The sequence below is a fragment of the Oryctolagus cuniculus genome, chromosome 1 (assembly GCF_964237555.1).
Source record: "Oryctolagus cuniculus chromosome 1, mOryCun1.1, whole genome shotgun sequence".
NCBI lineage: Eukaryota > Metazoa > Chordata > Mammalia > Lagomorpha > Leporidae > Oryctolagus > Oryctolagus cuniculus.
This window is the reverse complement of record NC_091432.1, coordinates 233,322,753-233,391,361: the sequence shown is the minus strand read 5'-3', so window position 1 is coordinate 233,391,361 and position 68,609 is coordinate 233,322,753. Positions and strand designations below refer to the sequence as shown.

Here is a 68,609-nt window from a genome sequence, read left to right as displayed (position 1 = left end):
ATGGGGGCAGGTGTTGTGACACAGCAGATTAGGCCGCTGCCAGGGACACACACATCCCAGCTAACCACTTCTGATCTAGCGCCTGCTGATGCATCCTGGGAGGCAGCAGATGACGGCCCAAGTGCCTGGATCCCTGCCACCCACGTGGGAGACCCACATGGAGTTCGGGGATCCTGGTTCAGCCTGGCCCAGCCCTAGCTGCTATGGGCAACTGGGGAGTAAACCAGCGGACGGAACGTCTTCCCCATTCTCTCTCTCACTCTCCCTGTCACCGCCTTTCAAGAAGATGAAAAGAAATTAAAAAAAAAATTTAAGGAGAAAAATGAGCAACAGTAAATTTACTAGGAACCATTCTGTGCAAGAGAAGTGTGGGTGAAAACAGAAATCTGGGTGCAGTGCTATGGCACAGTGGGTAAAGCCGCCGCCTGCAATGCTGGCATCCCACATGAGTGCTGGCTCAGGTCCCAGCTGCTGCGCTTCCAACCCAGCTCCCTGCTGATGCACCTGGGAGAGCAGCGGAGGGTGGCCCAAGTGCCTGGGGCCCTGCACCCACGTGGGAGACCCGGATGAAACTTCTGGCTTCAGCCTGGTCCAGCCCCAACTACTGCAGCCATCCGGGGACGGAACCAGTGAGTGTAAGGTCTCTCTTTCTGTCTCTCCCTCTCTGTCTGTAATTCTGTCTTTCAAATAAATAAAATAATCTTAAAATTTTTTTTTTTTGAGGAAAAAAAAAAAGAAAGAAAACAGAAGTTGACCTGAAAGCTCACCAGACAGGGCAGCACTGCTGGGGCTGGGCGCGGGCGGCGTTTGCTTCCTTCCTCGGCCTTTCTCTCCTTCTGAATTTTCTTTTTACTAATGAGAGCATTTTTTTCTTTCTTAAAAAAGAGTATTTGTTTGAAAGGCAGAGTAACAGAGGGAGGATGGGCAGAAAGAGGGAGAGACAGAGAGAGAGAAAGAAAGAGAGAGAGAGAGAGACTATCACCTGGTTTACTCCCCAGATAGTCCCAACAGCCAGGGCTGGGCCAGGCCACGGCAGGAGCCTGGAACTCCATCCTGGTCTCTCACACGGGTGCAGAGGCCCAAGTGCTTGAGCCGCCTTCTGCTGCTTCCCAGGTGCTGGACCGAAGTGGAAAGGGCTGGGACTGGAGCTCTGATTCGCTGGTATCACAAGTGGCAGCTAAACCCCCTATGCCATGCCAACCCCATTTTTTTTTTTCATTTTATTTGAAACAGAGACACAAACACAGAGAGAGAGAGAGAGAGAGAGACAGAGACAGAGACAGAGATACAGAGAGAGAAAAACAGAGAGATCTTCCATCCACCCGTTTGCTCCCCAAATGCCTGCCACAGCCAGAAGCCAGGAACTCCATCAGGTCTCCTTCATGGGTGTCAGGGACCCGAGTACGTGAGGCAGCACCTGGTGCCTCCTGGGCGCACATCAGCAGGCAGCCACACTGGAAGCAGAGCTGGGACTTGAACCTCGGCACTCTGACATGGAACGCAGGCATCCCACGCAGTGCCTTAACCACTGCACCAAACTCCTGGCAGCTACGAGATACACATAACAGCACTTTCATTTGTGGAAAACAATAGAAAAAATAACAATTCTATATAATAAAGAACAAAATTTGGGGGCCAGCATTGTGGTATAGCGGGTGTAGCCACTGGCATCCCACATGGGTGGCAGCTCAAGTCCTGGCTGCTCCACTTCCTATCCAGCTCCCTTCAAACAGCCTGGGAAAGGAGGGCGGATGGCCCAAGTCCCTGGGCCCCTGCCGCCCACGTGGGAGACACAGAAAAAGCTCCTGGCTTCTGGCTTCAGCCTGGCCCAGCTCTGGTCATTGTGGCCACCTGGGGAGTAAACCAAAGGGTGGAAGGTATCTCTTGCTCTCTGTCTCTCCCTCTCTCTCTGTAACTCCAAATAATAATAACTTCCAAATAATAAATAAATAAATATTTAATTAAAAAAATTGAAGAAATGGCCGGCTAGGCCACTACGTCAGGATGAAAGCGGTTTCCGAGAGGAATTCCACTCACACTAACAACGAGTCTGTGATCAGCGCAGAAGTGCACTGACGCCCGGTGCCACGGGGCGGAGATGTGGCTTTCTGTGCTCAATCATGGTGCAAGGCTTCTGGCTTGGTAATGTTTCACTTTTTCTTTTTCTTTTCTTTTCTTTTTTTTTTTTTTTATTTGACAGGTAGAGTTATAGACAGTGAGAGAGAGAGACAGAGACAGAGAGAAAGGTCTTCCTTCCGCTGGTTCACCCCCCAAATGGCTGCCACGGCTGGCGCTGCGCTGATCCGAAGCCAGGAGCTTCTTCCTGGTCTCCCATGTGGGCGCAGGGCCCAAGCACTTGGACTGTCCTCCACTGACCTCCCGGGCCACAGCAGAGAGCTGGACTGGAAGAGGAGCAACCAGGACTAGAACCTGGCGCCCATATGGGATGCTGGCGCTGCAGGCAGAGAATTAGCCAAGTGAGCCACGGTGCTGGCCCCGTAACATTTCACTTTTAAAAAACATTAAAAGGGGGCCGGTGCTATGGCACAGCGGGTTAAACCGTGGCCTATAATGCCGGCCCATGTCCCTGGGCCCCTGTGGCCATTTGGGGAGTGAACCAATGGATGGATGATCTCTCTCTGTGTAACTCTACCTTTCAAATCAATCAATCAAGCTTTAAAAAACAAACATAAAGGGGCCGGCGCTGTGGCGCAGTAGGTTAATCCTCTGCCTGCGGCGCTGGCATCCCATATGGGTGCCGGTTCTAGTCCCGGTTGCTCCTCTTCCACTCCAGCTCTCTGCTGTGGCCCGGGAAGGCAGTGGAGGATGGTCCAAGTGCTTGGGCCCTGCGCCCTCATGGGAGACCAGGAGGAAGCACCTGGCTCCTGCCTTCGGATCAGCGTGGTGTGTCGGCCACAGCGGCCATTGGGGGGTGAACCAACAGAAAAGGAAGACCTTTCTTTCTCTCTCTCTCTCTCTCTCTCTCTCTCCACTCTGCCTGTCAAAACAAAACAAAACAAAACAAAAAACTAAAACAAAAACATAAAAGGAGAGTTAATGAAAGCAGTGTATCAGAGTTCCTTGCTTGTACTCTCCTTCTTGTTCTAATAATGCTTCAGACACAAACCTTTCACACCAGGAGGCAAGGCTGTGGGCGGCTCTGGGGCAGGGGAAGGAGGATGGACGGGTTCATAGCTGTCTTAACTCTGACTAAGACAGACGCTTCCCAACCAGAAGTCAATGATGAGACATTCATGGCGTGCCAGATCGTGAATGGCCACCAAAAAGGCAGAAACTAAACCAAGCCCCTACAACAAACTTCTGAGAGAAACTTTCTTAAAAACTAGGGAAGCATTATGCTAAGGATTTACTACCCTAACATTTAAGCAGATAAGTCATCTGCTAAGATTTTCGGGTCTTTTTATGAGGAACTGTTATGCAGCCCTTCAAAAAGGCCAGAATGTATCTTGCAGTCAAGAATCCCTTGGGGCCGGCGCTGTGGCACAGTGGGTAAAGGCACCGCCTGAAATGCTGGCATCCCATATCAGCGCTGGTTTGAATCCTGGCTGCTCCACTTCCCCCAGCTCTCTGCTACAGCCTGGGAAAGCAGTGAAAGATGGTCCAAGTCCTTGGACCCCTGCACCTGCATGGGAGACCCAGAAAAAGCTCCTGGCTCCTGGCTCCTGGCTCCAGATTGGCCCATTTCCACTTGTTGCAGCCTTTTGGGGAGTGAACCAGGGGATGGAAGACCTCTCTCTCTCTCTCTCTCTCTCTCTCTTTCTCTCCCTCTCTCCTTCTGCCTCTCTGTAACTCTGCCTTTCAAATAATAAATAAATAAATATTAAAAAAAAAAAGAAAAGAATCCCTGATTTTGGGGCAGGTCTTGTGGCGTAGCGGGTTAAGCTGCCACCTGCAATGCAGGCATCCTATATGGGTGATGTGGGCATTGGTTTGGCTCCCAGCTGTTCCATTTCCATCCCAGCTACCTGCTAATGTGGGATGGTCCAGGTCCTTGGGCCCTGCACCCACATGGGAGACCTGGAAGAAGCTCTTGGCTCCTGGCTTCAGTCTAGCCCAGCCTTGGCTGTTGGGAGTGAACCAGTGGTTGGAGGATCTCTCTCCTCTCTCTGACTCTCCCTCTCTCACTGTAACTCTGCCTTTCAAATAGAATAAAGCTTTAAAAAAAAAAAAAAAAAAAAAAACACAAGAACAAAAACAAAAAAGAGTCCCTGATATTTGTGACTTGGAAGGGTCTACATTAAGAAGAAGCAGTCCAGGAACCACTTTGTGGCCACAAGTAATTAGCAAGACAGATAGGAATCATAGTTGATAAGCCTGTTTCAGACCTTGGTCTAAGTCCCGGGAGTGGCTGTTCAGCCTGGTGGTTAGGATGCCAGTTCCACACGGCAGTGCCTGGGTCTGAGTCCAGTTCTCACTCTAGCTTCCTGCTACTGTGCACCTGGGGAGGCAGCGGTGACCTTCCCAGTGACTGTGCTCCTGCTCCCCACGGAGGAGACCTGGATGGAGTTCTTGGCTCCTGGCCAGCTCCAGCCCAGCCGCCGCTGCTGCAGGCATTTGAGGAGTGAACCACTGGATGAGAACTCTGTCTCTCAAATAAATAAAATATTTTTTAAAAATAGCTAAGCCTTGCACTAAAGGACTGAATCAAGATGAAAGTAAAGGACCAGCCCCACTGCTGTACTGTGTGTGTTGTACGTACCGCAAGATGATATCCCAACAGCCCACAGCCCAGGCATAAGGCGCTGGTCTGCACATCGACCAGGTTAAGTGTTTAAAAGCAAACAAGCACAGTGTGTCCTGGGCGAAGGAACGGGAGGCACCCTGTGAGACAGGAGCCTGGGCTCTAATCTCACCCCACCAGAAGGACAGGAGATGAGGAGCGCAGCACTGGCCCCACGGCCGTTGTAACATTAGCAGAGACTGCATGCAGATCCCAGGAGAATCCCAGACACGTGACACAGCATCGAACTACCCTGTGAGACGTTCTCGTCGTGCCCCACTGGAATCTACAGCCTTGTGGTGGCTGCCAGGGCCCACGGAACCCTCAGAGGCATCATGCCAGGTCTCTCTGCATCTGCTGAATGGGACGATGCACTCTGTGAGTTAAGCCCCCAAACCTACTAAACTCAGCGTGACTTTGGCTGAAATAACCAGCCCAATCTTACAGCTGATAAAGAGTCAGAACCGGGATCGGCACGGTGGCATAGCGGGTAAAGCTGCCGCCTGCAGTACCAGCATCCCATATGTGTGCCAGTTTGAGTCCCGGCTGCTCCACTTCTAATCCAGCTCTCTGTTATGTCCTGGGAAAGCAGTAGAAGATGGCCCAAATCCTTAGGCCCCTGCACCCGCGAGGGAGACCCAGAAGAAGTTCCTGGCTCCTGGTTTCGGATTGGCACAGCTTTAGCCGATGCGGTCATCTGGGGAGTAAACCAGCGGATGGAAGACCTATTTCTCTCTCTCTCTGTAACTCTGACTTTCAAGTAAATAAATAAATCTTTAAAAAAAAAAAAAAAAAAAAGAGAGAGAGAGAGAGAACCACGGCTGGTGCTGTGGCATAGTGGGTAAAGCCGCCACCTGCAGTGCTGGCATCCCATATGGGTGCCAGTTCAAGTCCTGGCTGCCCCACTTTTGAACCAGCTCTCTGCTGTGGCCTGGGAAAGCAGTGGAAGATGGCCCACGTCCTTGGGCCCTTGCACCAGTGTGGGAGACCTGGAAGAAGCTCCTGGCTCCTTGCTTCGGATTGACAAGCTCCGGCTGCTGCGGCCATCTGAGGCCCTCGCTCTCTCTCTGCCTCTCTTTCTCTCTCTGTGTAACTCTGACTTTCAAATAAATAAATACATCTTGGGGAAAAAAAAGAGTCAGGACCCCATCCTGGGTCTAACTCATAGCCTCAAACTCTTAATACTCTGCAATACCAGATGGAGCCCGCAGTACAGGGCCTACCTCAATGCTTAATATAAATTAGCAAATCATCTAAGTTCTAGTAACAACATCCTTCCAAGGCAAGTATTCTTAGCCCAGCTTGTAGCTGCAGACAGGTAAAACTGCGGCAGAATGGATGTACCTGTGGTGCCGGAGAGGCCACGGCTTTCTCAAAACCTTCCCAAGCTCCTCCAGCCTTGCGTATGAAATTTAGGTGTACAACAGGGGGGGGGGGGGTGCTGACGTCGCTGGCCTCAGCTCTGAGGATGTGACTGCTTCCCACAGGGGCCCCCACTGCCTTCTCTCTGAGGACCAGAAGCCGAGTCTGTAGAGCGAACGGCCCCTCCCTGCCCTGGAGCACGACGGTGGAGCGGAGACAGCAGCAGCCTGGAAGAGGAGGCCAGCTCTGCCATTAGGACTCCAGGATTCCAGACACCCTAATTCCACAACCCCGAGTGCGAGGCCAAAGGAGCTTTGTTTTCGTTTTAACACACCCGACGCACGCACTCCAGGAGCCCTCACAGACAAGTCAAAGCGGACAGATGGGTCAGCCCCTGTTGGAATGCAGCCTGTGTGCTGACGGCACAAAGGCTAGCAGCAGGCTGGCACCGCCGCACAAACTCCTCTTGGACATCCCAAGGTAATTCTGCAAGTAGCAGCCGGCGAAACATCCGCTTCCCCTCAACCCCACAGCCCTAACTTCTCTGTTTTGGCAAAACACTACTTAAAACACTGTTGGGATAATCTTGAGGGTGAAGAGAAAACACCTGGGTGAAGTGTATTTCAATGGCTGGGACCAGAAACTTCCATTTATAACAATGCTAAAAAAAGGCCCCAACTATGCTGTGCAGAAAGATGGAACATGTTTTAAAAGTTGTGAAGAATAAAGTGGCCCACTGACCTAGCTCACCTGAAACGAGACGATGGTTGCGAGAATGTGAGGGCTATCTCACTGCAAGAGAACACTCATCAGACCTCCAGCCAGTGCAGACAGCAGGAGAGACAGCTCTCCAGCTGTGCATGGGACAGCCTTGGGCTACCCAGGTCTGCAAAGGAGAAGCAATCAGCATAAACCTGGAGGTGGCTACACCAGGAACCAACTTGTGGATCCTCACACTTTCGATCCTGCCTTTTTTTTTTTTTTTTTTTGACAGAGTGGACAGTAAGAGAGAGAGAGAGAAAGGTCTTCCTTTGCCGTTGGTTCACCCTCTAATGGTCACTGCGGCCGGCGCATCATGCTGATCCGAAGGCAGGAGCCAGGTGCTTCTCCTGGTCTCCCATGGGGTGCAGGGCCCAAGCACTTGGGCCATCCTCCACTGCACTCCCTGGCCACAGCAACCGGGACAGAACCCGGCGCCCCGACCGGGACTAGAACCCGGGGTGCCGGCACTACAAGGTGGAGGATTAGCCTATTGAGCCACGGCGCCAGCCCGATCCTGCTCTTTGTAATAGCAGTGGCTTGCCCCTTTTCTCACAGAGATTGGCTTCCTCTGAAATAACACCAAGTGGCTTATACAATGGGCCATATACTACGTTTATAAGTTGGTTTTTAAAAAGATTGATTTATTTATTTGTAAGCCAAAGTTACAGAGAGAGAGAGAGGGAGAGAGAGAGGGAGATATCTTCCATCCACTGGTTCACTCCCCAAATGGCCACAATGGCCTGTGCTGGACCAAGCCGAAGCCAAGAGATTCTTTTGGTTCTCTCATGCGGGTGCAGGGGCCCAAGCACTTGTGCCATCCTCCACTGCCTTCCCAGGCTCATTAGCAGGGAGCTGGATTGGAAGTGGAGCAGCCAGGACTCAAACCAGTGCCCATATGGGATGCCAGAGTCATAGGCAGTGGCTTGGCCTGCTGGCTACATGACAAGGCCAGTACCACAAGCTGTTTTTGGATAAATGGGAAGTATAATCAACCCCTTTCTTTGTTCTAACAAAAACTCATCCACAATTCTAAAGAGTGCCACAGCCACACGGGGAAGCTCTTGTGGCACGGTGAACACACAGGTCCTGGGCTGAGTGTTCTCGGGCAGCACCCTTACAGCAGAACTGGCTCCCGCAGAGTGAAGACGGCACACCCCGTCTCGGGGGGCCAAGGAGAGCAGATGCCATTATTCCTACAACCCCCAACCAGGAGAAGGAGCTGCAGGGCCACCAACAAGGTCATTTTCTGAAGGAAACAGAGTTTTGGTTTCCAAGATGGAAAACACAGAGCTGGTCACGGGTCTCCTTATTCACACACTGCTACACCTCCTGAATCGAAGGCTCACCTGTGAAGGGGTGTGCCTTGCTGAGCCCAAGTTCTACTAGGAATTACTCTGAGCACTACAGATGCTTCTCCCAAGAGACCAAGACCTTAAGTGATGGTGAGAACCACAGACCATGCACAGATGAGCGGTGAGTGAGCAACACACTTCACAAACCGCTGGAGGAAGGAGTGCACACAGAGGACAGCTGACTCTGCCACTCCCATTTCTAGACAACTGAGTGAAATCACGGAATCACCTTGACCATTTCCCATTTAACCAGCCAAATCAACCCCACACCCAAGATGGCTCGGGCTGTCATCGCCTCTTCTGCAGGCGTTTACTCTGTACTTAAGTGTCCTCCCACCCATTCCCAACCTAAACTCAGGTTGCAGATTCTTTTTTTTTTTTAAATTTATTTATTTATTTGAAAGTCAGAGTTACAGACAGAGAGAAGGTGAGGCAGAGAGAGGGAGAGGGCTTCCATCTGCTGATTCACTCCCCAACTGGCCACAAAGGCCGGAACTGTGCCAATCCGAAGCCAGGAGCCAGGAGCTTCTTCCAGGTCTCCCACATGGGTGCAGTGCCCCAAGCACTTGGGCCATCTTCTACTGCTTTCCCAGGCCACAGCAGAGAGCTAGATTAGAAGTGGAGCAGGGCTGGCACCACGGTTCACTTGGCTAATCCTCTGCCTGCAGCACCGGCACCCAGATTCTGTCCTGGTTGCTCCTCTTCCAGTCCAGCTCTCTGCTGTGGCCTGGGAAGGCAGTGGAGGATGGCCCAAGTGCTTGGGCCCTGCACCCGCATGGGAGACCAGGAGGAAGCACCTGGCTCCTGCCTTTGGATCGGCGCAGCGCGCCGGCCGCATAGCAGCCATTTGCGGGGTGAACCAACGGAAGGAAGACCTTTCTCTCTGTCTCTCTCTAACTCTGCCTGTCAAAAAAAAAAAAGAAGAAGAAGAAGAAGAAGTGGAGCAGCCGGGACTCGAACTGACACCGATATGGGATGCCAGCACTGCAGGCAGAAGCTTTGCCCGCTAGGCCACAGTGCTGGCTCCGCAGATTAATTGCTAATTCAAAGCTCCGATCTTTTAACAAATTTACTCACTAAACATTTATTGAACATCTTACCTAATGTGCCAAGCACTGTTCCAGTGGCTGAGAACATTTTCTTGGAGCTATAGATAGGTCCTCCTATCTCTAACTCCCACTATCTGCAAAATACCTGCCGGTCACCCTGATGGAGCCCAACCCGCCCTTGCAACCCTACCCCACTAGTCCGCTGACTTCCTCAGGCTAACCACTGCCTTCCAATCCAACAGTCTTCAGTCCCTGTTCAGATAAGAACCTCCCCCAGGGCAAAGTTTTAGAAGAATGAAGCAGCCCTGGAGTTCCAACCTCACCTCCCACCTCTTATCTTGTCTCCTTTTGAACACCTGTGATAAGGCACTATCCTATTGCTTGACTGCACTCTGGTCTGAAAACGGTTTTCTTTTTTTTATATTTATTTATTTATTTGAGAGCAGAGACACAGAGAGGAGAGAGAGAGAGAGAGAGAGAGAGAGAGAGAGAGAGAGAGAGAGAGAGATCCTCCATCCGCTGGTTCACTCCCCAGATGGCCAGGGCTGGGCCAGACCAAAGCCAGGAGCCGGGAGCTTCTTCTAGGTCTCCAACATGGGTGCAGGGGTTCTGCTTGGGCCATTTTCCACTGTTTTCCCAGGCCATAGCAGAGAGGTGGGTTAGAAGTGGAGCAGCCAGGACTTGAATCGGCGCCCGTATGGGATCCTGCACTGCAGGCGGTGTTACCTGCTACACCACAGTGCCGGCCCCACCTCATTCTGTTTTGTGGCTCACATCAAATAAGGATCACAGATAGGATTCAAGCCCTATCTGACTTCAACATCTGAGTGCTTTTATTTTTTTATTTTTTTTTAAGAAGTCTTTTTTTTTTTTTTTTTTTTTTTGACAGGCAGAGTGGACAGTGAGAGAGACAGAGAGAAAGGTCTTCCTTTTCCGTTGGTTCACCCTCCAATGGCCGCCGCGGCCAGCGCGCTGCGGCCGGCGAAGAAGGCATTTTTTAAAAATTTATTTATTGGGGCCGGTGCTGTGGCATAGTGGGTAAAGCCGCCGCCTGCAGTGCTGGCATCCCATATGGGCGGCAGTTCGAGTCCCAGCTGCTCCACTTCCAAACCAGCTCTCTGCTATGGCCTGGGAAAGCAGTAGAAGATGGTCCAAGTCCTTGGGTCCCTGAACCCACGTGGGAGACTGGGAAGAAGCTCCTGGCTCCTGGCTCCAGAGCCTGTGGCCATTTGGGGAGTGAACCAGCGGATGGAAGACCTCTATCTCTCTCCCTCTGTCTCTCCTTCTCTGTGTAACTCTTTCAAATAAATAAATCTTTTAAAAAATTTATTTATTTATGCTTATTTACTTGAAAGGTAGAGTGACAGAGAGAAAGAAAGATAGAAAAGGAGAGAAAGATCTTCCATCTGCTGGTTCACTCCCCAATACTCACCACAGCTGGGGCTGGGACAGGCTAAAGCCAGGAGCTAGGAACTCCATCCAGGTCTCCAGCAAGGGGGGGCGGGAACCCACAGAGTAAGCCATTGCCTGCTGACTCCCAGGTGCATCAGCAGGGAGCTGATCAGAAGCAGAGGCAGTTCTTAATCCCAGGCACTTGGTATGCGATGAGGAGTCCCAAGCAGCCGCCTAATCCACTGTGCCACAATGCCTGCCCCTTCCCTGCCCTTTTCTAGAAAAAAAAAAAAAGATTTTATTTATTTGAGAGGCAGAGTTACAGATAGTGAAAGGGAGAGACAGAGAGAAAGGTCTTCCATCCGTTGGTTCACTCCCCAAATGGCTGCAACGGCCGAGCTGTACCGATCAGAAGCCAGGAGCCAGGAGCCTCTTACAAGACTCCTAGGTGGGTGCAGGGCCCCAAGTGCTTGGGTCATCCTCCACTGCCTTCCCAGGCCACAGCAGAGAGCTGGATCGGAAGAGGAGCAGCCAGGACTAGAACTGGCGCCCATACAGAAGAAGTGACACACAGAGAGGGGGGTCTTCCATCTGCTGGTCACTCTCCAAGTGGCTTGAGCCAGGTGGAAGTCAGGAGCTAGGAGAGTCATCCGGGTCTCCCAGGTGGGTGGCAGGGGCCCAAACACTCAGGCCATGCTCTGCTGCTATGCCCAGGACATTAGCAGGGAGCTGGATCGGATATGGAGCAGATGGGACACGAATCGGTGCCTGTACGGTATGCCAGCATCGCATGCAGTAGCTTTATCCAGTACGCCATAACACCAGCCTCCCACCCTTTTCTCATTAAGCTTTTTAAGCATTTGGGTGCTTAATCACCTATCTGGTTAATGGAGCTTACCGTTTGTTCAGTTTCCTTGAGAATCTAATGAAAGTATAGTCTCCTTTCAAAGAAATGCTCTCGTGCACATCACGAAACTGTGCACAGACTCCCAGGGTCTGAGTCCCCCAGGTCCACCCACGGCTTCCTGCCAGGTTAAGAACTTGGGGTGAATATGGCGGATGGGAGCTCAGCACACACTCCCTCTTCCTCATGCTCCTTGTCGGGTGTCAGAGGCTAGAAAGTGAGACACTGCCCGGCAGGTGCATCAGCAGGAGCTGCGTCAGAACCCGAGTAGCTGGGACTCGAGCCGGCATCCCGACAGGACACGAGCGCACCAGGAGCGGCAGCTCAGCCTGCTGCACCACAGTGCCTTCCCTGGAGTCTGCCTCTGCAGCACCCCCACTAAGGGGGAGCCACACTGCACTCCACAGTAAGTCCTTCTGGCAGGCAGGCGTCTGGGGCTCGGGACGCCCACATTTCCTATTAGCGTGTTCAGGTTCACGTCCAGGAAAGCTTCCTGCTGCTGCACATCCCGGAGCCCTACTACCCACAGGGGAGACCCAAACTTAGTCCCGGCCCAACCCTGGGTGTAGTGGCCATCTGGGGAATGAGCCAGTAGATGGAAGAGCTGTCACTCTAGCTTTCAAATAAAATAAACAAATCTTCTTCTAAAAATCCATAAAACTGCACAGCAAAAAAGCCAATTTTACTATTTACTAATTTAAAATATTTTAGGGGAGGAAAAAAGCTAAATTAGGAAAACATACCAGAAAAATAAAGGACAATAAAGTTTTGAAGCTTTTAATCTATGAGGAAGAAAGAATGTATCCTGACCAGAAATCCACCAGAAGGACTGGGACTCCGCCGCAGGGGACACTCATCAGAAACAAACTCCAGCTCCTACCAGGAGGTCGCGGGGAGCCAGGCACGCACCTCAGCAGAACCCCACCCAAGCACCGAATAGAGAGAAAACACAAATGACTCTGGCGGCCTTTGGGTCATAAAACAAATCTGACCAGGGAAGAGTAAGCCTGCTTTCAAGGCTAGGCTGACGGCCACACAGATCACACACCTCAGGACTCGCCTCCAACAAGCCAACCATGCCTTGTGACCACCGAACCGTGCCTCGGGAACCCCCTCCTTCCAGAAAACCTACAAGGACTCAGAGAGAGCAGGTGCTAGACCAGACACAACAGGTTTAGGGATCAGAGAACTGTCCTGAAAGCAATGAAGTCCTGGAGGAGACCCCCAGGGAGACCAGGAGCCACACCTGCAGCAGGGAGGTCCCAGCCGCTCACCCGCTCCAGTCACCCTAGGAAGAGCTTTTTAAAAAAGGCATTTACAGGGGCGGCGCTGTGGCACAGCGGGTAAAGCCACCACCTGTAATGCCTGCATCCCATACGGGCGCAGGCTCGATTCCGGCTACCTCACTTTCAATCCAGTTTCCTCTAATATACCTGGGAAAGCAGCAGGAGACAGCCCACACTCTTGGGCCCCTGCACCCATGTGGGAGACCAGGAAGAAGCTCCTGGCTCCTGGCTTCAGCCAGACCCAGCGCCTGCCATCTCAGCCATCAGGGGAGTGAACCAGCAGATGGAAGCTCTCTCTCTGCCTTTCAAACAAATAAGGGACTCTTTGAAAAAAATAATGTCAAATTTCAGCACTGATAAACATTTTTTCACATGCATTTTTTTTATTTATTTTTTTTAAACTTTTATTTAATTAGCCGGAACCGTGGCTCACTTGGCTAATCCTCCACCTGCGGTGCCCGGGTTCTAGTCCCAGTTGCTTCTCTTCCAGTACAGTTCTCTGCTGTGGCCCGGGAGGGCAGCAGAGTATGGCCCAAGTGCTTGGGCCCTGCACCTGCATGGGAGACCAGGAGGAAGTTAGTACCTGGCGCCTGGCTTCAGATCGGCGTAACCCCAGGCGTGGCGGCCATTAGGGGAGTGAACCAACAGAAGAAAGACCTTTCTCTCTGTCTCTCACTGTCTATAACTCTCTCTCACTGTCTAACTCTGCCTGGAAAAAAAAAAGGCAAAAAATCTTTTATTTAATAAATATAAATTTCAAAAGTACAACTTTTGGATTATAGCGACTTTTCCCCTCATAACCTCCCTCCCACCTGCAAACATCCCATCTCCCACTCCCTCTCCCATCCCATTCTTCATCAAGATTCATTTTCAATTATCTTTATATACAGAAGATCAACTTGGTATATACTAAGTAAAGATTTCAACAGTTTGCACCCACACAGATACACAAAGTATAAAGTACTGTTTGAGTAGTAGTTTTACCGTTAATTTGCATAGTAAAACACATAAGCACAGAGATCCTACATGGAGAGCAAGTGTACAGTGAGTCCTGTTGTTAATTTAACAATTGACACTCTTATTTATGATGTCAGTAATCACCCGAGGCTCTTGTCATGAGCTGCCAAGGCTATGGAAGCCTCTTGAGTTCACCAACTCCAACCTTATTTAGACAAGGCAATAATCAAAGTGGAAGTTCTCTCCTCCCTTCAGAGGAAGGTACCTCCTTCTTTGATGGCCCCGTTCTTTCTACTGGGATCTCACTCACAGAGATCTTTCCTAGAGGTCTCTTTTTTTTTTTTTTTTTTTTTTTTTTTTTTTTTGCCACAGTGTCTTGGCTTTCCATGCCTAAAAAAAAAAACTCTCATGGGCTCTTCAGCCAGATACGAATGCCTTAAGGGCTGATTCTGAGGCCAGAGTGCTGTTTAGGGCATCTGCCATTCTATGGGTCTGCTGTGTATCCCGCTTCCCATGTTGGATCGTTCTCTCCTTTTTAATTCTATCAGTTAGTATTAGCAGACACTAGTCTTGTTTATGTGATCCCTTTGACACTTAATCCTATCATTATGATCAATTATGAAAGGACACTGATCATTTTGATTTTTTTTTAAGATTTATTTATTTATTTGAAAGTCAGAGTTACACAGAGAGAGGAGAGACAGAGAAAGATTGAGAGAGAAAAGTCTTCCATCTGATGGTTCACTCCCCAATTGGCCACAACGGCCAGGCTGTGCTGATCCGAAGCCAGGAGCTTCTTCTGGGTCTCCCACGCGAGTGCAGGGGCCCCAGGACTTTGGCCATCCTCCACTGCTTTCCCAGGCCATAGCAGAGAGCTGGTTTGGAAGTGGAGCAGCCGGGTCTTGAACCGGTGCCCATATGGGATGCTGGCACTTCAGGCCAGGGTGTTAACCCGCTGCACCACAGCGCCGGCCCCGATCACTCTGACTTGTAAGATGGCATTGGTACATGCCACCTTGATGGGACTGATTTGGAATCCCAGCTCTACCATTAGGGATAAGTCCTAGTAAGCATGTGCCAAACTATACACCTATTCTCTCTCTTATTCCCACTCTTATATTTAACAGGGATCACTTTTTCAGTTAAATTTTAAACACCTAAGAATAATTGTGTGTTAATTAAAGAGTTCAGCCAGTGGTATTAAGTAGAACAAAAAAAAAAATACTAAAAGGAATAAAATAGTAAGTTGTTCCTTGACAGTCAGGACAAGGGCTGATCAAGTCATTGTTTCTCATAGTGTGCATTTCACTTCTACAGGTTTCCTTTTAGGTCCACATGCATTTTGAAGCACAAGCCCTGAGGTCTGTTATCAAAAGAAATTGTGGGGCCGGCGCCGCGGCTCAGTAGGCTAATCCTCTGCCTTGTGGCGCCGGCACACCGGGTTCTAGTCCCGGTCAGGGCACCGGATTCTGTCCCGGTTGCCCCTCTTCCAGGCCAGCTCTCTGCTGTGGCCAGGGAGTGCAGTGGAGAATGGCCCAAGTACTCGGGCCCTGCATCCCGTGGGAGACCAGGAGAAGCACCTGGCTCCTGCCTTCGGATCCGCCTGGTGCGCCGGCCGCGGCAGCCATTGGAGGGTGAACCAACGGAAAAGGAAGACCTTTCTCTCTGTCTCTCTCTCTCACTGTCCACTCTGCCTGGCAAAAAAAAAAAAAAAAAAAAAAAAAAAAAAAAAAAAAGAAAAGAAAAGAAAGGAAATTGTGCTGAAATCTGGAGGACAGAACTTCAAAATGAGTCTGTAAATACGAAAGTCATTGTCCCCTGGCTCCAGCAGTCTCTATTTCCTATCACAGTCCAGAATACGTAGGAGGAGGGAGGAAGAGAGACAAGGAGGTATCGAGTGCTCTGTTACTGCTGGTGGTATGATTTTTTGCCTTCCACAGAAAACTGCAAAGCCAAGCAGCAGGGCCGGCATACAGCCATCCACACACCTGCCAGACAATGAACAGGTTCCGAGGAAGCCACCGGACCCTTCACACACCCCGCTTCCCTTGCCCACTTTGTCGCAGGTGAAAACAAACAGGTGGAAAAGATTCGACCCTATTTTGGCAATTCTAACATTAGGCCGCCTCCAGCTGACGTTAGTTGTTGCTCTTGAAAAGGGACAGCAGAGGAACAGGGAGAAAAGCCAGCTGCATCTTCTGTCTGCAGTGAACTCTGCTTAATGAAGGCAAACTATTACTCAAAGTCTTGGTCTCCCCCAGGGCAAAAGTCATTCATCGTTTGGTGAGACAAGCTACACAAACAGGAAGAGTTGTGATAGCAACTTTGACCAAAAGCTGGCAAATAAGAGAACAGGGAAAAAATGTTAATACAAGTCACCAACACTGGCCTGGAGCACACAGCTTTCCCATGTAATACAAGTCACCAACACTGCCTGGAGCACACAGCTTTCCCATGTAATACAAGTCACCAACACTGGCCTGGAGCACACAGCTTTCCCATGTAATACAAGTCACCAACACTGCCTGGAGCACACAGCTTTCCCATATAATTTAAACGCATCATAATAGCAGGCAGCAAGCAGGCTGTTCCTAAAAATAAACTCACCGCGATTCAAGGGGGCACAGAACACACATCTTCCCTGTCATCCTGCCGTGCGGTCAGACTGTCTGCCTGACACCACCACCTTGTGGGGACCGCTCCCACCTCTAGGGGTCAGCTGTTACAACCTCTTGTTCCCCACACCCACAGGGCTTGCATGGACATGCTGTAATGACCCCCGCTCAGTCACACGACCCCACAGAACCTAGGCCTGCTTGCTCTGGCTGCAGAAGGCCCTCAACCCGAGCCAAGGCTTTCTGGCTCGGGGGTCTCTCACCACCGTCCCCAGCGACTCCCCCTTTCCTTCCCTGGGTCCTGTGCTGAGTCTTTGTGCTCCCTGCGATATCTCACCTGACAGACACGTCAGGTGGAAGTCACAGCCACTCCCAAGACACATGTCAAGACCAAACAGGAAAGAACAGTGCTGCGGTGTAGCTGGTAAAGCCGCCGCCTGCAGTGCTGGCGTCCAGGTGGGCGCCAGGTCAAGTCCCAGCTGCTCCACTTCCAGCTCTCTGCTATGGCCTGGGGAAAACAGTAGAAGATGGCCCAAGTCACTGGGCACCTGCACCCTGTGGGAAACCCGGAGGAAGCTCCTGGCTCTGGCTTTGGCCTGGCTCAGCCCTGGCTGTTGCAGCCATTTGGGGAGTGAACTAGAGGACGGAAGATCTCTCTCTCTTTCCCTCTCTGCCTCTGCCTCTCTGTAACTCTGCCTTTCAAATAAATAAATAAATCTTTAAAAAAAAATAGAAAAAAACAAACAGGAAAGAGAAAGTTCTCAAAACAACCAGGAACACCAGGAGGCAGGAATCAATGGTGTCCAGGACACCTACCACAAGCACCGTTAAAATTAAAGCGGGGCCAGTGCTGTGGTGCAGCGGGTGGAGCCGCCGCCTGCAGTGCCAGTATCCCATATGGGCACAGGTTCTAGTCCCAGCTGTTCCTCTTCCCATCCAGCTCCCTGCTGTGGCCTGGGAAAGCAGTAGAAGATAGTCCACGCCCTTAGGCCCCTGCACCCACGTGGGAGACCCAGAAGAAGCTCCTGACTCCTGACTTTGGATCGGCTCAGCTCCAGCCGTTGAGGCCATTTGGGGAGCAGGCCAACAGATGGAAGACCTCTCTCTCTCTCTGTCTCTACCTCTCTCAGTAACTATCTTTCAAATAAATAAAAATAAATCTTTTTTTTTTTTTTGACAGGCAGAGTTAGACAGTGAGAGAGAGAGACAGAGAGAAAGGTCTTCCTTCCATTGGTTCACCCCCTAAATGGCTGCAAAGGCCGGCGCTGCACCCATCTGAAGCCAGGAGCCAGGTGCTTCCTCCTGGTCTCCCATGCGGTGCAGGGCCCAAGCACTTGGGCCATCCTCCACTGCCTTCCCGGGTCACAGCACAGAGCTGGACTGGAAGGGGGGCAACCAGGACAGAATCCGGTGCCCCGACCGGGACTAGAACCTGGGGTGCTGGCGCTGCAGGTGAAGGATTAGCCTAGTGAGTCACGGCGCCGGCCAAAATAAATCTTTTTAAAAAAATTAAAGTGGGAAAAGAAAAATGAAAAAAAAAAAAAAAAAAAAAAAACCCTGAAGTGGAGGGGAGGGGAGGGGGGCGTTGTGGCGCAGCAGGGTAAGCCCCTGCTCAGGATGTCTGTGTCCTGTATCAGAGTGCCTGGTTCAAGTCCAGACTCCATTTCCTATCCAGTTTCCTGCTTATGTACACTCCAGGAAGCAGCAGATGGTGGCTCAAATACTTGGGTTCTTACCACCCCTGTGGAATGCCTGGATGGAATTCCAGGTTTCCGCGGGCATTTGGAGTGAACCAGAAGATGGAAGATCTGTTTTCCTGTGTCTTTCAAATAGGAAAATTAAACTTTTTAAAAATTAAGTAATAAAAGAAGAAACTTACTGTGAGATGTCAAAATAGCTGTGTGGCAAATGTTAAAGCAAGACTTGGAGGCGGGTATTTGGCACAAAGGGTAAGATGCCACTTGAGACTCCTGCATTCCATACTGAGGCGCCAGGGCTCAAGTCCTGGCTGCACTCCCAACTCCAGCCTCCTGCTGATGCCAACCCTGGGAGGCAGCAGCTGTGGTTCAAGTCGTCAGGTCCCTGCCACACACGGGAAACCTGGACTGAGTTCCTGACTCTTGGCTTCAGTCTGGCCCAGCCCTGCCTGTTGGGGGTGTTTGGAGAGTAAACAGGTGGATGGCAGACCTCTGTTTCTGTTTATCTTTATCTCTCCACCTTTCAAATAAAAGAAATTAAAATTCAATTAAATAAGATTTTTAAAAAATAACAGGGGAAGGGGAGCCAGGCAGTGTGGTGCAGCGAGATAGGCCCTAGCATCCCATGTGGGCAACAGTTCAAGTTTCGGCAGTTCCACCTCCAATCCAACTTCCTGGTAATGTGCCAGGGGGAGCGGTGGATGACAGTCCAAGTGCTTAGGCCCCTGCCATCCATGAGGAAGATCGGGTAGAGTTCCAGGCTCCCAACTTCAGCATGGCCGTGCCCTGGCTGTTGTAGCCATTCAGGGAGTGAATCAGCTGCTGAATGATTTCTTTCTCTGACATTTTGCTTTTCAAATAAATAAATAAATCTTTTACAAAAAGAGAATATTCAGGAATATTGCTCTCATTATTAACAGTTTTTCAGAAGCAAGTTTTGTACTATAAATCATAAAGTTTAAATATTTAAAATGTAATTTTTTTTTTTTTTTTGACAGGCAGAGTGGACAGTGAGAGAGAGAGACAGAGAGAAAGGTCTTCCTTTGCCGTTGGTTCACTCTCCAATGGCCGCCGCGGCTGGCGCGCTGCGGCCGGCGCACCGCGCTGATCCGATGGCAGGAGCCAGGAGCCAGGAGCCAGGTGCTTTTCCTGGTCTCCCATGGGGTGCAGGCCCAAGCACCTGGGCCATCCTCCACTGCACTCCCTGGCCACAGCAGAGAGCTGGCCTGGAAGAGGGGCAACCGGGACAGAATCCGGCGCCCCGACCGGGACTAGAACCCGGTGTGCCGGCGCCGCTAGGCGGAGGATTAGCCTAGTGAGCCGTGGCGCCGGCCCTTAAAATGTAATATTTTTATGAATGTTTTATAATATACAAAGTACCTCAATAGCATATGATAATAACTATATATACACATATATGGTCCATATATATTGAGATTTGCTTGCTCAAAAAACCCTGCGGGAGCAAGCGCTTGGGCCTGGTGGTTAAGACACTGGTTAGGATGCCTGTGTCCCGTATCAGGGTTCCTGGGTTCAGAGCCTGGCTCTCGCTCCTCATTCCAGCTTCTTGCTAATGCAGATAAAGGGAAGGCAGCAGGTGACCTCAAGCAGTGAGTCCCCGCGTAAGGCGCGTGTGATGACCCGTGCCATCTATCAGGGTGGGTCACTGTCCCACAACCCAGGAACCGGAGGTAAGCAGTGGCCTCTGGCTCTCCTCGCGCCACACGAGGGGTGGAAACACTTTGTTAGAACCGGCCGCAACTCCCAGCCGCAGGGAAGGTTTCAGGGAGTCAGCAAAGTGCTGGATGGGGTTAGTAACCGAAGTGCTAGGTGGCCTCTCCTCTGACTCACTGCTGAGCACACTCCCTCGAAATGACGTCACAGCAGTCAGCACACAAAGGAGGGCACAGAGGACCAGCGCTCCTCTCCTCGCCATCCTCCGAGCTCAGCCAAAACCTGGGGCTATCAGAACACACATGATAGCCCTGCAGTTCAAAATTATCCCCAGGTGCAAGCATGCCACTCCTAAAACTTACTGATAATCCCTTCCCAAGTCAATTTCAATTACAAAATCTCATTTCAACTAAAGGATCATACTTTACCAACTCTCCTGACGCAGCGTTAACCTAACTACACACTCTCACAGAGCAACGTGAGATCACACTCGCATTCAGAAAAACAAAGCCATGCCAGGGCTTGACTGACTCCACAGCCCACCCACAGACGATGACTTCCTGATTCAGAAGAGCGGAACCCAAACGCCCCTGGAAAAGGCTCTTAGGAGGCCTCTATTTTCCTCCCTTGGACGACGAAATTAGTACTTTTCCTGGGAACAGCAGTTAGAGTACTAACAGTCATGCCGATCGAGCCTCAGGTGACTTTCTGAATCAAATCTTCCTTGACCAGATTCACAAAGAGGTATGTTGTTTTTGCAGTGAATAATAGTTTTTTTTTAAAATCAACCTTTCTGTGTATTTATATTTTCCAAAGGCTTTTCTCTACTGTACCCATGTAAATTAAATTTACAAAGAAAAATCCTCAAAACTCGGGAAACAGGATGCATTGTTTAACAATGGCCTGATCCTGAGAGGACAAGGCCCGGGAGAATGCTACTGCCACCTGTCCTGTCCCAGCCAGAGCAGAACCATGCCAGCTGCTTACCCTAACAGGTAACAAACAAAACACTGCACTGCATTTCAATAGCACTAAGTCCACTGCCACATATCACAGCCACATATCACACACACAAAAGACATTTATCCAAGGAAAAACAATTTTTCCCTTACACCCACTGAACAGTACTTTTGCAGACACCTGCGTCCCACACAGCGTCTCCCACATGGGATGCTGGCACTGCAGACGGCGGCCCCACCTGCCATCACCTGCCATGCCACAGCGCCGGCCCCAGTAAAAACATTCTCTGGATGTGCTAACAATGAGAAATTCTTAGTTTTATCTCCCTTGAGTTATGAACCTTACATAACCTAATATATAAAGTGCTTAGATTAGCACCTGAATATAGTAAGCCTCAACAAAAGTCACCTGTTATGATCAGGTAAGTCAGGAAAGTAACCAGAATACAAACACTATCCTGTGACATTCTCCACTTGAGCAATGTTCTGATCGTCTCTCAATGGGCCGTAGGAATCTTTGCATTGGGACAATCCTCCTAGCAGGCGGTCCTTCTTCAACAAAGACACTAAGGGCCGGCACTGCGGTGTAGCGGGTAAAACCTGCACCTGCGTGGGAGATCTGGAAGAAGTTCCTGGCTCCTGGCTTCGGCGCAGCTCCGGCTGTTGCGGCCATTTGGGAATGAACCAGCAAATGGAAGACCTTTCTCTCTGTCTCTCCCTCTCACTATCTGTAACTCTACCTCTCAAATAAATAAATTTTTAAAAAATAAAAAAAAAAAGAAAATCACAGAAGGGGGCTGGCATGGTGGCACAGTAGGTTAGGCCTCCACCTGCAGCGCCAGCATCCCATAAGGGTGCCAGTTCCTGCCCTGGCTGTCCCTCTTTTTTTTTTTTTTCTTTTTTTTGACAGGCAGTTAGACAGTGAGAGAGAAAGAGACAGACAGACAGATAAAGAGCAAGTCTTCCTTCCGTTGGTTCACCCCCCAAATGGCCACTACGGCCGGTGCACTGTGGCCGGCGCACCGCCCTGATCCAAAGCCAGGAGCCAGGTGCTTCCTCCTGGTCTCCCATGTGGGTGCAGGGCCCAACCACTTGGGCCATCCTCCACTGCCTTTCCGGGCCACAGCAGAGAGCTGGACAGGAAGAGGAGCAACCAGGACAGAATCCAGCACTCCAACCGAGACTAGAACCCAGGGTACCGGCACCGCAGGTGGAGGATTAGCCTAGTGAGCCGCAGCGCTGGCCCCCTCTTTTTTTTTTTTTTTTTTAAGATTTATTTATTTATTTATAATTTTATTTATTTATTTGAAAGGCAGAGTTACAGAGGGGCAGAGGCAGAGAGAGAGAAGTCTGCCATTCCTTTGTTCACTCCTCAAATGACTGCAACAGCTGAAGCTGAGCCGATCCGAAGCCAGGAGCCAGGAGCTTCTCCAGGTCTCCCACGCGGGTGCAGGGGCCCAAGCACTTAGGTCATCTTCCACTGCTTTCCCAGGCCACAGTAGAGAGCTGGATCGGACGTAGAGCAGCTGGGACTCCAACCAGTGCCCATATGGAGTGCCGCAGGTGGAGACTTTACCCACTATGCCACAGTGCTGGCCCCCTGCCCCCTCTTCTGGTTTTTGGTTTTTGGATCAGCTCAGCTCTGGCCACTGAGGCCATCTGGGGAGTGAACCAGCGGATGGAAGAACTTTCTGTCTCTCTCCCTGTGTCTATAACTCTACCTCTCAAATAAATAAATAAAATCTTGAAGAAAAAACACAGAAAGATGAATCCATAAGAAACAATGGATATTATAAAAATTGAAAAATTTACAAGAATCATTTAACTTTTATTACTAACAGGGAAAAACAGTCTTCTGAAATAGCTTGCTTTCATCACTAAGCATTCTTTGTATTCCGTTACTTGTTCCTAGGATCAAACTAGTCTATAGATTTAGTGCAATCTTAGAAGAAAATCCTCATGAGTATTTTTGTTTGGCTAGGGAAACCTATACAACAGATTGTAAATTATGCAATAGAAACACAAAGGAGCAGGCTAAGACAATCTTGAAGAACAAAACCGAAGTCTTACGCTACCAGACTTCAAGATTTCAAGGTTACAATGCTGGCAGCAAGGACGGACAAATGCAACAGCTGAACAGAGTGAGGAGTTCGCCAACAGACCAAGCACAACGGACGGGCACCTGGTCTATGCAGCAATGTTCACGCCTGCAGGGAACACAGTTCCAAGTGAAAGCCAGAAGAATAAGCCGGAGTTGTGGCATGCTGAGTTGAGCCAGCGCTTACAATACTCCCATCTCATAGTGGAGTGCTGGGTCACATCCCAGCTGCTTGGCTTCTGACACAGCTCCCTGCTAATGCACATGGGAAGGCCATGGATGATGGCCTGAGTATGTGTTGAAGGGTTAGAGGAGGAGGGGAAGGAGGAAGAAAGGAGATGGAGATGTATCGAGATATGGAGGTGATGGAGATGGAGATGGAGATGATGGAGATGATGGAGATGATGGGGATGATGGAGATGATGGAGATGGAGATGGAGATGAAGGAGATGGAGATGATGGAGATGATGGAGATGGAGATGGAGATGAAGGAGATGGAGATGATGGAGATGATGGAGATGAAGGAGATGGAGATGTATCGAGATATGGAGGTGATGGAGATGGGGATGGAGATGGAGATGATGGAGATGGGGATGGAGATGGAGATGGGGATGGAGATGGAGGAGATGGAGGAGATGGAGATGATGGAGATGATGGAGATGATGGAGATGATGGAGATGATGGAGATGGGGATGATGGAGATGATGGAGATGATGGAGATGGAGATAGAGATGATGGAGATGATGGAGATGGAGATGAAGGAGATGGAGATGGAGATGGAGATGAAGGAGATGATGGAGATGAAGGAGATGGAGATGATGGAGATGGAGATGATGGAGATGGAGGTGATGGAGATGATGGAGATGGAGGTGATGGAGGTGATGGAGATGGAGATGATGGAGATGGAGATGATGGAGATGGGGATGGAGATGATGGAGATATGGAGGTGATGGAGATGGAGATGATGGAGATGGAGATGGGGAGAGAGACAGATTTTACATCTGCTGGTTCACTCCTCAAATGGCCACAATGGTTGGGGCTGGGTCAGGTAGAAGCCAGGAACTCCGTCCGGGTCTCCCACATGGGTGCAGGGACCCAATCACTTGGGCCGTCTTCCACTGCTTTCCCAGGTGCATTAGCAGGGAACTGGATCAGAAGTGGAACAGCAAGGACTCTAACCAGCGCCCATATGGATGTCGCCACTGCAGACGGCAGCTTAACCAGCTATACCACAGTGCCAACCCCAATAAATAAAAATCTTTAAAAAAAAAAAAGTAAGTCTTAATTTGTGACCTACTGAATGTCACTTTACATACATGAACGGCACATGTGCGAGGATGCCTCCCTTGGCCACCACACATCAGTACAACCTTAAATGTCATCCCAAACCTGATGACTCCCAGTTTCTCTCTCCAGCCTGGACCACTTTCCTGAATTCAAGTTCACAGACCCGACTACCTATCTGACATATACACTTAACAAGTACGTCAGACTCACACTCAAAAGAAGCCCCCAACAGCCTGCTCCTCTAGTCTACATTTCATTAAGAGGCACCTCCAGGGGCCAGTGTTAGGGTGCAGCGGGTTAAACTGCTGCCTGCAGTGCCGGTATCCTGCATCGGGGGCAGGACTGAGTCCCAGCTACTCCGTTTCTGGTCCAGCTTCCTGCTAATAACGTGCCCGGGAAGGCAGCAGAGGATGGCCCAAGTACCTGGGCCCTGCTACCATGTGCGAGACCAGAATGGAGTTCCTGGTTCCCGATTCACACTGGCCCAGGCCTGGCTGTTACAGCCATTCAGGGAGTGAACCAGTGGATGGAAGATATTCTGTCTCTGCCTTTCGAATGAATGAATGAAAGGCAGCTGCATTCTTTCAGTTCCTCAGCCCCAAAGCCTGGGAGTCACGGCTGATTTCTCCCATGCTCCACATCCCACATCTAATCAAGAGGAAATCCAGTCGGCTCTGCCTTCAGAGAGAAGAACTGGACCCTCGCCTGCTGCCACCGCCCTGGCCCCAGCACCATCACGCTCATTAGAGCCAAGCAATCAGTCCCCGCGTGGAATCCCACTTCCTCCCTTGCTCTCCTGACGAGAGCAGAGAGGTTCTACTCAAACATGAATCAGGTCCCATTACTCCCCTACCAAATTCTCCAAGAACTTTCCAAACCACGTGAATAAAAGCCCAAATCCCTGAACCAGTCAACAGGACTCTTCTCCAGCCATTCCCTCCCTACCCCCCCGTTGCCGCCCCCAACTCTCCTGCTCTCTCTGCCCGAGCCACCCTGGCCTCTGGGAGCTCCTGGACCTGCTAAGCTCTGCTGGGGCTTCTGCCTGAAATGCTGTACCCCAACCTTCCACACCTGTGCCCCCACACTCAGGGTCTTGTCCCAAAGCCACCTTCCTCACACCCCACCCCACCCCGACATCCCTAGAGCCCTTCTCAGCACTCAGCAGCATCTGTACTGCATCACGTGGATGGCGGGTGGTCTGTCGCCCACCCAGGGCGTGAGTTCTGGCGTGGCAGCGCTATCCACTGTGGCTGTTTGCTAATGTACTACCACCGCCTAAAACACAACCCGCCACATGGTGTGTGCTCAGTGGCTGCTAAATAAAAAAGGAAACTCTAAGAAAAACACACTTACCAGGGAATGCTTTCAATTTTGTTTTTACCAAGTGACTCTTCGAGTCAAGCCAGCGAAACCCAAAAGGAATACGTGGCGCATAAATGACATCCTAGCTTCCTCTCCCTCCCTCTGCATACGGCTGGACCTTCCGACCTGGGCAAGAAGCTGTCATCTGCCCACCCCTCTCAGCTCACCACCACCACCACCACCACCACCACCAGCACCACCACCAGCTAGTGTTATTCTTGGCTTCCAGGTTCACATCTGGTCCAAGAGTGTATGCTTCTGACTTCAAGTGTATGAATCGAACCTACAAGCATATTAATCAACTCTACAAAGATCAGACTAAGAAAGAACAATTTATCACATAAAACAAGACTACATTCCCAAACGGACATCTTTGCATTTGACTACTATTTGAAGCCCTTGCCTATGTTCCTGTTGAACTATGGTCTTTTCACTTTTACTTGTTGAATTCTTTACTTAATGGAGCATTAAGCCTTTGACTATCAAACAGACTAAACATATGTTTTCTCAAAAATAAAAGAAAAAGCAGGGAGAGGGGAGGGGAGGCAAGGAGGGAGGAAGGGAAGTATTATATTCTTAGAACTGTATCTATGAACTACACTGAACCTGCTCTTTGTATTAATATCACACTGACACAAGAATCAACGAGACTTGAGTTGTAACTGTACATCTGCTGCGACCCTGAGAATCTAAGATACTAATAAATTCCTTTTAAAAATTTTAAAAGGACTACATTCTCCTAAAAAAAGAACATTCAAGGCCCAAAGAAGTTGATAGGTCTTCAAGGTCTTGAAACGTGATTTCAGCTAATTCCAGCATAAAAGGAGCTGGGTTGAGCGGCCATCAATTGTCTCCAGATCTTCATATTTTTTGTATTACCAGATAGTACAGGTTTGTTGTAAAATACATCTACACATCACAAATGCAAAGTAAAAACTGAATGTTTTCTCCTATTCCACCTAAAATCAGTTCTCAAGAGAGAACAATTTTCACCCAAAATCCCGCCATATCATTTTCTGCATACATACAAATAGATATTTTTGTTTTACCAAAGTGGGGTCCTTCATATGGGTGCCAGTTCGAGTCCCAGCTGCTCCACTTCCAATCCAGCTCTCTGCTGGTGGCCAGGAATAGTGGAATACGCCAGGTGCTTGGGCCCCTGCACCCACGCTGGGACCCGGAAGAAGCTCCTGGCTCCTGGCTTCAGACTGGCCTAGCACCCAGCCATAGCAGTCATTTGGGGAGTGAACCAGCAGATAGAGGACCCTTCTCTGTCTCTCTCTCTGTCTGTAACTCTGCCTCTCAAATAAATCTTTTAAAAAATAAAAAATTAAGATTAAAAAAATGTTTTAAAAAGTGGGCTCATCACTTTTTCCTCCACTGACAAGGGACATCCCCCAGCGTCCGGCAGCCAGCCTCTCCTGTGCTGTCTGATGACTTTCTGCAGTGCTGGGTCCAGGCTCTGTCATCCCAGGCCCTCTGTACACCCTGGAAACCCACTGAGGGTCCCAACAGCTGTGATTTATGTGTGCCATCTCCTCAATATTCACCATATTAGAAATTAAAACTCAGAGTTTAAGAAACATTCATGGGGCTGGTGCTGTGGCATAGGGAGTAAAGCCACCACCTGCAATACCTGCATCCCATATGGGTACCAGTTCAAGTTCTGGCTGCTCCACTTCCCATCCGGCTCCCTGCTAACAGCCTGGGAAAAGTATCAGAAGATGGTCCAAGTGCTTGGGCCCCTGCTACCGATATAGGAACCCGGATGGAGATCCTGGCTCTTGGCTTCGGCCTGGCTTATGCAGTCATTAGGGGAGTGAACCAGCAGATGGAAGACCTCCATCTCTCACACTTTCTCTCTCTGTAACTCTTTTTAAAATAAATAAATCTCTAAAAAAAAAAAAAAAAAAAAGAGAGAGAAGGGTTGGCACTGTGGTGCCGCTGGTTAAGCCACAGTCTGCAGTGCCAGCATCCCATATGGTGCCAGTTTGGGTCCCGGCTGCTCCACTTCCGATCCAGCTCTCTGCTGTGGCCTGGGAAAGCAGCAGAAGATGTCCCACGTGCTTGGGCCCCTGCACCCACGTGGGAGACCCAGAAGAAGCTCCTGGTTCCTGGCTTCAGCCAGGCACAGCTGCAGCGGTCACAGCCCTTTGGGGAGTGAACCAGCAGATGGAAGATGTCTCTCTCTCTCTGTCTCTCCTCCTCTCTCTGTAACTCTGCCTTTCAAATAAATAAATCTTAAAAAAAAAAAAAAAAAGAGGGAGAGAAACATTTATTCATCCTTCTAAAAATGAACATTACTGTTTTCCCCAAAAAAGCAGACTTTCTGGATAACTGTGTTCTTTCATATTACACCAACACTCAGTGAGCAGTAACTTCTAGAGGCCGGCTACCACTTGGAATATGATGCCCTGGCAATGAACTCCTACACTCTGCTATACTGGCCGGCGCCACGGCTCACTAGGCTAATCCTCCACCTGCGGCGCCGGCACCCCGGGTTCTAGTCCCCGTTGGGGTGCCAGATTCTGTTCCGGTTGCTCCTCTTCCAGTCCAGCTCTCTGCTGTGGCCTGGGAGTGCAGTGGAGGATGGCCCAAGTGCTTGGGCCCTGCACCCGCATAGGAGACCAGGAGGAGGCACCTGGCTCCTGGCTTTAGATCAGGGCAGCGCGCCTGCTGCAACAGCCATTAGGGGGTGAACCAACAGAAGGAAGACCTTTCTCTCTGTCTCTCTCTCACTGTCTAACTCCACCTGTCAAAAAAAGAAACAAACAAAAAAACCAACTTTGTTGTATTAAAATCTATTGTTCCACCTTCCACTTGGAATGGATCTTTTCCTTGTGCATGATTTTATACACACACTGATCCTTCAAAAGACCCTGGTTCTGGGACGGCTGCTTGACGCAGCTGCTCAGTCACCGGCTGGGCCACCGGCATCCGTCTCAGAACGCCTGGTTCGTTCCCAGCTGCTCCGCTCCGACCCGGCCCCCTGCTGATGCGCACCCTGGACGCAGCAGATGGTGGCTCACAAGCCTGGGCCCCTGCCGATCTCAGAGGAGATTCGGATGGAATTCCAGGCTCCTGCTTTTGGCTTGGCCCACCCAGTCCTGACTTCAAGAGTATGGACCACTGGGGGAGTGAGCCAGTGGACAAAGCTCTCTCTCCGTTTCTCTCCCTCTGCCTCTCAAATACAATTTTAAAAGTACCGGTTAACATATTTATGAAGATGTTTTAAATCACACATTTCCTTGTAAGATAATCAAGATAACATTTGTAAATATTATCACCAATCTCTGTATCACAACAGCAGATACAAATTCTCCAAAATCCTAATTTTCACTAGAAAACTAAAATTGTATCATTGGCAAAAAATACCGCCAGTATTTTCCTTGAAAGGACTCTTTTAGACATTCTTCAGTCTGAATAACTAGTTTGTCAGCAGCAGTTTCAAGTAAAAAATGGTTGTCCACGAACAAAGCAGTTAGCTCAGTCTACAACTCAAACAACCGCCCAAGGTGCTGTTCAGAGATAATCATCAGACCTCAGGATACAGCATAAGTGTTTTATGCATCTTTTTTTTTTTTTTTTAAGACTTATTTACCTATTTGAAAGTCAGAGTTACACAGAGAGAGAAGGAGGCAGAGAGAGAGAGAGAGAGGTCTTCCATCTGCTGGTTCACTTCCCAGTTGGCTGCAACGGCCAGAGTTGCAATGATATAAAAGCCAGGAGCCAGGAGCTTCTTCGGGGTCTCCCACGTGGGTGCAGGGGCCCAAGCACTCAGGCCATCTTCTACTGCTTTCCCAGGCCACAGCAGAGAGCTGGATCAGAAGAGGAACAGCCAGGATGCGAACTCGTACCCGCATGGGTTGCTGGCACTGTAGGCAGCAGCTTTACCTGCTACGCGACAGCGCTGGTCCATTATGCCGACTTTTATCCCACAAAGTATTAAAACACACAAAAGAGTTCATAAAATTACCATCTGCTGCTTCATCAAGGGCATTCTTTAGTGAAAGCTGCTGGGGGGAGGGGGTTGGTTTGTTTCGCGGCGAGTGCACGTCAGGAAAACCTAAGAGCCGTGAGCGCCGTCCATGGGGACGCCTGCATTACTTCTGCAGTTGTGCAGAGGCCAACACAAGGCAAGAGGCGAGGAAGAGCTCAGGACTCTATCAATACCAAAGGTCTTAACCCCCCACCCCGAGGCAGCACTGGCCCCTAGGAAACCACGGTTCCAGTTCTAGGAATCGAGCGAGACTCCTGGATCCCAGGCTTTCAGTTCTGGTACGTCAGCCAGAACGCTCCGACGTCTGTATCAACCTCCCCCAAGGCTGCTTCATCGTCATTATTTAAAAGTGCAGGGGGGCCGGCGCCGCGGCTCACTAGGCTAATCCTCTGCCTTGCGGCGCCGGCACCCCGGGTTCTAGTCCTGGTCGGGGCGCTGGATTCTGTCCCGGTTGCCCCTCGTCCAGGCCAGCTCTCTGCTGTGGCCAGGGAAGGCAGTGGAGGATGGCCCAAGTGCTTGGGCCCTGCACCCCATGGGAGACCAGGAGAAGCACCTGGCTCCTGGCTTCAGATCAGCGTGGTGTGCCAGCCGTGGCGGCCATTGGAGGGTGAACCAACGGCAAAGGAAGACCTTTCTCTCTCTCTCTCTCTCTCTTACTGTCCACTCTGCCTGTCAAAAAAAAAAAAAAAAAAAAAAAAAAAAAAAAAAAAAAAGCGCAGGGGACGGCGCTGCAGCAGGACCGGCACTGTGGTGAAGCGGGTTAACGCCCTGGCCTGCAGTGCGGGCATCCCATCTGGGCGCTGGTTCGAGAACCCAGCTGCTCCACTTCTGATGCAGCTCTCTGCTATGGGCTGGGAAAGCAGTGGAAGATGGCCCAAGTCCTTAGACTCCTGCACCCACGTGGGAGACCTGGACAAAGCTCCTGGCTCCTGGCTTCGGATCGGCACAGCTTCAGCTGTTGCAGCCCTTTGGGGAGTGAACCAGCAGATGGAAGACCTCTCTCTCTCTCTCTCCTTCTCTCTCTCTCTCTCTTCTGTGTAACTCTGACTTTCAAATAAAAATGAATAAATCTTTAAAAAAAAATAAAAAGCGCAAGGATGGCACTGCTGCAGCCTCTGCCTGTGGCACCGGCATCCCGTACGGGCACCAGGTCTGGTCCCGGCTGCTTCTCTTCCGATCCAGCTCTCTGCTGTGGCCTGGGAAAGCAGTGGAAGATGGCCCAAGTGCTTGAGGCACTGCACCCGCGTGGGAGACCCGGAAGAGGCTCCTGGCTCCTGGCTTCCGATCGGCGCAGTTCCGGCTGTTGTGGCCATCTGGGGAGTGAACCAGCGGATGGAAGACCGCTCTCTCTGTCTCTACCTCTCTCTGTATCTCTATTTCAAATAAAGCTTAAAAAAAAAAAAAAAAAAAAAGACGTTAAAATCTCAACTGCCAGTGCAAGTCCAAGCGACAGAGACACTGGTTCACTGCAGTCACACGCTGTTAGATTTTTTGTGAGTGAAATTCAAGATACGTGCCGCCTGCACACACCTTACTCTTGCTTACTGGGCCAATAGGCTCAACTGCTATTTTTAAAAATATAGTTATTTTACTTGACGGGCAGAACAACAGAGAGATAGGAAGAATCCTCCACCCTTCAGTTCATTCCCCAAATGCCTGCCACAGGCAACAGTCCCAGGCTGGGCCAGGCCAAAGCCAGGAGCTGGGACTGCATCTGGATCTCCCATGTGGGTGGCAGGTGCCCAAGCACCTGGGCCATCGTCTGCCGTCTCCCAGGATACACCCATCAGCAGCAAAAACCCGGAACCTGGAGACAGCTAGGACTCAAACCCCAACATTCCTATACAGATGTGGGCATCCCAAGGGGCGCTTAACTCACTGGGCCATGACGCCTGCCCCCCAGTTAAGGTGTTTTTTTTTAAAGATTTATTTATTTTGAAAAAGTAACAGAGAGAGGGAGCTTCCAGCTGTTGGTTCACTCCCCAGATGGCCGCGACGGCCAGCACTGGGCCAGGCTGAAGCCAGGAGCCTCATCCGGGTCTCCCACATGGGTGGCAGGGGCCCCGGGGGTCGTCCTCTGCTGCTTTCCCAGGCCATGAGCAGGGAGCTGGATCAGAAGTGGAGCAGCCAGGAACCGACGCTGCACCCACAGGAGATGCCGCATCACAGGTGGCGCCCCCTCCCACCCAGGATACTATGTTAAGGTAAAGGACACGAACGAACGAAGCTGATTCAGTGGTCCGACCTCTGTTTCAGACGGCGGCCAGGCGACCCCTGCTTCACCCCCACAGAATCACTGGAGGTGAAGAGAAGACGCCCACAGGAACGCCAGAGCGCCCAGCGTCCCCCTGCACCGGGAGAGAAGCGGGCGCGGGCTCCGGCCGCGGGGAGTTCCGGGCTCAGCCCCCGAACGCTGCCTTCTCCCGCAGAGCCGGGGAGCGTCTGCGGGCCCCACTGCCCTCCTAAAGGCCAGGGGGTTCCGTGTCAACTGAGACCTGAGGTTCCCAAACCGTGAGAACAGACGCGGGCTCGCTAAGGACCCACGCGAGTCGGGGAGCCGCCGCGAAGAAGCCAGCTAACTGCCACCTGGTCGGGAAACGGAGGCCCCGGGTCAGCACCAAGGGGACGCGGCGCACGGCTCGGTGTGCAGGGGGCACGCAGGCACCAGGACACCGTTTCCAGGACTAAGCGGGTTCCACGCGAGGCTCCGGGACCACCGCGAGCGCCCAGCGGACGCGGCAGGCACGGGCACCCGCGGAGCCGGCAGGCACGGGCACCCGCGGACGCGGCAGGCACGGGCACCCGCGGAGCCGCCGGGACGCGCCCGCGACACTCACCGTGCTCCACGAAGACGTTGCAGTGCGGGCCCCCATGGCGCGCCGAGTCCTTCTTGCCGGCTCCTTTGATGAAGTGCAGGGCGGGCAGACTCGGCCTTCTCTGGTCCCCAAGAACTTTTCCAGGCTGCTGCCCCATAAAGTTAGCGCGGGGCTCCCCTTTCCAGAAGAGGGTCCAGGAGCTTCCGGAACGGTCGGTGGCCTCGGCGGGGCCTTCCACACTCAGCGCATGCCCGCCACGCCACGGCGGCCCGCACGGGCAGTCGCGGGCAGGCACCTGCCGGGGGCTCCACGCATGGACACGGGGGGCCCGCTGACTGTTCCCAGCCTCGGGCTTTGGGGAGTAAGGTGATTCCCACACTCCCCAAAGGTTTCGCCGTCTTTAAGGATACTCCACTGAGTGAACCACGCTTTTTCTTTTTTGGGAAGACGCACCTAAGCAGAACTATTCCCGGAGCGGTGGGGCGCAGGGCGACAATCCCTTAGTCCTTCCGGCAGCGTCGCGGGCCCCGGGGTGCTCGCCCGCGCCTGTCCCCCAGCAAAGCTCCCGCCGGGCCGGGCCGGGCCGGCTGCGCTCCGGCTCCTCGCTCTCCCCGGCCCTCCGGAAAAGGACGCGCGGGTCAGCCGGATCTCGGCGCGCTCGGCACGGAATGCATGGCCAGCAACTTTTAAGTCCGCTTTTTAAAAGGCCTGTGAAACCAATCCAGGCTCTTCCTTTGCATGGAAGTTTCTGGCTGGGCTGAGACCAAGGGGGCCGTAGGTGACATTGGAAGAAGTCAGGGCATCAGAGGCTGGCGGGGGCAACCTGGCGGGCCATGGGAGGCCACCTGACAGCACGCAGCGGGTCTGAATGGGGGTCTCCGGCGGCCAGCCTTGGGGCCGGCAGCGGGAGCGGGGGGCGACTCCGGGGCGGGGCACGGGCGGCTTACTCGGGGGGCGACGCTTCTCCACGCCTCAGGAAACGGGGGCGTCCCACGTCCGGAGCGAACAGAGACCACCCCGGGGGGGGGGCGTCCCAGAGCCGCGGCGGGGCTGCAGAGACGAAAGACTCGCGCGGCCCGAAGGCGGGAGACGGGCCGACGAGAGAGGAGGCCTGGCCGCCTCAGCTGCCCCGAGCCCGGGGGTCTCTGCCCGAGACACCCCCGTCCCGCGGCCCCGGACGCTGCCGCCGCCGCCAAGCAGTCACATCCCCCGAACTCCGCCGAGGGACCCCGCCTGCCCCCCGCCGGTAGGGGCCGTGGGCCACGAAGGGGCTCCTCAACCGCAGCACCCAGGAACCGGCTCCGACTTCGGCGCTGCTCAGGGACAGTGGCCGACCCCCGCGGCCGCCATGATGGATTACGAGCCGCTCCACAACGAGGCCAGGCCCCGCCCCCGGCCCCGCCCCCCGGCGCCGTCCGGAGCCCGCCTCGCGTGGACTGGGATGCCCCCGGCGCCGCTTTCCTGGGACCCCGTCGCACCTTCTGGCTCTGGCCTCAGTGCCTCGCAGGAGCCCGGCCCGGGACGACCTTTTAAAGGCGACTTTTCCGAGTGCAAGGTGAGTGGTAAGGAAGCGCCCGCCTCCCCTGTACTGCGATTGGCCTCCGAGGATCCTGGCCAGGCCTCTCTCCTCCATCCCATTGGTCGACGCGGGCTGGCATGCTGGAGGCTTCGGCCAATGGAAGTCGGCGCAGCCCGCGGGGCGTGCCGGGAGTTGTAGTCCCGCGGCGCCGAGGCGTCCTGCGCGCTGCTCCCGGCTGAAGCGCTTCTGGCCGTAGCTCTCCGGAGCCGGTGCTCTCGCCGGCCTCGCGTCGGGCTGGCCGGCGGGGCGCCAAAGCAGGGGCCAAGCTGTGGATCGGATTCTCCGAGAACCGGAGTCGGATTCCTTCCTGGAAACCGGGGGATTCGGTGCGCTCCGCCCCTGCGCCCTTGCAGACCCCGGCGCTGGAGAAGACAGGGCCGCAGGGGCGGCGCCCGGGCAGGAGCAGCGCTCGCCCCGGGCCCGGGGCCGGCCTCCGTCGAGTGCGCCGTCGCCTTGCGCCCCGGGGCCGGCTCCCCGAGTGCGGACGCGGAAGCGGGCTGGGGTTTCCTCCTCTCTGCCGTGCGCCCCAGGCCTCGGGACGCTGCCCCCGCCGCGGGGGCGCCAGGGGTCTCGCAGGGGCTTCCGCTGGGCTGGGAACCGGCACCGGCTTCGCGAGGAGAGGGCCCCTGGGGTCCCTGGACGCGCAGCAGGTGGGGCCCTGAGGGTCTTCGGGGCTAATCGCTTGGGCTTCGCGCGGGCGGGCGGCCCTGACCGGCGGCATCGGTCCCTCCCACCATTGACCCTGCTCAGCGCCCTCACTTTTCTTTAGTGGGGGGGCGGGGGGTGGCGTTTGCTTTTCCTGTGAGCCCATGCACGCTTCACTCACTTCCTCCACGTCTTCGTCCTCCAGTTTGGCTAAAATCCGGGTAATCGAATCAGAACTCCAACAGACGCACCCAGCAGGCGTCCGGCGGTGCTGGGTGCCGCGGTGGACACGCTGCCCTCGCGCTCAGAGCGCGTGTTGCGAGGGGCAGGGGCCGTCTGGACGCTGGGAGTCTCATCTCGGACCCGGCACCTTTGCCAGCTGCTCCCCCCTGCCCGCCGACACCTTCCCAGGGGACCCACCTGGCTCCTTCACCTGCTCGTGGGGCTCGGGGCTGCTTCCCTTACGAGGTCATCCTGAGGTCCAAACGAGACCTGGCGTGGGTTTCCACGGAGACGGTGACTGAGGCTCCCGGAAGTCACTGTGGGCTGCACCTGACCTGAAGACTTGTCCTGGTCTCCATTCCCAGTGACAGGAGAGCCCCACGCCCTGGCCGTACCTCTCTCCCTGGAGATGCACTCTGCTTTATAACCCCCCGTGTAACACCACAGAATGATGTCTTTAAGGGCTTGTACCTGGAATCCAGAGCCGAGCAAATGTGTGACTGTCACAAGTAACTGAATGTTGGCAAAGGCTGAGTCAGAGCCTGTAGGCTCACGCATTCCCACTAAAAGTTCAGTTTAGACAAAGCAGCCCACCAGGTTACACCAGTGTGAAAAAAAAAATCTGTTTATTCCATTTTTTAAAAAACACCCACTGGAATTACACTTAGCAAGGGCGCCCTCTACTGAGACAGAGGAGGAATGCAGGCATGGGAAGGTTCTTGCCGGCATAGGTCAATCTCGTGGTCCATCCTCGGCAGATACTGACGGCAGTCTGGGACAGACCCCAGGAGCAGGGTAGAGGCGCTTATATGTACAGCCGTGGTCAAATCCGAGTGTCCCAATCCCCTCTCTCAAAGGCATCCAGCGTGGGCCTCTCAAACAGGGCAGCCGGCCCATCTAAAGTCACGCCACAGTCTATGGAACATTGTCCGCACACAGCTCAAAGCAGGTGACGCCACGAACACCACCAGGGGACAGGAGAGCCCAGCCACTACCTGTGACAGGCGCTCCGGGGCGTCCTTCAGAGAACAGCTTAAGTTGCGGGACCCTGCGTGACTCCACTTTTGTAAAGACTAAGTGATGTGTCCAGGTAAAGGTGTGGACGCGTTACTGCACACACGCGTGTAACACGGGCCCGAGAAGCTAGTGGAGGCCGAGACAACAGGAAGCGAGAGGCGTCTGAACACAGCGACAGGCACCCAGACCACGCTTTCGGCTGTGCGTTTCTGAGGTGCTGGGATGTTTCTAAGGATGTTGTGTCTTAGCCTTAGTGATTAAGGCACTGCCTGCAAGGCCCACGTCCCGTCAGAGTGCCCGTCCCCACCCTTCCAATCCGGCTTTCTGCTCCCTCACACCTGGGAGGCAGCAGGCGCCGGCCGGAGAACTCGGCTTCCTCTCACCTCCGTAGGAGACCGGAGCTGAGAGCTGGGCTCCTGGTTTTGGCCCGGCCCAGCCCTGGCTGTTGCAGGCATTTGGGAACTGAACCACTCGAAGGAAGATCTGTCTGCCTTTCAAATGAAGTTACATAAAGGGGGAGGGGAGGATGGCACTTAGAAAAAAGCAGCAACCACAAAATGAAACAAACAGGGGCCGGCGCTGTGGCGCAGCGGGTTCAAGCCCTGGCCTGCAGTGCCAGCATCCCATATGGGCACCGGTTCAAGTCCCAGCTGCTCCACTTCCCATCCAGCTCTCTGCTGTGGCCTGGGAAAGCAGCAGCAGATGGCCCAGGTCCTTGGGCCCCTGCACCCACGTGGGAGACCCAGAAGCTCCTGGTTCCTGATTGGTGCAGCTCTGGCTGTTGCAGCCATTTGGGGAGCAGGCCAACAGATGGAAGACCTCTCTGTCTCTATAACTCTTTCAAATAAATTCAAACAAACAAACAAACACAGAAGCCAGTGTTGTAATGCAGTGGGGTAAGCAACCATCTGCAACACTGGCTTCCTATATGGACACTGGTTCATCCCAGCTGCTCAGCTTCTAACCCAGCTCCCTGCTACTACACCTGGGAAAGCAGTAGAGGATGGTCCCTGCACCCATGTGGGAGACCTGCATAAACTTCCAGGCTCCCGGCTTCCGCCTGGCTGAGCCCCAGCCATCGTGGCCACTTGGGGAGTGAACCAGCGGATGGACGTTCCCCCCACCCTGTAACTCTTTCAGATAAATTCAACAAAACAAGTGATACAACTTGAGAAAAATAAGAATGAAATGAAACTGTACAGAGTAATGTTACAAAGAAGCATGCTTTTTCATCAGAGACACGCTGTATTTCAAAGCCGTCAAAAAGGCAAGGTTCAGTCACTACCCCGAAGCTCTCGGGTTCGCATTCCCAGGTGGCCGCGCAGTGGCGAGGTGTCCACCGGGGCGTCATCCACGCCCTCCTCAAGCCGCATGCAGCTCCGAATGACCCCAGCCTCAGATGAGAAACCAGTGACGCCAGCGCATTTCCCAGCGTCACCAAACAGCTCCCGCAGGCGCACAGAGCAGCGGGTTAAGCCGCCGCCTGGAAGCCTCTGTCCCGAGTGTTGGTTTGAACCCAGCCCCTTGTAACGTACAGGGGACAGCAACGGATGATGGTTCAGGCACTTCAGTTTCTGCCACCCACATAGGAAGGCCAGATGGAGCTCCTGGCTCCCGCCTGGTCCAGCCCTGGCTGGTGCAGCCATTTGAGGCATGAACCAGTGGACGGAGGATCCTATTACTGTGTCTTTCAGGGCATGAACCAGTGGACGGAGGGTCCTATTACTGTGTCTTTCAGATCAATGACTTTAAAACAGTTCACACAGTTCACATACGTGCAATAAACCGCACTTGCACAGGACACCTTGCAATTTTTCTAAACGGGCGGGCACTTGGCCGTGATCAACACGCTCACCAGGACGACGCTCCTGACTGAGGTCAGCTCCAGCGACCCCGGCTTCCGGCTGCTGCAGACCCAGGAAGCGGCAGGCGGTGCCTCCCAAATCTGACCGCAGATGCAGTCCTGGCTGCGCCACTTCCCATCTGGCTCCCTGCCAATGCGCCTGGGAAAGCAGTGGAGGAGGGCCCTGGGCCCTGGCACCAGGGGAAACATGGATGGAGTTCTTGGCTCCTGGGCTCAGCCTGGCCCAGCCCTGGCCGTTGCAGTCATTTGGGGCATGAACCAGCAGATAAAGATTTCTTTGTCACTCTGCCTTTCAAATAAGTAAAACTACCAGGGCATCATTTTTTTTTTAATTTTTAAAAGATGTATATATTTATTTGAAAGGCAGAGTTACAGAGAGGCAGAGACAGAGAGAGGGCTTCCATTCACTGGTTCACTCTCTAGATGGCCACAACAGCTAGAGCGGGGCCGATCAGAAGCCAGGAGCTTCTTCTGGGTCTCCCATGGGGGTGCAGGGGCCCAAGCACTCGGGCCATTTTCACTGCTTTCCCGGGCCACAGCAGAGAGCTGGATCGGAAGTGGAGCAGCCGGTCTCAAACAGGCGCCCCTATGGGATGCGGGCATGTAGCATGGTTTTACTGCCATGCCACCGCGCTGGCCCCAGGGTATCACTTTTTGGTTCTCAGGACAAATGGGAATTCTAACACTTCTGAGAGCTTCAGCTTCCTGCTTTAATCTCTTAACCTTGAACAATTCAGAAGCTAATGTGTTACTACTTCAATTATCAGAAGAAAACAGCCTTGCTTTCCCATCTCCACTTTTCTTATTTGTTCCCTTTATGCCCATTAAAGCACCCGGAAGCACACGGGCCAGGACGTTCATCCTCTCTGAGGACCACCCGGCCTCTCCCAGCTCGCGCTCCTGGGCCGGCAGGCGCAGGCAGCCTCGCGTGGCCGTCTCTGGAAGGAACACGCGATGGGAAACGAGCTTCCAAGCACGCGGGAGGCCACCTTTATTCTCCCCCTCACTGCTGGCCGCCCTTGCCGGCTGTGTTCTCCGAGGCGGTGGGGACGGAGGCCGGCGCACGGCGTGTGGGGTGAGGGCTGTCACCATTCTACTGGGGGCAGGTGCACAGGGCACTGGCCCTTGTGAATGACAGAGTGGGAGACAAGCGAGTCTCCTCATTGTTCTGGGGTGTGGGAGGGCCTGGACGCGGCACTGCAAAACCCAAAACCGCCCACCAGTGCTGGGCCTCGGGCGGCAAACCCCAGGCCGGAAGTGCTGCTCACTGCCCCAGGCTGTCTTGGGACAGAAGGCAGGCCACAGGCTGGAGGCGGCCACGCGGCTGTGACGCAGGCAAAGCGAGCGTCTCTCAGCGCTTCTCTGAGCTGCAGGTGGGACCTCGTGGGGAGAGCCGCTCCAGCAAGGTACGCCGGGCCACCCCTCGGAAGCCGCTTAGCCTTCCTGTTCCAGAAGTCTCTGGCGCGTTTCCAATACAATCTCCTCCGTTATTTCTGGCTTTAAGATGTCTTTGATCTGAAAAAAAAACAAAAAGGAAACAAGGTGTTTGTTGGTAAACAAACCCACCATCTGCAGAGCCGCCGCACCCAGGCGAGCACAGCCAGCCAGCCCGGCCCACACAGCCCGTTCTGCTCCTCGTCACACTCGGCGGGCGCAGCAGGACAGGATCTGCCGCCCCGGCCTGCGCGGTCAGCAGGACCCGCCGGCGTACGGTGACGCCGAGAACAGCTCTGACCTGACATCCACTAAAGGAAGGAGCTGGGGGCCAGCCCTGTGGTGCAGGTCAAGCAGTGACCCCGGCATCCCACATGGCTCCGGTTCAAGTCGACTCCACTTCTGACCCAGCTCCCTGCTGATGCGCCTGGGAAGGCAGCGGGAGATGGCCCAGATACTGGGCCCCTGCACCCACGTGCGAGACCCAGATAAGGCTCCTGGCTTCGGCCTGGCCCAGCCCCAGCTGTTACAGCCTTTTTGGGAGTGAACCAGCGGATAGAAGATCTGTCTCTCTCGGTAACTCTGCCTTTCAAGTAATAATAATTTTAAAATAAGACAGCAAACAAGCAGAAATTTGGGCTGCACAGGACAAAGTCCGGGGTTAGTGTCCCAAAGCAGGCCCCTCTGGCAGACCCAGCCCGCCCGCCTGCCCGCCCACGACCACACTGAGAACGCTGCCGGTGTCTGGGGGAGGACCCAGCAGGCTCCCAGGGTGGCTGTCAGCTCATCCTGACGGCCACAGCAGGGGCACGTGGAGCTGAGGGCGCGCTGGACTGCCCGGATCAGGGGTCCCGGAGGACACGGGCAGCCCGGGGTACCTGATGCGGCAGGGACGCCTCGTAGCAGTACAGGATGCTGGTGTCATACAGCATCATCCTCTGGGTGGCCAGCGCGACGACGCAGTTCCGGAGCCGGGATATCACCTCTCGGTCGGCGAGGGACACGGGCTGGGGGAGCCCAGGGAAGGGCCACAGAGCAGGGTGGGTGAGTGACTGGCCCCGGGACTCGCGACAAGGACCGCTTTCCTGACGCCAGTGTCACCCTGGGACTGCACCCAGGCGGCTGGCTGCGAGGGAGGGCGACAGAGGGCTTCCGCAGCTCCCTGCCTGGCACCCTGCAGCTCTGCCTTCTCCGCCCACCAAGAGAGACCAGTCATCGGGGAGAAGGCAGGGCCGCGTCCACGAGCAAACCTCCCTGGAGGAATGCAAACTCAGACGGCAGCAGGCTGGTGAGGCTCCGCTCAGGGCCGGGCTCCCCCCAGGGTCACATCGCACAGTGACATCGGGGCCGCCTGAGCTCATGGAACAACACCCCTAGCGACACAGGGCAGTGGGGACCAAAGCAACACGTGGCACCGGGCCGCGTGGCTCCCTCACCTCCAGGTCTGCGATGAAGCCCCCCGCGTCCTCTTCCTTGTACTCGGGGGTCGGGTAGATCCAGATGAAGCCATTGTTGCCAAGGATCACGGAGGCGCCGCAGGGCAGGTCGTGGAAGTGGGTCTTCTGCCGCTTCACCAGCGAGGGCGACACCTGCACCAGGACACCTTGGCCTAGCTGCAGAAACACACGGTGAGCAGGACCGCCCGCGGACGCGGTGCCCTTCCGCTAACACTCGCTGTCGCCAGCATGCACTCCTATGGAGCACGCGTCTGGGCTCACGACGCCCCGACGGGAGACTCCCGGCACTCCCTGCTGTCATTCCCCTCCGCGGTGGCCGTGACGCGCTGACGCACGGCTGGCGCGCTGGCTGTCAGGGGAGCCGGCGCTGGTGAGGACCTGAACACCAGCTTCCTGTCGGCCAAGAAGCAATGACCCCAGCGCCTGCACCTTAACCCCACATGCCTGTCTCGCCGGCGAGATGGGTGCTCCTGGCCAAGAGCTGGGCCAGCCCTAAGTCCGCATGCTGCTGGGGGTCGCTGCCCCGGCCCGTGGGGTCGCATGTCACCCGGGCCGTCGCTGAGGTCTGTTCCACTCAGGAAATGCAGCGCTCCACCCACTCAGAGCCAAGGCTAATAACTCGTAATGTGTTAAGAAGTAGGCTGTCTTAAAAACAAACAGCCTCGATAATGTTGCCTCCCACAGGAACAGCCGAGGAGTGTCACCTGCAGGCCCAGATGACAAACCCATCTGCAGCTAACAGTATTCATGTTATCAGTGGGGCTTTGTCTCGGGCTGCAGCGCCCCCTGGAGGGAGCAGAGAATACAGCTCTCAGGCCTCATTGTCGCTTACAAAGCTTACAAAGCTCCCCACCCACGACCACCAAACGCAAGGAGCGATCAGTGCGGGGGACGCCCGCCCGCCCGTGCGCTTCACCCCGGGGTTCCCTAAATCAGAGTTTCAGGACCAGGGCAAGTCAGATGCAGGCGGGCACCCACAACAGCAAGAGCCCACTTACTTTGCCGTATTTCAGGCTCCTCGTGTGCAGAGAAACGGCTCCGTCCGAGAACACGGCCTGGACCTCAGCCTGGCCAGGGTGATGAAGGAGCAAACAGCGGCCTCGCGTGGCCCCGCCCCTCCATCAACTCCTCCTCCGGCTCCGCCCCAAGAGCCCGACTCTGGACGGTGCTGTGGGCAGGTGGCATGCCCCAGGCCTCCCGTCTCGGCCAGGATGCCACGTGCACCATGGCAGGGACCCCACCCATCGGGGAGGCGTCCGGGGTGCAGGATACACTGATGAGGTCCCCTTCCTGCAGGAAGCCCCTCATGGCCAGCTCGTCCTCCGCGGACCTCCTTCTCTGAAACACACACAGCATGCGCACGTCAGCCGGCACAGCGCTCTGCCCGCGGCCGCGCTCACACCCCCGAGATCTTGGAAGCCAACCACAGCGGCCACACGCTAGGACACACTGGAACAGCCACGCACTAGGATGGCCACACGCTAGGACAGCCACGTGCTCAGCCAGCCACACACTAGGATGGCCGCACGCTGGGAGGCCACCTGCTCAGATGGCCACACGCTACGAACGAAGGCCCGAGGGGTTCACCTGAGCCGCCCACCCTCAGCGGCTCCCATGGGACACACCACCTGCTGATCCTGACGCCTGTGTCTCTGCTCACGTATTTGCTTTTATCTCCGACTGCCTGAGCTCATTTAAATTCTCTCCAGCCTCCAAGGATCAATTCCGATGCCAGCCCTGCCTAGGAGCGGCTCTCGCTGAAATTAATCACTCCTTTTGTCCGCCGGCACGCTGCCAGGTGTTTGTTGTCAGTTATCTCTCGGCTCCAGCCGGCTGGAAGCTCTCTGGGGAACTCAGCCATGCCTCCTTTATCTTGGCATTCGGCTCAGGACCCCGCGCAGCGAGCGCCCGTGAGAAAGGTGAGCCGTGGCATCTTACAGAAGGGCGCAGCTTAGTCACTGCGGCCGTCTGGAATGTCTGGGTGAGCAAACGCCATTCAACAGACTCCTCTGCACTCGGCTTCCCGGGGATCACCGGTGTGAGAGCTCTGCCCTGCGCTGATCCCACCCCGCACCCTGCCTGCGCTGGGGCACCTGGGCCAGGTGAACAGCCGCACAGCGACCTGGGCAGCACACAGGGACGCCCCGAGCGCGGGGCAAAGCTCCCCGCTGGAGACACGGGCCCCCGCCTCTTGCTGGCCCCCAGGAAGCCCCAGGAGCCCGCCGGGGCCCCTACCAGCTCTCCTCCAGGGAGGTTCATGGACGACAGGAGCAGGACTGAGTCGAGCCTGGAGTTGGTCTCCACCTTCCACCTCTTCTGCTGAACCTGCAGACAGACCCCGCACTCCTGGACACACGCTCCGGGGCCAGCGCGCACATCGCAGCTGACAGTAACCCCGGACGTGACGGGCCTAATGGCCCCATCACCGTCACACGGCGGCCTAACGCAACTAAGCATGTCAGCGGGGTTAACCACGAGTGACCATCCCACTCAGGGAAAGACCCCAGCTCGCCTCGGCTCGGCGAGACGCCGGCGCCCAACGTACCTCTGTGATCCTCCCCACCACAATGTCTCCGACTTCACCGTTGTATCTGGAAGAGAAAACAAACAGGCACCCTCAGCGCCCAGACTCCTCCAGGCCCGGTGCTGTCGGGGGGCCCGGCCCGGCCGGCGAGAGCGGACTTCTCACAGACCCCACGGCTGTGCTCCGGGATGGAAGCTTCAGACGTCCTGGGCACAGCCTGACCAGCCAACCTCCAACAAGTCACTTCCTGCAAGCACTGTGTTGAGCCTAAGACCCCTATCCTGTCACATCACAGGACAAGGAAAAGCATGGGCTATCCCCCTGCAGAACACGGGTGTGTTCTGTGCCCGACAAAGGAAAAGGGACAAGGACGCCAGGCAGAGGGATGCCAATGCCACCGCACCACGCTGCCGGCCGGCTCCCACCCGTGGCCTGCGGCCTGCGCTCCGGTGCTGTTCCCTCGCTCCCAGCTCCACCACTGAAGGCTTGGCAGAGGCCACTTCGCCTTCAAGCCCACCCTGGCCTCCAAAGGCTTCTGGACACCGCGATGCTGGCGCACTCCCCGGATCTCAGCTGCCGGAACGGCCAGCCACCGCCATCACCATTTAGGTGCACGGCCCCTGATCCACCCCTGCCCCCAACAGCCCCACGGCCAGCGACTTCCACACACAGAAGGCAGCCGGGTCCACCCTCTGCTCCCGCCCCCAGCAGGCCGCTGTGCGCCTGCCTCTGCTCCCTGCCGGCACCCACTCCCCTGACTCCCTGGCTTCCTTCCTGGGGCTCCCCCTTATTGCACGGCTCCGAGACTTTCCAGGTGCCGCCTGGCTGAACGCCACCGGGGCTAGGAGGCAGCGTGCGGAGGAGGGAGCCTGGCTCGGAGCGCCCAGGCGGTGGGGGACGCCTCTGCCGCCCACAGCGGGGTCAGGCTGAGGCTCAGGCCGTGGCAGGCGGGGTGGGAGAGGCCTGATGGGACAGGACGGGAGCGCGCACCTGTTGCTCTCACCTGGTTTTCAGCGCTTTCACGCAGATCAGCTTGTTCACTCGCTCCACACAGCCGGCCACGGAGGCGATGAGCTTCTCCTCCCCCATGTAGGTCCCGTGGCCCCTGTCGCGAGAGGCAGAGACGCTGGGACCTGGGACCCGGGCGCCCTCTGCACTACACGTGAGCTCCTCCAGCACCGCCCGCTCCTGCTGCCCTCCCTGCGGGCCACACCCCTTCTCCAGAGAGGTCGCTCCAACGTCACCGCCTCCAGCAGCCCGCCTGGCCCATCCCAGGGGCGGGCAGGGGCACAGCGGCCAAGTCACCACGTGGGACCCCCATAGCCCACACCGGGGGGCTTGCTGTGAGTCTCGGTTACCCCACTTTTTTTTAAAGATTTATTTTACTTGAAAGTCAGAGATACACAGAGAGGAGAGGCAGAAGGAGGGAGAGGGAGAGGGAGAGGGAGAGAGGCAGAGGCAGAGGCAGAGGGAGAGGGAGAGGGAGAGGGAGAGGGAGAGGGAGAGGGAGAGGGAGAGGGAGAGGGAGACGGAAGAGAGGGAGAGAGGGAGAGAGAGGGAGAAGGGTCTTCCATCCGCTGGTTCACTCCCCAAATGGCTGCAATGGCCAGGAGCCAGGAGCTTCCTCCAGGTCTCCCACGTGGGTGCAGGCGCCGGCCCCGGCTACCCCACTTCTGATCCAGTTCCTGCTAACGCAGTCCCTAGGAGGCAGCAGATCCCGGTCCCCGGCACACATGCGAGAGACCCAGACTGAGTTGCCGGGGTCCTTCCTGCCTTTGGCCTGGCCTAGCCCTGGCTCTCGTGGGCGTTTGCGGGAGCGAAACGCCAGATGGAGGGTCTCCCCTGCCTTTGCTATTACAGACAAAGCAAACAGTGTCCCACCCCACTGCCGCCGTATCCCCAAGCACGCTCTCCATTTATGCCTTATTTGTTGCTGTTTAAGATTTATTTATTTATTTCAAAGGCAGAGTGACAGGGAGACAGACAGACATATCTTCCATCCCTGGCTCACTCCCCACATGGCTGCAAGGGCTGGGGCTGGGTCAAGCCAGGCCAGGAGCCCTGAGCTCCACCAGGTCTCCCACGTGTGTGCAGGGCCCAAGCCCTTGGGCCATCTTCTGCTGCCCTCCCAGGCCACAGCAGAGAGCTGGATCAGAAGTGGAGCAGCCGGGACTCTAACCTGGGCTGGGATACGGGCTGCTGGGGCCTCAAGCCATGGCCTAACCCCTGGTGCCGCAACACTGACCCCACTCCTTGTCTGCTGTTGTGCTAACGTATTCCTTTTTCTTTTTCTTTTCTTTTTTTTGACAGGCAGAGTGGACAGTGAGAGAGAGAAAGGTCTTCCTTTGCTGTTGGTTCACCCCCCAATGGCCACCACGGCCGGCGCACCGCGCTGATCCGATGGCAGGAGCCAGGTGCTTTTCCTGGTCTCCCATGGGGTGCAGGGCCCAAGCACTTGGGCCATCCTCCACTGCACTCCCTGGCCACAGCAGACAGCTGGCCTGGAAGAGGGGCAACCGGGACAGAATCCGGCGCCCCGACCGGGACTAGAACCCGGTGTGCCGGCGCTGCAGGTGGAGGATTAGCCTAGTGAGCCGCGGCGCCGGCCAACATATTCCTCACTATCTGTGTCTCCCCAGACGCCAACTCCGCCAGGACAGAATTCATTTTGTTCACTGCTACACCCAGACCACACGGACTACAAATATATGGCGAAAGTACGAACACAGGAATGAATTTTAACATTTCGGAGATTCCAACAACCTCAAACTTGGGGTGGGGCCAGCAGGTTGGGCCTCCGCCTGCAGCGCCGGCATCCCATGTGGGTGCCAGTTCAAGTCCTGGCTGCTCCACTTCCCGTCCAGCTCCCTGCTATGGCCTGGGAGAGCAGCAGAGGAGGGCCCAGTGCTTGGGCCCCTGCACCTGCCCGGGAGCCCCGGGAGAAGTTAGGGGAGTGGTGGTGGGCGTGCAAGTGTTCAGCCTGTAGCTAAGAAGCCGGCCTCCCACATCTGGTGCCTGGGTCTGACTGCTGGCTCCGGCTTCCTGCGAACACAGACCCGGGGAAGCGGCAGTGACAACTCAAGCGACTGGCTCTCTGCCACCCACGTGGGAGACCCACGTTGCGCTCCTGGCTCCTGGCTCCAGCCAGAGGGTTGCAGGCAGTTGAGAAGTGAAACAACACTCTGTCTCTCTCAAAAATAAATAAGCAGGGGCCGGCGCCGCGGCTCACTTGGTTAATCCTCCACCTGTGGCACTGGCATCCCATATGGGCACTGGGTTCGAGTCCCAGTCACTCCTCTTCCTGTCCAGCTCTCTGCTGTGGCCCGGGAGTGCAGTGGAGGATGGCCCAAGTGCTTCGGCCCTGCACCCCATGGGAGACCAGGAGAAGCACCTGGCTCCTGCCATCGGATCAGCACAGCGCAAGGCCCATGGCGGCCATTGGGGGGGTGAACCAACAGACGAAGACCTTTCTGTCTCTCTCACTGTCCACTCTGCCTGTCAAATAAATAAAAATAAACAAATATTGATGCTGAAGATGATGTACACCCGGCAAACGTGCATTCCTACAAAAAACCAAGAGGCTGAAACACTGCCAGTGCTTATCTCTGCCGGCGATCTAACGGTGAGTCTTGTATCTTTCCCATCCGACCCTTCAGTAACTCCCGTCAGAAATTCTTACAGATCAGGAACCGGACCTCTGATAAGGTGACTGGCAGGCGGGGAGCCCCCCTTGTCCCCCAACTACAAGGCCCTGCACTGCCCTGCGGCACAGCGTGTATTCATGCAAGGTAGTTCATGCAACCTTGAGTCTTCCTAAGCCCACACAGGAACGACCCCTACCCCGGGCCCAAGCTGGGTGGGGGGCTCAGGGAGGAGGAGGGAAGCCAAGTCTGCCCTCCGTCCGCCCCCGGCTGGGAACCGCAGGGTCCCCGACTTACCGCCCCCGCCCCCGCACACCGCCGGGACCCGCGGAGTCCCCTTCCTCCCGCCCCCGCCCCCAGACACCGCCGGGACCCGCAGAGACCCCGACTTACCGCCCCCCGCCCCCGCCCCCAGACACCGCCGGGACCCGCAGAGACCCCGATTTACCGCCCCCGGACACGGCCGGGACCCGCAGAGACCCCGATTTACCGCCCCCGGACACGGCCGGGACCCGCAGAGACCCCGATTTACCGCCCCCGGACACGGCCGAGACCCGCAGAGACCCCGACTTACCGCCCCCCGCCCCCGCCCCCGGACACCGCCGGGACCCGCAGAGTCCCCCTCCTCCCGCCCCCGCCCCCGGACACGGCCGGACCCGTAGAGTCCCCTTCCTCCCGCCCCCAGCAAGGAACGCCCAGAGATCGGCGCTTCAGACCCCCAGAGTCGGGGCCGCCAGAGTGCAGGCGAGGCGGCGTCAGGGACTCGTCTCGCAGACGACGCCGAGGGGCTGCCCTGGGCCCCGGTCGGGCCCGCAGATCACGTGCAGAGCCCTGCGGCCGCCCCCTGCACCCCGGGGCCCCCCGTACCGCATGAAGCCCGTGTCCGTGGTGATCGTGTCCCCCGGCACCACCAGGTGCTTCTTGGTATCACGCCCCAGACTCTCGCTGGGAAGCTTCCTCGCCACCGGAAGGCGCATCTCCATCGCCATCTTGGCGCCAATAACCTGCGCAGGCGCAGCTCGGCCCGGAGCCGCGGAATTCAGCCCGGCAACTCCGAGAGGGGCGGTCTGGGGCGGGGCCTCAGGGCAGCCGCCAATGGGAGCGCACGGTGTGGCAGCCATGTTGACTACTGGCAACCGTTATGTTAACCCGAAGGGGAGGAATGCGGAGTTTCCACGTTTATTACTGGCAAGGGTGCACCTGTGGCGTGATGGCATTCCACAAGCTATTGTTTGTGGCTTTTTATCAAAGCTGTCTGGTACTGCCATCCTGCTTATTGTTTACCAGCGTTAGACGTAATTGAGGAATGGGCCTCTGAGTTTCCGTCCAGCTCTAAGCCGCTAAAATCTGATTTTTGTATGACAGCGCCCAGGAGGACACGATTTCAACAGAAAGCATAGCCATACTTTCTTTTTTTCAAAAGATTTATTGGGACTGGCGCTGGGACGCAGTGGGGGTAAGCCGCTGCCTGCAGCGCTGATTTCCCATTGGGCGCCCAGCTGCTCCACTTCCCATCCAGCTCCCTGCTGATGCGCCTGGGAAAGCAGTGGAAGATGGCCCAAGTGCTGGGGCCCCTGCACCCTCGTGGGAGACCTGGAGGAAGCTCCTGGCTTCGGCCTGGCCCAGTTCTGGCCCTTGCAGCCATTTGAGGAGTGAACCAGTGGATGGAAGACCTCTCTGTCTCACTGTCTCTCTGTCTCTCTCTCTCTCTCTAACTCTGCCTTTCAAATAAATAAATGCTTTTAAAAAGACAGTGTTTAAGGAGCCAAGCAATTTCTAAAGCAGTGTTCCAAGTTTAGGGAAAAAAGATTTATTTGAAGGGCAAAGCCACAGGGAGAGACAGCGAAAGATCTCCCATCTGATGGTTCACTCCCCAAGTGGCCAGAAACTAGGAGCCAGGAACTCCCCCCACAGGTCTCCCATGCAGGTGCAGGGGCCCGAGCACTTGGGCCATCCCCTGCTGCTTTCCCAGGAGCATTAGCAGGGGGCTGGATCGGAAGTGGAGCGGCCGGGACTTGAACCTGCACCCACATGAGATGCCAGAATAGAAGGTGATGGCTTAACCCATTGTGCCCTGGCGCCAGCCCCAAGCGCCCCACTTCACACTGTTCCCAGTGGCCCCAGTCGGTCAGAACAGCCGCCTCACGGCTGCTGGGTCAACCCAGCCCGCACCCCCACCCACAGGCAGCACGCCGGACACTGCTGAGCCAGCTGACTTCTCTGAAAAAAGAGAAAGAGAAGTGAAGCGAAGCAGGCCACACCCCGCGAGGCAGGTGTGTGTGGTGGAGAGGGCAAATGCGCACACACAACCAAGGCCTGCACCTGCGTCTGTGCCCACAGCAGCCTCCGCCCGCGTGCCGGGCACTGCCTGTCACGTCACAGGAGTCCCTGCCGGTGGAGCGATGCCTGTCCCGTGTGGTCTTATCTGCCACTCCTGCTTAAAGGAGCTGTGCCTCCCGGCCCCTCCTCATCCCCTCCCCCTCCCTCCTCGTCCCCTCCCCTCCCCCACCTCCCTCTGCCCCTCCCTCCCTCTCCCTCCTCCTCTCCTCCCTCCCCTCCCCCTCCACCTACCCCTCCCTCCTCCTCCCTCTGCCCCCTCCCTCCCTCTCCCTCCTCCTCCCCTCCTCTCCCTCTTCCTCCCTCCCTCTTCCCCCTCCCCCTCCACCTACCCCTGCTCTCCTCCTCCCCCTGCCCCCTCCCTCCCTCTCCCTCCTCCTTCCCACCTCTCCCTCCTCCTCCCCTCCTCTCCCTCCTCCTCCCTCCCTCTTCCCCCTCCCCCTCCTCTCCTCCTCCCCACATTCCACTGCCCTCTCCCTCCCTCTCCTTCCTCCTCCCTCCCTCTTCCCCCTCCCCTCCACCTACCCCTCCTCTCCTCCTCCCTCTGCCCCCTCCCTCGCTCTCCCTCCTCCTCTTCTCCTTCCCCCTCCTCCCTCCCCTCCCATCCTCCCTCTCACTCCTCCCTCCCCTCCCATCCTCCCTCTCACTCCTCCCCTCCCCCTCCCCCTCCTCCCCACATTCCTCTGCCCCCCCCCCCCGCCCTGCTCAATTTTGGCCTCAGGAACCAGGGGCGGTCATCCATCCTCTGTGCACAGGGCCTCTCCGGAGGACCACGCACACTGCCTCCAGAGCTCCGCCAGGCCAGAGAGCGGCAGTTAGTCCAGACAAGTGCCCTGCGGGTCTCCGCGAGGGGACCAGCAGGTGCTGGCCTGGTCCCCGCCTGCAGAGAGCCCGCAGAGCCTAGAACGTAGAGCCCGGCCGCGTCCACAAGAGGGCGGTGTTGTCCTTTGAGCCAGCTTCGCCCGGGCAGGCAGGCGCACAGCCACAGGGCACCGGCTGCAGTGTGGCTATCACCCCCTGCCATCCCAGGTGGGCCGGGCGTAGGCTCGCACGCTCACGTTCGCAGCGCTGTCACAGATCGGCGTGTGGATACAGCAGGCCCCAGAAGGCCGGAACCCACACGGCACACAGTGGCAGGCCCGCGCTGTGCCGGGGCACCTGCTTTACCCCCTCCCCCATTTCCCGAGGCTGGGCTGAGTGCGTTCCACACAGCATAGCAGTGATTCCTGACGGGGCTCGGGGCTCCCGAGTCCCCCAGACAAACCTGCAGCCGGGACTGGAGTCCAGCTGCAGACCCCCCCTCCCCCGTCTCCCTCAGCGTCCCGTCAGCCTCTGTACCACTGCGTGGAGGGGCAGACACCCAGAAATGCTGCGTGTCCCAGGGGCGTGCTAGACACGTGCACTCCTGCGAAGGCGGGTCGGGATTCTGCGAGGGAGCGCCTGCAGCTCCATGATTTCAGCGCCCAGCCAGGCCTGACACGGACCCGTACCTCGGCGCCCGTGCACCTCCACGGCCGCTGCCCCAGGCCCATCAGCGTCGTCTCTGTCCTGGGTGACTGTAACAACCTCCCGCCGTGTCCCCAGTTCTCCATCCAGAACGCGTCAGATTAGGGCGGCCGCATTGTGGTGCAGCCGGGTGAGTCGCCCGTTGGGTGTGGCACTGGCATGCTATGTTGGAGTGCTGGTTCGAGTCCCGGCTGCTCCGTTTCCCATCCAGCTCCCGGCTAATGCGCCTGGGAAGGTTGTGATGGAGCTCCTGGCTCCTGGCTTCAGCCTGGCGCAGCCCTATCTGTTGTGGGCATTTGGGGAGCGACCCAGGGAGGCTTTTGAAAGCCTTTGCTTTCCAATCAATACATGCATCTTCCCGCCCCAGAGTCCCGGAGTCAAAGCCGGTTCCCAGCCCAGTCCTGTCCCGCAGTCGCCTGGCTCCTCTTTCCTTCCAACATGACAGATGCCGCTGTGTCCTTCGCCAAGGACGTCCTGGCAGGTGGAGTGGCTGGCCATCTCCAAGTCCGCGGTGGCGCCCATCGAGGGGGTCAAGCTGCTGCTGCAGGTGCAGCATGCCAGCAAGCAAATCACTGCCGATAAGCAACACAAGGGCATTCTAGACCGCGTGGTTCGTATCCCCACGGAGCAGGGAGTCCTGTCCTTCTGGCGTGGTAACCTGGCCAATGTCATCAGCTACTTCCCCACCCAGGCTGTCAACTTTGCCTTCAAAGATAAATACAAGCAGATCCTTCTGGGTGGCGTGGACAAGAGGACCCAGTGTTGGCACTACTTTGCAGGAAATCTGGCATCAGGTGGTGCTGCTGGAGCCACATCCTGTGTTTCGTGTACCCTCTTGATTTTGCCCGTACCCGTCTAGCAGCTGACGTGGGCAAAGCTGGAGCTGAAAGGGGATTCAGAGGCCTCGGTGACTGCCTGGTTAAGATCTACAAATCTGGAGGGATTAGGGGCCTGTACCAAGGCTTTAATGTGTCTGTACAGGGCATTATCATCTACCGGGCTGCCTGCCTCGGTATCTCTGACACCACAGAAGGAACACTTCCAGGTCCCGGAACACGCACATCTTCACCAGCTGGGTGATCGCGCAGTCTGTCACTGCTGTTGCTGGGTTGACTTCCTCCTATCCATTCGACACTGTTCGTCGGCGCATGATGACGCAGTCGGGGCGTAAAGGAACTGATGTCATGTACACAGGCACACTTGACTGCTGGAGGAAGATCACTCGTGATGAAGGAGGCAAAGCGTTTTTCAAGGGTGCATGGTCCAACGTCCCCAGAGGCATGGGTGGTGCTTTTGTGCTTGTCTTGTATGATGAAATCAAGAAGTTCACGTAAGTTATTCCCTAGGTCTGGTCCCCTGTGACAGGCATGTTGGATTATACTCTTGAGCGTTCTGACAGGCTCTGTCTGTCTTATCAAAAGCAACTATGTGCTGGTTGAAAATGGGAAGCAATAATATTCTTCTGACCAGTTTTCTCTTTTTTTAATTTTTTTTTTTTGACAGGCAGAGTAGACAGTGAGAGAGAGAGACAGAGAGAAAGGTCTTCCTTTGCCATTGGTTCACCCCCCAATGGCCGCCACGGCCGGCCCACTGCACTGATCCAATGGCAGGAGCCAGGAGCCAGGTGCTTCTCCTGGTCTCCCGTGGGGTGCAGGGCCCAAGCACTTGGGCCATCCTCCACTGCACTCCCTGGCCACAGCAGAGAGCTGGCCTGGAAGAGGGCCAACCGGGACAGAATCCGGCGCCCCGACCGGGACTAGAACCTGAGGTGCCAGTGCCGCAGGCAGAGGATTAGCCTAGTGAGCCGCGGCACCAGCCGATGACCAGTTTTCTCTTAAAGCCATTTCCATGATGATGATGATGATGGGACTCAATTACATTTTTTTAATTTCAGTCACTCCTGATAAATAATTTGAAGAAATAAAAATATACACAATAAATAAAAAAAAAAATAAATGCATCTTCCCAAAAAAAGGATCAGATCAAATCACTTCCCTGCTTAAAATACTCTGGCAGGGGCCGGTGCCGCGGTGTAGTGGGTTAAGCCGCAGTCTGCAGTGTGGGCTACTGGCCTCTGCCGAGGACTCCCTGTGCCTGGAGGCCCTGGACCATGCGATCAGGGAAGAGAAAGTGAAGACAGCGGGTGGGAAGGGGAGTGGAAGTGCGTGGAAGTCCCAAGGAATGTAAACAGGAACTGAGCAGGTAAGTGAGCTGCGCCAGGTTGGAGACACACGGTCTGCGTCCCTGTGGGGCGTGCAGAAGCCCCCTGGCTGCTCAGAATGGACAGGCTGACCAGAAGGGCCCGTGGGAGCCGCTCGCCGGCAGAGTGACATGGCTGCAAGACTCTCTCCGTGTTTCTCGGTTTGCAGGTACTGCAAATGGACAGTGACTGAAAGACCACCAGGGGACAAGGGAAGAGAAAGGACGCGGCCTCAGAGATTTAGGGGGGGGGATTTCCAGGGTGCTGTGTGTGTTTAAATGCCAATGCCCAGGCTGGCACACAGGAGTTGCTGGGTGTGTACACAGCCTTTGTCTGGGGCCCTGAGGCTCTGCTTGGAACTGCAAGCAAAGTGAGAGGTTGGGATTTTCAGTGGCAGCTCTGTCTCCAATGTGCCAACTGCACAGGTTCACAGTGCACGCCCCGTCTGTGTCCTAGGGCTTAGCATAGGCCCTGGTGCACGCTAAAAAAAAAAAAAAAAAAAAAAAAAGCATCCTGGTCTGCAGTTACAGCATACTGCCACCAGGCGGGTTCTTGAGCTGGTCGTGGCCCGCAGGGCTGTTGGCTGAGACTACGCCCAAGGGAGTAAGAATCTAATCTCTGTTCTAGGCTCCCACTGAAGTCTGGAGTTCGAATCCTGCAAAGGCTTTCTTCAGGAAGCCGGCTTCACCCCCGAGGAGGCCTGACACTTTCATTCGTTGGCATGGAGAGGGAGGGGAACTCAGGACAGAGGAGGCTCTGGCCCGGGTTGTGGCCGCAACAGGAGGGTAATGCAGGGCCCCCGTGCAGGGGCCACTGGAGACACTGGGGGCCTCGTGGTCAGGCACCAAAGAAGCGAGCTTGGGGCACATCGATGGCGTAGGGTTAAGACCAGTGTGGGACAGCCACACCCCCTATCAGAGTGCCAGGTTCCGGTCCCGGCTCCACCCCCGATTCCAGCTTCCTGCTAAAGTGCACCCAGTGGGGCCGGCCGTGTAGGTTCCAGTGTGGGAGACCCGGGTTGGGTTCTAGCTCTGGCCTGGCCTAGGCCTGGCAGTTGCAAGTGTCTGGTGAAGCAGTGGACGCAGTCTCTCTCTCCACATCTGTCTCCCTGCTTCTCAAATAAATAAAATAAGTAAATGTGAATTCAAAAAGGGGCAGCAAGGTTTGGGAGCGAAGAGGAGAACTGGGTAGCGCCATCTGCTGCCTTGGGAGTGCACGCCTGCTCGGGCTCCCAACGGCCAGGGCACAGGAGCAGAGCCCCAAGGCATGAGCATCTTCAGGGGTTCACAAGGAAGTCCCAGTAGGGGTGGCCTGAGTGTGCAAGCTGAGCCCCCCTGCAGGCTGTGTGTGTGTGTGACCTGAGCTCCCCTGCAGGCTGTGTGTGTGTGTGTGTGAGCTGAGCACCTGCAGGCTGTGTGTATGTGTGTGTGTGAGCCCCTGCAGGCTGTGTGTGTGTGTGTGTGAGCTGAGCCCCTGCAGGCTGTGTGTGTGTGTGTGTGTGTGAGCTGAGCCCCTGCAGGCTGTGTGTGTGTGTGTGTGTGTGTGAGCTGAGCCCCTGCAGGCTGTGTGTGTGTGTGTGTGAGCTGAGCCCCTGCAGGCTGTGTGTGTGTGTGTGTGTGTGTGTGTGTGTGCACCGCTGGCCAAGGCTGCACTGCGAGGTGCCTGGTGGGATCCCAGGTAGTGTGCCTGCCCAGCAAGTGCAAAGATGACCTCCATGGCTGGCATATGCCAGGGCAGCCATGAGGCCCTGGGGCTGGCGCAAGCTGGACTTGGCCTAGGCAGCTGTGAAGGCCCTCGGCCCTACCCGGGTGCTCTCCCTGCTCCTTGGTGGTCTCCCGGGGGTCTGGACACGGGTGCCCAGAGCCTTTGAAAACGCTGATTTTCTTTGTCCACCCCCAGCGGCTTCTAGAACCCTTCGATTTGGCCATGAAATGAAAAAAGGAAAAAGAGAGAGTAGATTTCGGGGGAAATAACAGTGGCTGACGATGCAGTCCATCTGCCTTCCTAGTTGCTGGTTGCCTTGCTCCGTGGTGCACCCGTCTGGGCTCTGGCACACCCACCACACACACACACAGCCCTGCCTCCCAGGAGGCCTGGTGGATTCCAATCCGCAGAAATGGGGGGGGCGGGCTCTCACCCCCCCTCCAGCCTCTGGGCGCCCTCCACAGCAGCCTCCCACCCAGACTCGTGCACCCACCAGACGCTAAACGTTCCAGTACTTTTTATTTTAGAATACAAGAGAGGTACAAATGTATTTACAGTCGTACATATACAATCAAATAATATATATCCCGGTTTTGTAAATATCCTTTTAGATAAATATTTACAGACTTAAAGTGACCGTTTTCTGGAAGTAGCACACAGTTTCTTGAAAACTCTATACATGGTATACTCTCCGCGAATATTACAATCTCTTTACAAACGCCCCGGGCACCTCCTGCCAACGACTGCAAGGTGCGAGAGGCGACAGCAGAGGGCGCGCGCGGCCGCAGCTGGGGACGGGCGGGCGGGCGGGCAGCGGTGCCCCCCAGGCCCTCCGCGGCTGCAGTGTGCGCTGGGCGCGCCCCAGCCTTCCCCGTCCCACGCGCGACGTCGGAGCCGAAGGGGCTGGGCAGGGGTCCAGTTCCCTCGTTTTACAGGAGGAGAAACTGAGGCCCGAAGAAGGGACGCGGCCTCCTCCCCTCGCCAAGCTGTGGCACCTCGTCCAAGCCCAGGGCCACGGTTCTGTCTCGCCGGCCCCAGGCTCTCCAGGTCGTGTCCTTGACCTCCGACCCTTCAGGACAACGGTCCCCGGGGGAGCCGCTGGAGACGGGACACGGACACTCCCCCAAACTCCCGCCCCGGGGCTGCCGCTCCCCGGGCATTCCCAAGCGCGGAGCTCTCCGTGGGAGCGCTCGGTCCTCTCTCCTGCCACGCACGACGGGGAGGCCGGCCCCAGCTGCGGGCTCTGCGGGAGGCGCGCCCGGGCAGCCGCACCCGCCGCGCGGCCGGCCCTCGCGCCCCGGGGCGCGCGCCGGCTCACAGCACCATGGCCGGCAGGTGGTGCGCGGCGGCGGCGGCGGCGGCAGCGGCGGCGGCGGCGGCGAGGGCGGGCGCGTGCGCGTGCGGCGCGGGCAGCGCGGGCGAGTGCGCCTGCAGCGCGGCGCTGGGCGGCCGGTGGCGCGCGCTCTTCTGGTGCGCGCGCAGGCCGGCCAGCTGCGAGTAGGCGCTCTGGCACACCTGGCACTTGTAGGGGCGCTCGCCCGTGTGCAGGCGCACGTGGTTGCGCAGCGTGGACGACTGGCTGAAGCGGCGGTTGCAGAAGCGGCACACGAAGGGCTTGTCCAGCGTGTGAATACGCATATGCGAGCGCAGGTTGCTGCGGGAGTTGAAGCCGCGGTGGCAGATGACGCAGCGCATGCGGCCCGCCGTGCCGGCTGCGGAGTCCGCAGGGTGGAAGTCCTCTGGCCGTGCGGGGCGGGCGGGGAAGGAGAAAGCGGCCGGGTCAGAACCGGCGCTGGGGCCCCCCGCCCGCGGGGTCGCGGCCCCCAGGAGGTGCTGTGCAGCCTTGGGGAGGGCTGAGCCTCCCTCAACCTTAGCGCCCTCATCTGTGTAGTGGGAACCTGGCTAGGGCAGGTGACGCCAACCTGTCGGGGGCCGCGGCAGAGAAGGGCCGGGCGCACCCCTGCCAGAAGAGGGAGTGGGACCCCGCTCCGACATGCACCCCGCCCTTTCGTTTTCTCCCCTCGCAAATAGGCACTGAGTGGCTCCCGTGTGCCACGCGCGGCCCCGCACCTGCTTGCCCCTTACCCCGCAGGCCAACTAGAAGTTTCTGAGAAACGCAAGTCTGCAGCTGCGGGGCACGGGCCCAGCAAACAGTAACCTGCGAGGCAGCCTCAGGTCCTCCTCTACCAATAATGATCATCCAACAGGAGGACCCAGCAGGAGACACCTGCGAAGACTCTGCCTAGGATTTTGCGTGCCAGGCCTCTTGAGCAAATGCCTGCACGGCTGCCCGCCTTCCTGCAGCCGGCCTGTAGGCGGCAGCACCTCACCCGGTCCTTGGCCGATGGAGAGGCAGGTGTAGGGCCATTCCCAAGACTGCACAGCACAGCCGGGGCTCAGTCCCGCCCCCACTGCTCCCCGGTCAGCCTGTCCTAGCCAGCGGGCAGGAGGCCTCTTCCACACATCCGCGGACTCTGGTGGCTGTCCCCGGGGAGAGCATCGGCCTCCTTGGACCAGGGGCTGAAGCAGGGTCCCTGGAGGCCCCACCCCCACCCTGGGGCTCCCCTGGGGCCCAGGGAGCACCTGCACCTACCGTGCTTGTTCTTCTTCTGCTCCTCCTCCAGCCCGGGCACCCCGGGGATGCCCAGGAAGGTGTTGTGTGAGTTCCCATACCACACCAGCAGCTCCTGGTCCGGGGGGATCATCTGCAGGGACAGAGGGAGGCAGCACGGGGTCAGAGAGGCGGGGGCCCTGCGCCCCTCCCCCCCACAGCCCTGAGAAAGCCACGATCCGGTGCATTTCCGCCCAGCTGTCTCCAGCCAGCTGCACGAGCGTGGAAGGTGTCTGGCATCAGCCCCTTGTGCCCTCCCGCCGGTCCTGCCCAGGCCTTCTCGCTCTCTCCATCCCAGCTCCGGAAGATCCCGGGCAAGCAGGAGTAACAGGAGACCAGATCCCTCGGGGCTGCAGGGCTGGCACAGGTGTTTCCGAGGAATGGAGCGGTGGGGCTGCTGTAGCCTGCCTGGTAATGTTCTAGAAACGTCTCTCATCCTGAGCCCCTGCAGGCAGCACCACGTCACACGGACCTCCCTGCCCAGCACAGGGCCCTGTGCGAATGTGTGCCTGACAGAGGCTGAGAGAAGCACCCAGATCCACGAACACTGCCGCCACGCAGCTGGGGCACCTGGCCTTGAACTGTGTCAACTTCCGCCTGCTTCAGAGTCAGGGAGCTTTGCTGCTCCCAGCGGGGGTGCCAGCCCAGGGAGGGGTGAAGGCGACCGCCCAAAGAGGCGTGGAAAGCCGGCTGGGGAGCCCACATTCTCCGGGACATCTCAGGGGGCCTGCCAAGCCTTGGCTGAAAGGTGGGGAACCATCACCAGGTAGGGCCAGTGAGAGAAAGGACAGCCCCTCACTCTCCCCAGGGGGCCTGGCTTCTGCACCTGCCCCTGGTGTACCCAGAGAAGCCTGGGTACCCCAGGCCATGGCTGCTTTCTTTTCCCAGTGAGTCCTTTTGAGTTAGAGCAGCATCATGTGGGATTCCATCCGGGGACCCAGAGCAGGGGCGGTCAGAGAGAGGGCTCCGACCTGCAGAGCCCTGCCGCACGCAGCACCTGATCAGAGCCTGGGGGGCCCTCAGACCATTGCAGCAAATGCTGACCCTGAAAGGTGCTGCAGAAGAGGGAGCAGGAAGGGGTGGGGTGGGGGGCTTGGCAGCTGGCATCCTCCTAAGACAACCTGTGGCCACCAAGCCCCGTCCCACTCAACCCCACGATCCAGGGGCACGAGGCAGCCTCAGGGCCAGCGCAGACTGATGGGCTTTGGGTCAGAAAAAAAACAAGTGTGGTCCTGAAACCCAGGGAGAACTAGGCAGACTGGAGTCTGGCACCACAGCCCAAGTCCCTATGATGTCTCTGGTCATCCCCAGCCATGGCGACTGTCCGGGACAGGGCAGGAGGCCCCTGCTGCAAATGGGGTGCAGAAGAGAAAGGTTTTCTGAACCTCTCGGAAGAGCAGATGATGGAACTAGACTATTTCAGACAGGGGCAGGCGGCGGCACGATGCGGAGGCTTGAGCTGCCACGTGGGACGCCCACATCTGAGTGCAGCAGGTTCAAGTCCCGCCTACTCGGCTTTGCATGCAGCTTCCCGCTAATGCATCCTGGGGGCAACAGATGATGGCCCAAGTCGTTGGCCCCCTGCCACCCACATGGGAGACCCAGGCAACGTTCCGGGCTCCTGGCTTCCGCCTGGCCCAGCCCTAGCGAAATAAATCTTAGAAAAGCCAGAAAGTGAAGATCCTGAACCCTATAGCCTTTCTTTAAAAAAGCAATAAGATGTAGGCCGGCGCCGCGGCTCACTAGGCTAATCCTCCGCCTTGCGGCGCCAGCACACCGGGACGTGGGCGCCGGATTCTGTCCCGGTTGCCCCTCTTCCAGGCCAGCTCTCTGCTGTGGCCCGGGAGTGCAGTGGAGGATGGCCCAGGTGCTTGGGCCCTGCACCCCATGGGAGACCAGGAGAAGCACCTGGCTCCTGCCATCGGATCAGCGCGGTGTGCCGGCCACAGCGCGCCGGCCACGGCAGCCATTGGAGGGTGAACCAACGGCAAAAGGAAGACCTTTCTCTCTGTCTCTCTCTCTCACTGTCCACTCTGCCTGTCAAAAAATAAATAAATAAACAAACAAACAAATAAATAAGATGCATTCGTTGTGAAGGGAGTGGCTCTACGAGAGGCGCTGCTGAGTTGTGTGACCTCCGGCAAGCCCCTGCCTCCCTCATCTTGTTCCTGCAAGGAAGGGGCATGGGAACACGGCCCCTGAGGGTCCCCCATCACTCTGCTGGCGATTAAGTCACCTCCAACACTGCCCAAGCCCTGGCTCAAGCCTCCGGCAGAACTGCACAGTTCTGCATCACGGTTCTTTCTCCTAAAGCAGCCAGCACCACTCAGACCGCCCTGCTCACGCCCTGGCAGCACAGAGCCCTGCAACCCGTGGGTCTGGCTCAGTCTCTGAGTCACACAAGCCAGGGGCCACCTGGGCTTCCCGCCTGCTGAGCCAGTGACCTTGGGCAGGCTGCCTCAAGCGTACAATGCGGCCAGTCACCTGCCCTGGCCCCAGCGAGCGGTCTTGGGGCTCAGCAGGGCAGCGGGCACAAAGCTCTTTGGGAGCGGAGACTCGGGAGCCCTTGCTGGTCCCTCTCTCTGAGCTGGCAGCCGCCTCTGGTACAGCGAGTGTCCTGCAGCAGAGTCCACAGGGCCACGGGCACAGTGGAAGCCCCAGCCCCCCTGGACTTTGCCAATGCCCCCAAGGACACCTGCCTCCCCACCTGGCACCACCATGGCCACGGCTGAGCCATTGCCAGAGCCAACGTCTATGACTCCAACACAAAGTCAAGCCTGGCCTCTTAATTTTAACTGAAAAGCACAATTTTTATGAAAAATAAAATAAATGTGATACCCACCGAAATGAGCATGGTGGTGATGGCCAGTGTGGATCGGAGCCACAAATCTGGAACATTCTTACTCAAAGTGATTATTTGGAATGTTCCTTTTTAAACAAGCCCTTCAGTGGGCGTGTCAGGATAAGGGTGATTCGCTTATTTACTAGCAACTTCTTAAAATGTGCTGGCATTGATCTCATTAATGTGAAAATGAAAACAGTGACGCAGACACATGGACATAAGTGGACAGACAGACGTGTCACAGGGTAAGTGACGGACAGCCACGCCTCCGCTACCGCGGCTGTCGCCGGCTCTCTGTGTGTCTTTCCTGAGACGCGTCTGCCACTCTGAGACCAGATGACGGAATCAGGCTGACTCGAGGGTTCGAGCAAAACAGCAAGAAGCGGCAGAATGACTTGCATTTTCTACCTGACCCTTCTGGTCCTTAAAAAATTAATGAGCACTTCTTATTCCGCACACATGCAAATCAAAACAGCACATTTAACAAAAAAGAAAGAAGATCCATTAAGAAAAACCTATTGGAAGCCACCAGCAGCGGGGGAGGCAGCCTCACCCGCACGGAGGCCGGGGCTGGGGTCTCTCTGGCCCCTCGGAGCTCCTGGTCCTGCTGCCAGCACCCTTCATCCACAAACTCTGGTCCAGCCCGGGAGACCCAGGGACCTGCAGCTCCTTCCCCCAAGACCCCGGCGCTACTGGCGGCAGCGGCTTCAGCCTACAGGCGGTGCAGCTGACCGCCTAAATGCAGAGAGTGGCCGCACACGGTCCTCTGCAGCCCCCTGGCAGGCGCTGGACTCCGGCCACTCCAGCCCGTCCCAGCTGGGACCCTCCCCCGGGGCTCGGGGACCTAGCGTCAGCGGCCCTGCATGTGTCCCGGAGCAGGCACCGACTCAGGACACACAACAGACAAAGCAATGGCAAGGGGACCGAGCCCCGTAGAAAACCCTGGTCCTCAAAGCTCTGGGAATACCGTGCCCGAGTTCTCTGCCCGCAGACGACAGCCTCTGCCACTCTCCCCCTCTCCCCGAGGGGCGCAGAAGGGTTTCCACGTCAGCTGCACATGCATCAGTTCCATCGGAACTGGTTGCAGGTGCCCCAACACCGCCATCGACATAGCTCCAGCAACGGCTCCAGGCCAGCGAGGCCACGGGGCACCGGTGAGGCCAGACAGCCTGGCCTCGGGGCACGGCTCGGGAATCTCCTGGACCTCACTGTCACCACCAGTTAAATGGGACAGTAGGCGAGCGTGCCTCACGGAATCCTGTGTTTAAAGTCATTGAGATCCCTAGGACGGGGTCACACGGGGAAAGCGTGTGGCTGATTCCTAACAATCCAACGTTATCAGTCCAGCTGGTTACTAAAATCCAACACTACCGATCAGGCTTCTTACTGATAACCCATCATTATCAGTCAGGCTTATCACTAATAACCCGCGTCCCCACCAATGAGCAAGGGAAAAAGCAAAGGGCACTTGTTCTCTTAGTACCAAGGAAAGAAGGAAAAACAAAAACAAAAATAAATACAAAAAAAAAAAAAAGAAACAATTAAGAAATAACAGACAGGGCTCTCGGGTTCTAGGAGGGGGAAAAAAAAGGCTTAGCAGCCTGAAATGAGAAGGGAAGTAGCAGAAAGAAAAACTCAACATTTCAGGGCTCAAGAGTTGGCCCCCCAAAACGAGGGCAAACGGGGCATCTTCCTCCCAGCTGCCAAGTCCCAGACGCCAGCGCATGTCCCCGAGTCCTTTCCCGGTGCTGGCCTTTGGAGGCGAAGCCCTGCCTCTGGGCAGCCGGCTTTGTCTTCCCGGAAGCACTGGGTTCCTGGGTGTCCCCCGTCTCCACCCGGCCCCCATCACCCGCAGGGAAACCTCTTCTTCCTTCAATGCCCGCTCTGCTGGGTGGGGCTCTTTCTAGAAACGGCATTGCGGGCAGCTGAGATGACGGCCAGTTCTTCCGGGACTGAAGCAAGCCAGGCGGCTGCCCTGCAGATGAGGTGTGAGCCGGTCCGGCCAGAGGCAAAACCTGCGCAACCGCTCTGGCCGCTGCCTGGGCCCAGGAAGCTCTTGCCCTGGTCTCTGTCTTCAGAGCCGGGTTTGTGTCTGCGGCCACGCTTAGAGCGCCCCAGTAGATTCTGCCTACTATTTTCTTCCCATTGGTTTTTGGCAGGCAATGGGTTACTGTTATGAAACGTAAGTAGCAGGAAGATTAAGAACACAGTTCGAGGGCCAGTGCTGTGGAGCAGTGGGTTACGGTGCCGGCTCCCGATGCCGGCATTGCTTATCAAGCGCTGGTTCGAGTCCCGGCTGCTCCACCTCTGATCCAGCTCCCTGCTAAGGCACCTGGGAAAGCAGCAGAGGATGGCCCAAGTGCTCGGGCCCCTGCCACTCACATGGAGACCCCAACAGAGTTCCAGGCTCCAGGTTTTGGTTTGGCCCAGCCCTGGCCCATGCAGTCGTTTGGGGAGAGAACCAGGTACATGGAAGATCTCGCTTTTTCTCTCCCTCTCTCCTTGTCACTATGCCTTTAAAATAAATCTTAAAAAAAAAAAAAAGAGAGAGAGAGAGATCACATCAACGGTCCCTCTCCTTGGCTCACTCACACTCACACTCAGAACAGACAGTAGATTTACTCCAGAGATGAGCAGGGCGTGGGCCGGGGGAGCCACAGGATGCCTGGTGCGGGCCCCCACAGGAGCTCTGGACCCCGGCCCTGCTGTGAGGGGGTCACTTGGACTCCGGGCACAGTTTACCCAAGAACTGACAGCGCGACAAAATGGTCGGAGAAAATGGCCACCATGAAGAATGTGCCCACGTTCAATTACGGAAAGCAAAATCGGGATATTTGATGGTCCCCTAAATACGGCAAGCTTGCTAATTCTGTACGAGCCCACACAGCCAGTCTGGTGAGTATCTACCTGCATCCCATACGATATAACACAGATGTCAGCACATACGGGGGACTTCAAAAAGTTCATGGAAAATGGAACTAAAAGAGGTGTTTATTTTGGGGCAAAAATGCATAGTGTTATCATCCTGTGTTTCCCATGACCCTCAATTACAGATATTCCTATCTATGACGAGATCCTGGTCCCCAGTATGCACTGAGATTCATGCTCGGATGCGGGTGAGCTTGTTTTCCCAATCCTATCCACTCAGATTCCTCTCCCCGAGAGGCCCTCCCGCCAGCTCGTCCCCTGACACTTCATTTCGTTTGTTAGCATTTCCCGGCTCTGTCCAGCTTCCAGGCGGGGGGCGGGACTGCCCCGTGACAGGGCACTCGATTCCCTGTGTCTGCCCGGGGCCGGGAGCACTCTTGCCAAAACAAAGCAGGTATTCTGGCTGTCTGCTGTGCTCATGTGTGTGTGTGTGTGTGTGTGTGTGTGTGTGTGTGAGGGAGGGAGGGGTGGGGTAGGGGTGCGCCCTCTGCATGGCTGTGTCAGGACAACCAACGAGGAGTGTGTGAGAATGAGGGTGTGAGTGGGGTGGGGGAGGGTCTGAGGGGTTCCCCTGCACCTAAAGCTGACGCTAGGAGGTGGGCGGCCCAATCCGACCCTCACGGCACCCCACGGCTGTCCCACCTCTCTTGAACCCCTGTCTGGGAGCTGCTCACTTTTCCTTACCCCCCACTTTACAGCCTTCCAGGGACCACTGCTCAGCTGGGCTCCACTTCCTGGTTGTACCAAGCCCAGACAGTGGCTTCCTGCTGCCAGCCCCGGGGAGAGTCCCTGGGGCCTGGTTACTGGGGAGCAGACAGACCCCAGGCCCGGAAGCTCCTAGGCCAGGGTGCCCCTTGGGGCTGAGAGCCTGAAGCCCTGAATCCCAGGGAGACAACGGAGGAGGACCATTGGGAAATCATTCCCCCAAACAACTCTGCTCCGCCCCAGTCACCTCCCTCCCCGACCCGAGTCCCCGTACAGCCCAGCGCCGGCCTGGGGCAGCTTCCCCACTCCTGAGCGTGCGCCCCACACTTGCTCTGCGCCCTGGCTTCACGTGCATCCTGAGTTTTGCTGCCGCCGCCCATGCGTTTGCTATCGGGAGCACCTGCTTTGCCCATCCTCCTCTTAAACCCTCCCAGGCTCACCCTGGCTCAGCCCTCACCCCCGTCCAAAGCCTCCTGAACACCTTTCACAGCAGGAAGCGGTATTTCCTAACACACCCCCTGCCCCACCCAAAGGCCCCTCCAGGGCTGCTGAGGGACCTGTGCCCAGCGAGTGTTTGTCTGCACACTGTAAATAATCCGCGTAATCGCACACTTCTCCCATGTTGTGGGGTGAGGATGAAATACAGCGGTGCCCAGCCAGTGTCGGGGAGGAGCCTGCACGCAGCGAGCTACCGCAGAGCCAGGAGGGCAGATCCTCTTGTCCTCGGTGCCCCAGCTGTGTGCCAGGAGGGACAGCATGCAGCCAGCCCCACGCCCTCTCTCCCACCCCAAGTGCACTGCCTGCGCCGTCTTCCCCAGCTGCTCCCCTGTGTCCCTCTGACCTCCGCGCTCCGCTGATAACCAGGGACCGCGCCAGTGAAACGCTCATGACGTCCGCCATGGCATAAAGGGGCTGGCGTCGTGGCGTAGCAGGCAAAGCTGCCGCTTGGGATGCCGGCATCCCATGTGCGCGCTCCACTTCCAGTCCAGCTCCCTGCTAATGGCCTGGGAAAGCAGTGGAGAGACCCGGAAGAAGCTCCTGGCTTTGGCCTGGCCCATCGCTGGCTGTCATGGCCATCTGGGGGAGTGAGCCAATCAATCACAGATGTCTCCCTCTCCCCCTCTCTCTCTGTAACTCTTTCAAAATAAATGAATAAATAGATGTATTTAAAAAAAAAAAAAAGGTAGGGGAGTTCCATTCAGCCTGATATGCAGCCAAAAGACTCCCACGGAAGGGCCCGGCCCTGGAGATCACGGTGCCTGGGCCTCAGCCCCACAGCCTAGGCAGGGCCAGCTGGACCACCACCAATGCCCCTGAGCCACGGTGATCTCTGGTCACAGACGCCTCGTACTGGGTGCCTCCCCCCCCAACACACCTCAATGGCCTTGTAGAAGATGCTGGTGCCAATCTGGACCACCTCTAGGTTCTGTTCCTGCTCATTCCGGGCGCACTTGATGTAGGTCATCCAGCTCCGGTGGTCCTCCTGGCTCGCGTCGATGAAGTAGCGCACGGTGCCGTCCTCATTGAACACCTGGGGGCAGGTACCAAGGGGCCTGGCTGAGGCTGGGGTGGCTGTGGCCCCGGCCAGGCCCCGTGCGGGGTGTGTGGATGCACGCGTGCACACACACACACACTCCGTCCTCACAACAGTGCCCAGAATTGGAGAAGGCCACTGTGGCTGCAGCTCCAGTTTCCGGCTGAGAAAAAGGTGCTACAGCGACTGTCGGAGCCCACCCCGCGGGAAGGGGCTCACAAGGAGTCAGTGTGCAGGGCTCCACATCTGCTGTGTCCTTCCCACCCCGCGACACAAAGGGCCTCCCAGGATCGCGACAGCGGCCTCTCCCAGGATGCAGCGATGCTTCCCAGAGCAGTGGGGAACACCCGCCAGGAACTCAGAGGGGGCACACGGGAGCCCCTGTGTGGGAGCTGCCAAGGGCGCCCAGAGGTCAAACTAGACCTCGACGTCCGCACCCAGAGATCAAACTAGACCTCGACGTCCTAACCCAGCAACAACTGGAGAAGGTAACCACTGGCCCAGGCATTCAAGGGAGGATGAAGCGGTTAGGAGAGACCTCTGGGCCACTGTCCTGTTCCCTTCCTCCTGCTCCTGGGACAAGCTGCTGGGTTTGTCACGTTGAGCTCCCAGGAGACAGTCAGCAGGAGCAGCCCGGGGCAGGAGGAGACTAGGAAGAGGGCTGGGTTTCTGCAAGGCGAGGGTCCCAGGAGGGGGGGGGGGCTGCAGGAGTGGCTTTGTGCAGAGGGTGACCCTCCCTGGCATGGGGCACTGTGGGGGCAGGGTGGAAGCCTGAGTCCCTGTCCTTTGGAAAATGGGGCTGAGAAATCCCAGGGACTGCAGATGGGGAACTGGGGTGGGGACAGCAATGCCACCCCAGCGAGGGCGACTGTTTTTTTCCCTGGTGTTGGGGGGGGAAATGCATGGCTCCCTCCGTCCCCTCTTTATTCCAGCTGTCCCCCACCCCAGGTCAGGGCCAGCCCTGAGGGTCTTCTCCTGCTAGGAAAAGAAAGCTGGGGGGCAAGAGGTGGCCCTGGAGATGGCTCCCGGACCCTGGACGAGAGACTACAGGTCTCAGCTCCGCTCTCTCTCTCTCTGGGGTTGGCTGGAAGAAAGGGGAGGAGGCATCAGACTTTTCGGAACAGCTGCCTCCCAGCAGTGGGAGGGCAGACTTCCAGCGGTCCAGGTCCCCTCGGGTCCAGCCTGGGGCAGGGCAGCCGGGCGCCGACGGGGAAGAAGGCAGAGCGCCCGGCCGGCGGCGGCGGCGGCGGCGAGCTCCTCGCCCGAGCCCCCCGCGGCGCCTACCTCCCACATGAGGTTGTTGTTTTTGCAGATGTCCACGTGCTCGGGTGCCAGCACGCGCCCGGTGAAGGGGCCCATCTCCGTGCCCGCCTTGATCCACGTCTTGGAGAAGATGCCGAGGCCCTCGCCGGGGATGGAGCTCTGCGCGATGATCACTTCGGCCGGCAGCACCAGACTGGACAGCTTCTGCACCTCTGCGAAGTGGGGCGCCAGCGCGGTCAGGGCCCCGATCCCGACTCGCTGCGGAGGGGAGCGGCGCCGGGCGGAGGCTCGGCTGCCGGCTTCCTCCGTGCGTAACGGGGGCCCCTGTGCTCCCGACCCCCGCAGCCCAGGGTAACCGGGGCTGCTTTCCAGGAGCGAGTTTTCAGTCTCCCCGCGAAGCTCCCATACCCTCCTCGGCCCTCCGCCCGGGGAAAAGTTCGGGACCCAGTGCGTCGAGCAGGCGGAGAAACGGAGCGCAGGTCCTCCGAGGAAGTGACGGCTAACCCAAGACTCTTTCGCCCAGGCGCCCCCCTGCGCGTCGGGAATCGGGGCGCTGCCCCGGGGGCAGTCAGCGCGGGGTGGGGGGACAGGGCCCGGGCCGCGCCAGGCGGCGGAGGTGCAGGAGAGACGCGGCCGGTGGCACGGCGGCCCCGCGTTCGCTGTGCGACCCCGAGCGCGCCTTCTCCGCTCGCGGGTTCCGGGGCCCCTTGCAGTCCTGGCGAGGCGGATCCCGGGCGGCCCCCGAGGCGCGCGGAGGTCCCCCTTGGCCGGAGTGGGGGCGGCCTCCTGGTCTTACAAGGTTTCGGTCTAAGCTACCTGGGAAAGTCCCCGGCGAGCGGGCCGGAGGGAAGGGGGGTCACACGGCGTCCACCGCGGCGCGGCCGGCAATTTGTCACGCTGTTAAAGCGGTCGCATTCACTGGGCTCCATTCGAAAGAAATGGCTAATTCTAAATTCATTAGCCCTGCAAGAATGCTGTAGCAGTAAATTGTAACTCCATGCGGAGCGGACTTGTTTAAAAGGGGCCGAGGAATCCTCTTTTACAAAAAGGGGGGATTAGATGGTTGACATAGCGTGAATGGGGCTGGAATTAGGCGTCACGGTAAATTAGGGGAGGAACAGAGATCTTCCAGGGGGAGAGAGCCGGCCCGGCGCAGCGATGCCAGCGCCCGGCAGATATTGTTTGCGGGTTGATGAATGAGGAGTGAGAACTTGAGACACCTTAAAGAAAAGAAACTTCTCGCTCTCCCTCGCTCTCCCCGCGGCTTTCTCTCCGGGCCGTCCGCCCTCCGCCCCCTCCCCAGCCCCCGCCGCCTTTTAAAGTCCTTGGTTTAAGTGGGAACTTTCGCGGGTCAAGCCCGAGTTAACTAAATGAATTTAAAACCCCTTCTTTTTGAGTCAACTGCTATTACACGCCTAGTAAGGCTTTAAATGCCGGGGACCGCCGACTCAAAGGGTGTGTGTGGCTGGGGGTGGGGAGGGGGCGGCGGGCGCCGGGATCCGGGACTGGAGCCGCGCCTGGTGCGGGGCTGCCACCGCCCGCCTCCGACCCCCGCGCGCCGAGCCCTAGCGTGGCTGCCGAAGCCCCGGTTCTGCCACGCGAGGAAGCCGGGGCGCACCGCGCGCCGCGGGGCCGGGGGCTCCGAGGTCTGCGGGCGCAGGGGACGCGACGAGCCCCGACGGCGCGACTCACCGCCGGAGAAGGACTGCGCCAGGACCTCGGCGGTGAAGGCCGTCTTGGGGCTGGCGTGGTGGCCCTTGTCCTCGAAGAGCTGCTCGCCCAGCACGTTGCGCCAGCGGCCGTACAGGAAGCTGTGCAGGATGTCGGAGGTGATGACCTCCGCCAGCGCCAGCCCCGGCGCCTTCAGCCCCGTCTTGAGCACCAGGGCCTCCGCCGGGAGCACGGAGCCCATCATGGGCGGCCCGGGGCTCGCCGGCGCCGGGGAAGGACGCACGGACGGACGGACGGACGGCCGGGCCGACGCGGGGGAGGCGCGCAGGCGAGGAGGGGAGCCGCGGAGGGAGAGGAGACGGCTGTGATGGAGGAGGAGAGGGAAGCGGAGCAGGGGAGGCCGCGGCGGCGGAGGGCGCGGGAGGGAGCGGGAGGCGAGGGGGTGGCTGGGCGGCGAGTGAGCCTGGGGAGAGGCAGGCGGGCGCGGAGGGGAGAGTCTGCAGAGGCGGCAGAGGCGGCGCGAGGAGCTGAAGGCGCGGGTGGAGGCAGAGGCGGTGCGGGGGCTGCGGGGCGGGCGGGGGGCGGGCGGCTGCGGAGAAACGGCGGCTGCTG

General features: G+C 56.6%; 4 protein-coding genes and 1 pseudogene across 6 annotated transcripts in view; 1 reads left to right on the top strand and 4 right to left on the bottom strand.

The window, feature by feature from the left end:
- The window catches only part of ABL1 (ABL proto-oncogene 1, non-receptor tyrosine kinase), a 144,350-nt gene extending 110,384 nt beyond the window's left edge, over positions 1 to 33,966 (bottom strand). The window contains exon 1 of one of the 2 annotated variants that reach the window (XM_051835402.2): positions 33,792 to 33,966. In XM_051835402.2, the coding sequence (XP_051691362.1) occupies positions 33,792 to 33,951 (160 nt within the window). In that variant the 5' untranslated portion in view covers positions 33,952 to 33,966. Of the gene's footprint in view, positions 1 to 32,334; positions 32,854 to 33,791 lie in introns of those variants that run through there. The other variant, XM_051835403.2, reaches the window with a different exon arrangement.
- LOC138845421 (uncharacterized) lies at positions 33,000 to 33,098 on the bottom strand. Its single transcript, XM_070058128.1, has one exon. It carries the CDS (start codon positions 33,096 to 33,098, stop codon positions 33,000 to 33,002), a length of 99 nt encoding a protein of 32 aa, XP_069914229.1.
- Positions 33,967 to 38,607: 4,641 nt separating the features above from the next.
- Positions 38,608 to 47,740, bottom strand: EXOSC2 (exosome component 2). Of its 2 annotated transcripts, XM_002723610.5 has the most exons (9): positions 47,564 to 47,740; positions 44,059 to 44,160; positions 43,077 to 43,122; positions 42,767 to 42,856; positions 41,804 to 41,869; positions 41,530 to 41,598; positions 40,511 to 40,687; positions 39,953 to 40,081; positions 38,608 to 39,155 (listed from the first exon to the last, which is right to left on the bottom strand). In XM_002723610.5, exons 1-9 carry the CDS (start codon positions 47,683 to 47,685, stop codon positions 39,075 to 39,077), a joined length of 882 nt encoding a protein of 293 aa, XP_002723656.1. In that variant the 5' UTR covers positions 47,686 to 47,740; the 3' UTR covers positions 38,608 to 39,074. The 2 variants fall into 2 exon arrangements, with proteins under 2 accessions (XP_002723656.1, XP_008250431.1); XM_008252209.4 differs by lacking the exon at positions 42,767 to 42,856 and having other exon boundaries at positions 47,564 to 47,723.
- A 3,163-nt stretch (positions 47,741 to 50,903) lies between these two features.
- Positions 50,904 to 52,479, top strand: LOC100352823 (ADP/ATP translocase 2 pseudogene; annotated as a pseudogene).
- A 3,278-nt stretch (positions 52,480 to 55,757) lies between these two features.
- On the bottom strand, positions 55,758 to 68,241 carry PRDM12 (PR/SET domain 12). The gene is made up of 5 exons (XM_008253502.3): positions 68,019 to 68,241; positions 66,348 to 66,538; positions 64,905 to 65,060; positions 57,037 to 57,148; positions 55,758 to 56,182 (listed from the first exon to the last, which is right to left on the bottom strand). Exons 1-5 carry the CDS (start codon positions 68,239 to 68,241, stop codon positions 55,758 to 55,760), a joined length of 1,107 nt encoding a protein of 368 aa, XP_008251724.2.
- Between the last annotated feature and the right edge of the window lie 368 nt (positions 68,242 to 68,609).

Bases quoted from the DNA above. Each gene is read 5' to 3' on its own strand.
- LOC138845421 (XM_070058128.1), bottom strand. From the start codon at position 33,098: ATGTCACCTACGGCCCCCTTGGTCTCAGCCCAGCCAGAAACTTCCATG.
- EXOSC2 (XM_002723610.5), bottom strand. From the start codon at position 47,685: ATGGCGATGGAGATGCGCCTTCCGGTGGCGAGGAAGCTTCCCAGCGAG. The intron at 41,870-42,766 runs GTAGGGGCCCCG...TGTGTGTTTCAG, and splicing joins ACCTCCCTGGAGGAGAGCTG to AGAAGGAGGTCCGCGGAGGA. The intron at 39,156-39,952 runs GTACCCCGGGCT...TTTTTTTTTCAG, and splicing joins AGGCGTCCCTGCCGCATCAG to ATCAAAGACATCTTAAAGCC.
- PRDM12 (XM_008253502.3), bottom strand. From the start codon at position 68,241: ATGATGGGCTCCGTGCTCCCGGCGGAGGCCCTGGTGCTCAAGACGGGG. The intron at 66,539-68,018 runs GTGAGTCGCGCC...CCCACTTCGCAG, and splicing joins GGCGCAGTCCTTCTCCGGCG to AGGTGCAGAAGCTGTCCAGT. The intron at 56,183-57,036 runs GTAGGTGCAGGT...CCGCACGGCCAG, and splicing joins GCAGAAGAAGAACAAGCACG to AGGACTTCCACCCTGCGGAC.